This window comes from Hoplias malabaricus, chromosome 5 (assembly GCF_029633855.1).
Source record: "Hoplias malabaricus isolate fHopMal1 chromosome 5, fHopMal1.hap1, whole genome shotgun sequence".
Lineage (NCBI taxonomy): Eukaryota > Metazoa > Chordata > Actinopteri > Characiformes > Erythrinidae > Hoplias > Hoplias malabaricus.
The window spans coordinates 7,443,860-7,514,758 of record NC_089804.1 but is presented as its reverse complement, the minus strand read 5'-3'; the positions used below and the strand labels follow the sequence as shown (position 1 = coordinate 7,514,758).

Genomic DNA, 70,899 nt, shown 5'->3' with positions numbered 1-70,899 from the left:
CTCTCTCATTTTTTTTTTACTCTCTCCTGTTTCCTCCCCACCCTCTCACTATACCACTTCTGCTTAGGTGTGTGTTTTGTCCTCTGAGTGGTGCCTCACATTTTTTTCATTCACATGCTTTTCTTTTTTGGAAAAGCCTGTTTTTGTGCAGCCTTCCATCTCTTTCATTGCAGTAATAGGAATCTCATTGGAGAGGTGTGGATGGGGAACATAGGGGTGGAAGGTGAGAGAGAGAGAGAGAGAGAGAGAGTTTAAACACACTTTCCTCATGGGCCTAGTAAATGTTCTTTTTACTTCACCTCTGATGGAGAGGATTCATCTGAAGTGATTGATTTATCGATCAGATTTGATATGTTTAAAGGTTTGCTGGTGCAAGCACGGCTTTTAAAAGCGTCCAATTAGATAATGCCACACTTCGAGAGATCAGCAGCATCTCATAAGCGGCAGAGGATCCAGTGCCATGTGTGTTCAGCTTATGTTAAGTGCAAGTGAAAGGGTTTAAGCACAGTATGTTCTCCCCATGGAAAAAAAATAAATAAAAAAAGCATATAAATGCATATTCAATACAGTGCAGATACGCATGCTAACACGTTTCTGTATGTTATATATTTGATGTGTTTGTCAATATGTGTGCATAAATTTGTACACATACTGTGCTGAAGTTAATTTTTTGACTATATGTAAAAAAGGAAAGCCAAAGTAACAAAATAAAACCCTGCAGTTTCTAATTAATGAAAAACAATTAACAAATTAATGTTAGCTCTTTCTCAGGAACTATCATTAACCACCCTAGAGTCCAGACCTCAGCGTCACTGAATGTGCTTGTGATTGTGACAAGTGAGAATTCAACAAACACAGACGACAGAAATGTGCAGAAGTTTCAAGAAGTATGGGAGCTGTAGTAAAGGCAATGGGTGAAACTGCTTTTCAAAAACAAATAATTACACTTAACAGGAACGCCACAAGTCCAGCACTAAAGCATGGATGAATTACTGCATACATGAGCGCACACAAACACACACATGCACTGTTGTATATACTGCCATCTTGCAGGTAATACACACTCCCATACACAAACATAACCCCAACTGCATGTCAGTCAGACCCCGAGTACTTCCATTAAATCCCCTCGTCCTCTGTCATTGATAGACAGGAAGGATGGATCTCCTTGGCGACGGCATTGGACTCCTGTAATTGTCCGTCACTGTCCACAGGTAATTTCCTAGCCGTCAGTCGCCCTGTCACTCGGACGCCGGTTGCTGAGCAGCGCCGGGGTTTGGCACCCCTCGTGTAAACGGGGGGCGAGGAATAAAAGGCTCATTTATTCACACCAGGGGAGGAGAGGTGACCTTCTTTGTGGAGTCATTGCCCCCAGCCAGCAATTTACATAGAGCTGTCAGACCGGAGAGAGAAAGGCAGCGCGCAAGCCCGGCCACCCGCCTATACGGAGAGCGCGGAGGGACATAATTAATAATGCAGCACACACAGCCTGCAGGGAGGCACGCACCTCCCCTTACTCTAACTAATAAAAACCTACAGCTTTTATTCTACACTTTGTGTAGAATTCATGATCTTCCTCTCACTGGTCCACTCTGTCAGGTTGTATCTCTCTCGCACTCTCTCACTCACCTTCTCTCCATCAGCCTTCTGTTGCTCTCTCTCTCTCTTTCGCTCTCTCTCTTTCGCTCTCTGTTCTGCTCAGTCAGTGTATCTGTCTCTCTCACACTGTCGAGATCTCAGTGCTTCTCAAACCTCTCTCCATGTATCACTTGCTCTTTCACACTCTATTCCTCTTGCTTCTTCTGTATATCTATCGCTCACTCTTATATGATTCAGTGCATGTCATACCTATCACACTCTTTCTTCCTCATGGCACACCAGTTTTCAGCATCTGTTACTCTCTCTCTCTTTCTATCTCTCTATCAATCTCTCTTTCTCACTGTTCATTTCTCTTACATTTTTTTCTGCATGTTTCTATAATCACTTTCTCACTCATTTGATCTCATTGCTCTCTTGTATCTTACAGACTCTCTTCCCTCTCTTGATCCATTTCTCTCTCTCTTCTTCTTCTCCTTCTTCTTCTTCTTCTGTGTTAATATACATTCACCGGCCAAAGGCTGTAATTAAAGACTTAGACGAAGGACAGGTTTGAACATTTATAAAGGGGTAAAAAGGGCCTTTGAAAGAGATATAGGATGAAGCAGATGAAGCGGAGCAGGTTCATACAGAGGCTGTATGTTTCTGACAGGCTCCTTATTCTTTCTTTTTTTTTCTTTTTTTTTTGCAACAGTACAAATTTAATGAGGTGGAATTTGAAAAAGGAAGAGGGGGTGAATATGAACTCTGATGTGTTTTACCTATTTGAAAGGAATGCGCGTGTAGCTATGGTTACGCAAACATGAAAGCAACACGGGTCTCTATTACTGCGTGCACGATTCATGTGACGACTATCCGCTAAAGAGGGGAAGGGTAAGAAGGAGAGAAAAAGAGAGAAGAGAGCAAAAAAAAAAAAAAAGGAGAGAGAGAAACAGAGCCCAGTATCATTAAGAGGACAAGAAGGATGTGGGCTCATCTGCTCCTGCCCTTTGTGTTTTGGGGTTGGTGGCACATTTCAGGAACACAGAGAGGATTCACAGAGTCCATTGATGAATGAGGCATGTATCTACAAACACAGGCCTTCGGACACAGTGCCAACATTCATGTCAGCTGGCCTTTTGGATGTGTGTGAACCAACTTTTTTTTTTCCTCAAGCCCGAAAGTTGAGTGTTATTAATATATATATATAACATAATAAATATTACTTCTATGACATTTGGGAGATGACCTTATCCACGCTTATTTAATTTATTTAAATCATAGCACTATTACCCAGGACCCTGGTGTGGTGTGGTGTGTCTGCTCAGGCTGGGAATCGAATGCAGTGTGAAGGTGTGAGGTGCCAATAGGAATTCTAACCCATGTTTCACCCCAGCACTGTCAGAATACTAAAACCTTTCTAAAAATCCATAATCTTACACTTATTTTGGTAGCGCTTCATATTTCAAACACATTGCATGAAGCAAGCTGTGAATATACTACAAACAAGTTGCAAAAACTGTGATGTTTACTGCTTGCTATCGAAGAAAAACTGTTTGCTTTCCGTTGGACACTTGCAGTCACTGCTGTAAAGCTGTTATCAAAACAAAGCTTCCATTTTCTAATAACAGCCATTTCTATTAACTTGATAACTCATCTTTGCTTCAAAATAGAAACAAAAAAAAGTAAAAGAAACCCGTGTTATGTAACATCTTCACAGGGTGGGAAGTCACTGGGTGGGTGGTGTCAATGCAGGGTGCGATGTGCAAGTAGCCTCTGATTACTGTTTAGTAATAAAGCATTTAAAGGATTAATATTTTAGCAAGATCAAAAAAAAACACTTGATTAACCACTTTGTGAGTCTCTGAGAGTTATTCTAGACCCCACCCCCTCCACCCCACACCACCTTTGTGTAGCGTCTCTGGTGAGAACCTCCAGGCTCAGACTGGAGAGAACAAAGCTGGCTTGTTACTCCCAAGGCTTTGAGAGTGTCTTCATATTTGTGTCTGTGTGTGAAAGGAAGAGAGAGATGGCCGTCACTGCACCTGTAAACCCGGATACGAGCAACACACACACCCACACACACACTCTTGCAAACCAAACACAACCAACTTTTTATCCCCACGCGCGCTGCCCGCACAACGCCCTCATTTATCCCTCCCTGTGAAAAAGTCTGCTATCAGCAGGAAGTGCTTCTGCCAAATAGAAAGAGAGGGGTAGGGGGAGAGAGGGAAGAAAGGGAAAGAGGAGAAAGAGGATGAGGGAAAGAGAAACTCCTGTGTTTAACTCCACTGTGCCCCTGCCAGGTTTAGGGGCCTTCTTCCAACCAAACTGCTAAGTGGAGTTCAGATGCAGGGTCAAAGGGAGTGAGGGAGGGGGGTTAAACACGTTTGTGTTAAGGCCATTTGATTTCCAGCTCACTCGGGTAATCAAGGCTAATGGCACTATTGTGTCTTAAAAACAGCCAATAGCTTTAAATTGAGAGCTCATTCTACTCCTTCTTGTGTGTGTTGTGTGTGTGTGTGTGTGTGTGTGTGTGAGAGAGAGAGAGAGAGAGAGAGAGAAACAGGGTTTGACACCTGCTCCTTTGTGCCAGAAAGCGACAGTCTAGTGCAGGAGGCAGCACTCGGGCCCTATGAGAGAGGAATTACAGTGATTTGGAGTGACTGTTTGTATTATTGTTAGCCCTATGCTTATTATTAGTGTTATAATTACCACTCACACGTCCCATGGGGCCTCGGTCACGAATGGCCTCCACTCTCCTACCCCACAGATGCCCTGCAGTCCCCCTCCCAAATAAAAAAAAAAAAAGCACTGGCTAATCATATTGATTGTTCAGGTGCAGCAAATTGCAGGGTGATGAAGTGATGGAGAGCAAAAAAAGACAGTGGTGTAGCAGTTTTTTCACCTCTGTAGTATTACATTATTTATTTTATTTTAGTATTTTTTCCCCTATCTTTTGTAGGAGAGCATTTTTCTTTTTATGTCTATCATTCCTTTAATTATATAAGATTGTACTCTGTTTTTGCCTTTAAATTTATTTTTCAAAAATTCATTGTTTATCTCTGATTTCTCTCTCTCTCTCTCTCTCTCTCTCTCTCTCTCTCTCTCTCTCTCTCTCTCTCTCTCTCTCTCTCTCTCTCTTGCTCTCCTGCTCTAATTCATTATTTCTTTCCCTCAAGAGAGAGTTGAAAGGTGAAGGTTAAGATGAGGTGATCAGATAAGCCACTATTGTGTCCTACAAAAATAACAGAGAGAATGATCTTGCCAGAAATGGAGTGGTAAATATTTCAGGTGGTGAGAGGTGTCGTTATTTCTACAATGTAATCTGCCGTTTTTAACTGTGGGTATTTCTGTTTGGTCCTATGTAATGCCAGAGCTAAAAGGCTGCCATTAGATTTAGTTTATACAAAAGCATAACAGTAAGGGTTACATGTGTCAGAGTACGTTCTCACTATGCAAATGTTTGCGGACACCTGCTCATGTAAGTTTTATTCTGAGATAAAGTGTATTAATGGTTGTTATTTTTTCCCTATTTTAGAGAATGCTAGTAATAGTGTATTTGATGTTATTGTAATTTTTGTGTATTCTCCCCTTCTTGGTGAAAACGTGACAGTTCCTTTCTCTCTTTGTGACAGATGAGTTTGGAAATCGATGACAAGCGGGCACGCACACGGTCCAAGGGAGGAAGAAGTAAGTCCCTCTCTGGTTCTTTCTCTTGCTTTCTCTCTCTCTCTCTCTCTCCTCTATCAGGCTCTAGAGTCATCACTTCTGCTGGTCAGCTAAGCACCGTTTCTGCCGGTCAGCTAAGCATCAGTTTTCAGCTCTATTCAAATGGCTCCTGCTTGCTGACCTTCTAGACCAAGCCTGCTGTGGATTGTGTAACAGTGAGAAGGTTCAGTAAAGGATTTATGGCAGAGCACAGTGTAGAGCGCAGGCAGAGAGATAACATGATGAAAGATTCCGAAATGCAATGCTACATCACCAAGCAGCAAACAATATGAAATGATGTTCAGCTTTGAAATCCTACTTGCCTCCCCTTTGAGCTGTTGCCCCATATCAAAACCTGTCTTAATGAAAAGTTCTAAAATGCTGTTTTAATCTGAAGAGCTACATTATACAGTGCATATGCTATTTTTATTTTACTTCTGCTGCTGCTATGTTCATCATGTTATTCTCAAAGGTATTGATTTTTTTTTCTTAAAAAGGTTATGTTTACAGCTGATGACGCAAATTCACTTTAGATTTCACTTTTTCATTTGACTGCAACAATTAATCGCTGGTTTCCTGCTGAAGGCTGCACATAGCTGCACACTTTAGGCCTCGTCAAACCTGGATGTTTTGGCTGAATCAGTTGTTCTCAGGGTGTGTGTGCTTGTGTTTTTCCTGCTAATGCAGTCATGTATGTTTCTGCATGTGCTCTCCAGGGATCTCTGTGAGTTCTTGAGTTATTGATTGTAGTTTCCTGTGGTTATTTGCACTCAGGCCTTTTCTGCTTTTCATTTTTTTTTTACTCTACTCATTGTCTCTTTTCTCTGCAGCTCCCACTGAGATTGTAGGACAAGAGCTGAGGTAAGACAGATTGGTCTTGTGTTGTTACATTCAAGTCTGTGTTAAACTACTGACCCAACCCTTCATTACAAAGGGTTTTTTTGTCACATGACCAGTGATATATGTAGAGGTTTAGTGAAATAAAGGGGACCAATCTGAAAAGCCTTTGACTCCCATGGTCCATGAAATTTATCCATGACCGTAAGACTTACTGTTTACTTTTGTTCTATTACTAAATTATCCAAAGGGTTTTAAGTTTCATATTAATTTGTAATAAGAGTAAGTTAATAATAATGAAAACTCATTCCCTTGTTAACAATATCATAAATCTCATTTCTGACAAATCTATGTTCACTTAAAGTTCAAATATTTTTGTTACATTTGGCTAAAATACTGATTGCTGTCTGTATTGCAATAAGACTTGATTTGAGACTGATAAGCATTACTGTGAGGAGTTGGTGTGTTCTCCCCGTGTCCACGTGGGTTTCCTCCGGGTGCTCCGGTTTCCTCCCACAGTCCAAAAACACACGTTGGTAGGTGGATTGGCGACTCGAAATTATGTGAATGTGTGTGTGTGTCTGTGTTGCCCTGTGAAGGACTGGCGCCCCCTCCAGGGTGTATTCCCGCCTTGCGCCCAATGATTCCAGGTAGGCTCTGGACCCACTGCGACCCTGAACTGGATAAGGGTTACAGATAATGAATGAATGAATGAATGAATGAATGATAAGCATTAGAAACACAAGTTTTAGTCATTTTTTCAGGGGTGTTCGTTGGAATATATACCTTGTGTGCCATTTTATCTTACTGATCCAAAAGGTTGCCTTCTTGCCCTGAATGATAGTTTATGCCTATAGTAATTTCATCATCTTATTGAAGAGCAACATGAACCTGTGCATTTAAGAATTAAATTCTGAATGCACTGGCCAAAACAGAGACGACTTTTCATATAATGTCCAATTGTTTATATATGAAATTCTGAATGGAAATTTCCCCTACAATATGATTTGGTTTTATGTGGTTCATAATGTTGACCTTGTCAGATTCATCTACCGTTCTTGAATGTATTTTATATTTTTAACACAGTAACCAATGCAGGCTGAAATGGCTCAGTCAAGCAGCTCATATAGCTCTGACACTTCATGCTCCCATTTCTCATTTCACAGTCAAGCATACCGTGAAGTTTACGAGGCTGCGATTTACAGCCTTATCCAGCAGCATCAGGGTCACTTGTATTGCAGGATTCCATGTTTTCTTACATGCCTTAAACACTTACGTGATTTCAACCTTTAAACTGTAAGGGTATGGAGAAGCATGTCTTTACACAGCCTGTTCAATCTCGGCCCACAAAACGGATTCAATATAGCTAATATAGAAACTTAATGCAGTTTAAAGGGGACATATGAAAAGTATGTAGATCAGGAATAAAAATACTGATTAAATATGGAGAAAAAGAACAGAGAAGAATAAAACGGTGTTTCTGCTTCTCAGTCCTTGGCGCCTCGTACTTTAATTAAACAGAGGTTCATTCTCAGCAGGCACTGAAAGGGTAAGAATAGTGCTACTTTGTTTGATCCTTGTGGTATTTTGACCAAAGCATGTCTCAGAGGTCTCATTAAGACCCCAGGGAACTGAGGTAACCTGTGGAAAAAGAGGTAATACATGCCCCCTTTAATGTCCCTGTATTAATAAAACAGCAGATGTAGGAAAACTACAGAATTTGCTAATATTATTGTTAGTTTGATTATGTAAAAATATCCAAGACAGTCATATTTTTTATTTAGTGTTTTTTTGATATTATAATGAGGCAGCTTCCTGGTTCCTGTCACACCACAGCAAATCAGACTCAGATTGTTCTAGAATGAGCAAAATCCCATCAGACCACTCTGAATGAATTTCTTAACAGTTAAATCATGCAGAATCTTATGGAATTAAATACTGGGGTTAAATACTGACAGGCCTATAGTTTAAATTATTTTTTTTGAGTAATAGAGGAGCATTTGCAGAGCTACTGAAGAACTGACAGTTAAACATATCTTTGGTTGTATGGCATGATACACTGGGCCATGGGTTGTGTCTCAGACTGAATTTTTATTGTTTAACTTTGTCATTCCTAATCACAGGAACGTGCGCACATTTGCATTTACACCAAGTCCTACATGGAATTTGCGAAAAACACACATTCTCATGCATATGCATGGCCACAGGTTATCATCTGGCATGACATGATCATAAATGGCCCTGCTGTAGTTCCCGCTGTTCTCTTGTGTACTCTCTGGTGTACGTTCCAGCAACACAGTCCTGCCTCAGAGTTCAGAAGTGCAAAGGTGTGGAGAATAGGAATATGTTTGTTATGAATTTAAATACGTGAGAGTGTTAACTGGGAGGTGTGGTAAACAATAAAATTAAACTGGGAAAACAACCGGTTATAAAACAAAGCAACTACTAACCTTGACAGTTGTACAACAAAAATAAATGCCACAATCTTTTCCATGCACCTACCACAATTGCATTAGTTTTTATACAGTTATGCATTAAAGGATGGAGCATGGGTAAGTCAACAAATTTGAGTCTAAACTTAAATTAATTTCTCACTTCGTTTAGCTGCCCCACTCCTGGATGCAACGGCTCTGGCCATATCAGTGGCAAATATGCCCGACACAGAAGGTATGACAGATTAAGTACCCTCTAACCCCTTAAGCTGGCAGTATGAATCAAACAAAAATGACATTTTTGGGCCACACTTTTGACCCAAAAACGACACAGTGATTTGAGTTTGTTCTGTGAAATGTGCGCCACGCTGCAAAATACTCTTTATCACTGCGTCCTCTGTTGACTGGTCTTCTGACTGGGATTGGTCCCATTCTCTGTTGTTTGACATATACTGCCAGACCGTGTAGTACAGTCCCCAATAGAATAGTCCATCTGTAGTGTAGTCCTCTGTAGTTTATAGTCTTCTGCTGACCTTCCCTGCTGTTGATAGCCATTGGGATTTTTTCTTTTTTTGACCCCTAGACATCAGGTCACCATAGTATTAATCTGAGCTAAGTGTTTCCTTTACTTTGGCCTCTGCTTCAGTCTCTTTCCCTTTCTCTCCTCTCAGTGGCCTTTAGACAGGGCACTGAGTCATTTCACTTTCCCATTTCCCTTTCTCTTCTTCTCCCATATCCACTCTCTTTTCTATCCTTGTTCTGTCTGTATCCCCCCCCCTCTCTTTCCTGCACTCCAGTCTTTTTTTCTTATTTACTTTCTCTCTCTTTTCTTTCCATTTCTAATTCTCATCTCATTTTCTTTTATCACTCTCCCTTTACTCCTACCCCTTTTCACCCTTTCTACTCTCTCTCTCTCTCTCTCTCTCTCTCTCTCTCTCTCTCTCTCTCTCTTCCCTCTTTCTCATTCATTCTGTCTTAAGGCAGAGAATTGAGTGATGTCTCCAGCTTATTGGAAACATATTACAGCTGCCTTTATTTACATGTGTATCTGTTCAGGAGGCCATTTTAGATGCACCGTGTTTATAGATCTCTCTGTGTCTTGCTTCAATAGCCAGGCTTTCTAGGTGAGGGGTTTATTGAATTTTGCCCTCTGTCACTATTCCCTCTCTCTTCCTCTCTTCCTCTCTCTGTCTCTCTTTGATTGTGGTATAATTAAGTGTTCCAGTCAATTGACTATGATGTATCAAGCGTTTAAGCCTGCACAGCGCCCTCCCTGGGTCATGCACAGCATTGCCCTGTTGTCATCATCTCGCTGCATTAGCTCTCATTGCTTGATGTTTTTTGCAAGGTGTGTGTATACTATTATTTAAGTTTTAGTTACTTTAAAGTTTCATGAAAATAAACTTCCCTCCTCGGCTGCAGCCATCACAACGGACTCTTCAAGTTTCTACAATTCGCTGATTGCACACCAATGGACAATTATCTATTAGAGGAATTATAGTAATGCTGCTTATTCGCTGGCTTAGACTTAATTGGTTAATTAGCAAGCTATAGGGTAGATATTTACCAGATTTATGATGGATATCTGTTACTAAACTGCACGATTAATCTGTAATTTGAGAATTATATTTTAAAGGTATTTTATGAAATATATCAAACTTCTGGCATTAATTGGTACGATGGCACCATTTAAGCTCATGTGTGTTTATTAACACTTGTTTGCTCTCTCTTCCATCATTGAACCATTGACTCATCATCAGAAACTTAAAGCAGAAGCTTAATCATATATTTAACACAGAACAGTTTGTGAACAATTAATTGTAATTTAATTTCATGCAGTTATATTATTAGTTTCTGATTTCATTGCATTTAATTTGTTTTAGTAGAGCGTCTCTAATTCCTATAGGTTTTTACTTTTTGAGTCATGTGTCTCACCCAAAACAAAGTGTGCAGATTAGCTGATGCTAAGATAACATTTACCAACAAGGTGTAGTTTATTATGTATGTAAGTAATTATTGTTGTAAATGAGGTCAGTAGGGTAAAAGAATACATAGAACTTTGTCAAACACTGTCACAGAGGAATCCATTTATGAAAATGATGAATCCAAGTTCATAATTAGATGTACTCCTCTTTTAAACACTTGGAGTTGGGCTTAAGTGAAGTGCACTGGGCTTAAATGGTTCCATAGTGGCTAATAGTGACAGTGTCTTCCTTCCTAAATAAAAGATATATATACAAAATCATGCAGGAACCCCAAAAACAATGGGGACTAAGCATTCTATTAATTATTATTTTGCCCACATGTAAATAAAGTTAAACTCATTCAAATTTAGCTTGGGTTGGCTGCTTTTTTGTAGCAGAGTACCATTTAAGTCCATCTTAATTTAAAACATTTTTCTTTAATATTCAGTTGTCCAAAACTATTTATAATATATTTATTTGTAGATTAATGTAAAATGAATCAGAAAATCTTCAGTGTACACATTTGACCGGCTTAATAATTTTGCAGTGTATCTCTAAATGAAGCTAATGTGTTAACATTAAGATTAGCAGTGTGTACTATGTCAAAAAACTCATCTTTCCACGTGAAGGAAAATACAGAAAAATCAAAACATAAATCTCTCATTTACATAAGGAAAGTGAACTTACCATATTGGTTAAAAATAGCAAAAATGTGATGACATCTGAGAGGTCCCAAAATACCAACGTTTTTTCATAACTCTCCCCTGAGACAGCCTGCACATAAGTGGGACTAACTCAACATTGGCAATGTGGTGTATAATTAAAAAGACATGGAGGTAACAATTCACTGGATTATTTAAAATAATGAGTAGCTAAAAATATTAATCTCTCTTTATTTAATTTGACTTCAAATATGAAAGTGGGCTTCAATGGCACATTGGCTTAATAAGAGCAGTTACCATAATAGTATGCTAGCTACTTATTTTGCTATGCTGAAATGTTGTTCACATGATTAAAATGTGGGTAGGCCTTTGATTTACAGTACCCTATGTTATAGGTCCACCATATGGCCAAAGTTTTGTGGACACCAGCTCATCCAACATTTTTTCTGAAATGAATAGTAGAGAGTATGTCCCCACTTTGCTGCAGCTAAAGCCTCTACTCTTCTGGAAAGACTTTACACTGGATCTTAGAATGTTTATTTATTAGGTGTTCAAATAGGTTTGAAGCATTATTGTGTAAGGCATAATTGTAAGTCAATAACCAATTATTCAGTTTTTTTTTAATTGTTGGTAACTCTTGCCAGTTCAAAATGGCGTGTCACTTTATTTATAGGTACGTTTTTATATTAAATGTTTATAGGCTACATTCACATTTGCTAAAGTCGAAATCACCATCTTTATATCATTTAAACTAAAACTCACACATACTTTTGGATACAATATTATACCCATTTTCCGTTTGATGAAACGGAAAATACTACACCACAGTTACCATTAAATGACAAAAGAACAGACGAGTGTTGAAATTTGAATTACAATAATAATGTTATTGTACACCTAATGCCCTGTGAAGGACTGGCGCCCCCTCCGGGGTGTGTTCCTGCCTTGCGGCCAGTGATTCTTGGTGGGCTCTGGACCCATCGCGACCCTGAACATAACAAGCGTTTACAGACAATGAATGAATGAATGTACACCTAATACATCCAGCATCCATAGACAAAGTCTTAAAATAATAAAGTTATATACTTAAAAATTATGAGCTTGACCTTTCTTAGTGCAGTGCGGTTGTTATTGCAGTTGTAAACCAATGAAACTAAACACACAAATGGAACGAGTAACTAAATATTAAGGCCTAATATATGGTATTTTAAAAAACGCTCACTTTCCTCACAGTTTTTCTTTCAGCAAATTAATTTGGTTAATAACGGTGTTAATGTCATTTTTTCATCATTTTATTTATATGGAAATTATGCATTTGTTTCAAGTATTGATTTGTTGCAAAGTCATTTTCAGAACTCATCTAGTGAAGGTATGAACTAATTTGTGTGAGACTTTGATTTGTATCTTCATGGCAGTGTCAAGGTAGACAGAGATTTCACCTAAATTGCATCCTACAAGAAGCAGGGAGACCGAAGAAACATGAAAAGCCCTTACTCGTTCATCTCTCCTTCTCTTCCTTTTTTCTTGCAGTACGCTGAGCTGCCCAGTTGCCAGAAAGCGGAGGCTGCAGGAAGAGGAAGCAGAGCCACAACAACCCGTCTCTAAGAGGAAGTCCTACCCCTTGAAGCTGGCAACGGACGAATGTTTTAACACAGAAAGTGACGGCAGTGGGGAAGAGATGGAAGTAAAGGACTCAGATGAGGAAGAAACACAGCAGCAGTGTCACAATGTAGACCATCAAGGGGAAGAAGAGCATAAACCTGAGGGCAACAACACAGAGGCAGAGGAGGGTGATGAAGGTGAATGTTAAGACACAAAAGCCTTGCCACTTGTCTCTGACTATAACAGCCTGTTGCCATAGAGACACAGGAGGGCAGCCCAACCAGGACAAGGGAGAAATGAAAAGAATTCTTGAAATGATGTAATTCATTGAAGTATTTCCCCATCCCAGCTCCCTCTCTGTTTGGTAGCAGTCACATCAAAACTCTGTAACTCCGACATAACTGGTTGAAAATGCCTTTGAGAGAAATGAAATTATAATAATGCACATTAAATCAGGGAAAGTTACCAGCCAAGGACACGGATTAAAAATCTAATTTAAAAAACATCAACAAGTATTGACAGATTATAAAATGCTATTTGGGCCAGACCTTCATCAGTTATTGTTATGTAATTATTTTGCAAATTAATGTCCAAATCACAGGATTTAAAAAAATAAATAAATAATTGCATTTGAACTTATAATTCTTCAAAATGAAAAGTCTAAAGTTGAAAGCTGCTGATATAAAAGTTTGACTGTAAATGTATCGAATAACTTGCAATGATTTTAGGTAATTATTTAAATAGTTTAGTGAAATATAATATAATAACTATTTACATCTGAGGGTTAATCACAATTAAAATGATGATCATCATCAAGCCATCATTCTCTCTTCCACAGAAGAGTGTGTGATTATTGAGGCGTCTAGCACAGAGAAGCCGAAAGCAGCAGAAACAGATGACATCTCCAGCTACCAGCACATAGTGGCCAACTCACTTTTGCACCTCAGCAACCGTAACACCAATGCTAGGTCTCCACAACAACAACAGCAGCACACTGTAACCATGGAGGCACCAGAGGACAGCCCAATCAGAGAAGAAGAGCAGGAAGAACACGAGGAGGCCCAAACAGCAACACTATTGAAGATGAATGGAATGATTGAGAAAACAGAGGAAGAGAAAGAAAAAGAGATACAGAATGGAAGACAAGAAGACACAGACCACCGGTACTTTACAGAGGAGATGAATTTATGTCTGGCTGTTGACCTAGACAAGCCACAGTTAGAAAAAACCTATAAGAAAAAGTATGAAGATGAAGCACAGAAGCCAGAACAGAACGACCTTGCCAACCCCTCTGTGATCACTGCCACTCAGGGATCCCATAGGAGTGAAGACTATATTACCCACAAACACATACCCCAGGAAAACTACACCCCCAGCAAAGCCTTGGCAACTCCTGTGATCATTGAGTTGCGCTCAGAGGGTTCAGAGAGAGACGATGAGGATGGAGATGATGAAGAGGAGGATAACGATAGCTTGTCTCATCGCTCAACGGCGGATGAGTCCGAGATGTATGACATGATGCGAGGCAACTTGGGTCTATTGGAGCAGGCTATTGCTCTCAAAGCCCAGCAAGTGAAAGGTCACAGAGAATTTCCACATATTTCTGAACACCATCGCTATTTTCCTCTGGACGACCGGCCCGTCAAACACATGGAGCAGCTGCGCAAAAGCTACTATGGCAAAGGTACATCAAAAGTCTCAGCTCTATATATTTCATGTCACATGAACTCAACAACCACTCATGGGCCACATTTAAAGGTCAGTCTAATTCTCAGTAAGTTCAGATAGCTAAGGTTTCCAGAAAGGGTTCTTTGGCTAAATCACATTGAACAACATTCTTTAGGGAATATTTTAGGATTTTCCCGAAATCTGCGTTATAACTTTGGCTTTCATAGTAATTAATTTACACTTCAGTCAATTATTTCATAATGTAAATGTGCCAGATTTAGCCAAATGGCTAACGTCCATCTAAATAATTGCAAGATATACATCTGAACTCATATTTTGTAGTCCATATGTAGACATTGTTACTTTGTCAGATGATTGGGTAGAGCATTGCTGAACACAGCAGTAACACTGACATGGTATGTACACATTTATGTTTTTTCACTTAAAAATAACCAAGCAAGAGTAGTTCTCTTGTCAGAAACGGACCCTAATGGAGAGGTAGACGTTGGCTTAAAGCCAACACAAAGTGTTCATAGCAACAAATATACTGCAGCCAAGGTGGATCAGCAGGGTAGGAGTTTTCCATAAAATGAACAGTGTTTTATTGGACTTCTGCTGTCCACTTATAAGTTTCCAATTGCTTATAAAAGCATGTGTACACACAGTTAAGCTTAGATAAATAGGTTGAAATGTAGACATAATCCTTGCTTAGATAACCACCAAAGCTCTGTAGTCTTTTAATGGGATAGCAATAGAGAGTAAATGGGTCAAATGAATTTGTTTCCATAGATAAACTAGCACTGTAGTCTATAATTACTGAAGGAAGCACTTAGCGTGAGAGAGAGGCAGAGCGAGAGTGAGGGGTGGGGAGGGGGGTGGGGGGGTGTAATTAGATTGGTTTGGCATTTGTTTGTTCGTTTATTGGTTTGTTTGTGGTCGTGTGTTGGCGCTTTGCCCAATTCTCATGCTGCTCCAGAGGCTGAGGGCAGTGAGTTAGGTTCAGTGCTCGTCCTGTTTAACGCCCTTTCTCCTGCACTGTCCAGTTTTAATTAGAAGGTGCATGTCTCGTTAACATTTCAACATTCAATTATGGAAGCAGTGGAGCGCGTGTAAAAAAAATCCTCTTTTTCACTTGCTGGCGCTCCCTCGCTCTCTCCCTCCATGCTAACAGCCTCTTTTTCTCCTCTCGTTCAATTATTTTGCTTTTACTTTAATGTCTCTGTACCTACATTTGTGCTCACGCACGCAAATGTCCCCCTCCCTCTGCCCTGTATAATGTGTGTAGATAAACCTTGCCAATGGTAAAATGTGTTTAATGAGGCCCATTTTTCAGCATAAGGACCAATAAGCCGCAGTGCAAACGAATGCATCTCAGCGATGCTAATCCCATATTAAAACCCTCCGTGCATCCACCAGACATAATACCTATCATTATCAGTATAAATCTGCTCTCCTAGACCACGGGCTGCTTAAGGTAATGTTACAGTGTGTAGGTGTCCACACAGAGTCTTGTGAGGCTACGTGTATAAAGGTAGGTTGTAATGTTACCGTTTGAATGTTTTCACATCCAGTGCACTTTGAAACTGCATTAGCTGTGAAGAGCCACGGTTTGACTAACAGATGTTTTGCTCCAACTCTTTCCCAGAGGGCTCCAGACCAGAGAAAAGAGAGATCAAATGCCCCACCCCAGGGTGTGACGGCACAGGTCATGTGACTGGACTGTACCCTCACCACCGCAGTTTGTCGGGCTGCCCGCACAAAGACAGGATCCCACCAGAGAGTGAGTCAGCATCGCTTGCATCTAAAATATATTAAGTCTGAATTGTAATGCTTCTGAACATTTGATAAAACCATTCGGGGCTCAATAGGTTTAGCAAATAAATAAGTAGAGTTAATATGATTTAGAGAAATTTAAAAATAAAATGTGGCAGTCTGGTCAAAATAATGAGGTTTATACTTTCTAATTCCGTTGTAAAAATGCCAGTTTAGCCAATAAAATCAACCGTCAGTGAGACATGAGTGCAACATGAACCCTCAGTGAGACTTTCTAGTTAAAATCAGTGGCTATGCTAGAAATCAGGCTTAATTACCATTGGGCTATTCTCAGTGGTTTTATGGTGCATTTGTATAATTCAAAAATGCTTGTGATTGTAGTTAGAAGACTATATACAAAAACATGAAAGGATATTAACTAGTAAATTCGTCCATCATGTAAGTCTAAGACGATGCAGTGCCATGATGCTAAATATTACTTAAAATAACCAGTAACATATTATATGGTAGTTACCTTTTTAAAAGCAAGGTGGTTGTTTAAGTATCTGAAAAAGATTTACAATATTTATATTTATTGATTGATTGATTGCATTAATCTTGTGTGTTTAGTCCTGGCTATGCATGAGAATGTTCTGAAGTGTCCCACTCCCGGTTGCACAGGACAGGGCCACGTCAACAGCAACCGCAACACTCACCGCAGGTATAGTATGCAAGTTTCATTCATATGTACAAACATATCTGTACATTTTGACTATGTGCATGCACTTATCTTCTCACTTTCTGAAAAAAATCTTGTTCTGCCCTCAGTTTGTCGGGATGTCCCATCGCTGCTGCTGAGAAGCTGTCCAAGAGTCATGACAAGCAGCACCTGGGCCAACCAATGAGTGAACAACCCAAAGACAGCCCAAACTCTGAGCGAGTGCTCAGGTCAGTCATCTTGCAGAGTTTCAATGAAAATTTCTGTAGAATCAATTTTGTATGGTTTCATATTATCTGTTGAGAATGCTTCATGTTGTTAGGAAATGCATAGACTTACATTACCTACAAGATCAATAGTGTAGAAGCCTTGCTTTGGTATCTGGATATATTAAACCTTTTGTTTATCTGAGTGTGCTCAGTTTATCTCAGGCTACAGAACCCATAACCTATTTTTGGTACAGGCTAATTATATGACAGCAGAAATCTAGAGACTAGCATCCATGCTAACAGTAGTTAGAGTAAATGTAGGCTTGGCTTTGTATAATAAAAATGAATCTTTACATGGGTTATGGTAGTAACAGGTTGCTATCAGATTGCAATCGAGCAGGTATCAGCAGAACAGACAACAACAGCTTTATGGGAAAAGAGTTGATAAAACCTGTGTAAAGTAGGTCACATGATGAAATGTATTTACATAGAATCAAAGACAGTTATAGATATCAAATATCACTGTTGTGCAGTCATTTCACTGTCATTTAGATCTTAATTTGTAAACTAAAGTCTAAATTAGCTTGGTTTTAAAAAGACCTTGATTAAGGGAATAAAAAAAAACATTGTAGGATATGAAACTTTGTTCTGACCGAGGTGATGTCCAGAGACTGAAACTGTCAGTCTGCACTCTAGAAAAAGAAAGACATTTTGAATTTTAATTTTACTTTCTTTTCTTTCTGTTTTTTTACGGACCTCAATTACAACAACTTATTAGAACTGATGAAGATGATATGTGACCCGTAACAGTGTAACAAGGATGCTCTTTTACTGCAGCTCACATTTTTTATGTGGAACTGAGAAAATCATTTATACGTATAAATAACTCAAATTCAATACATTATTCTTGAGTGCAGGTGACTGTTACCATGGTGACTGAGACCAGACCAACCTCAGTCACAGCATTAGTTAATTATCAGGCCCTTCTTTAGCTAAACCAGGTGCACTACAGTAGGGAGCTTCAGAAGTGGAGTTTGGGAAATGCTGGCCTTCAACAGAAAGCAACAACAGAAAAAGAAGTACAGCAAATAAATGAAGCAGAATTTTGCCAAAAGTCAGCATTTAATTTCACCCAGCCTTGTTCCCTGCCTGCCCTCTGACCACTCACCTGTGTCAGCAGCACATCGATCAAAGCCACTCGCCACGGGTGGTTGACCCAGCCGTCAATCAGAAGTTGAAACCCACTAACCACTGTGTCATTGGCTGGACTTTTCTGAAGCACTAACCCCCTTCATGGCCTTTCTAATGGAGAACAGCCTAGCACATCACTACAAGTTCACATGCCAGCCCTGCGACTCTAATTATGCTGCAGATAAGCTAATTAATGGACTTAGGGGGCACAGAGTATAAGAAAAATAATTACTTTCCTCCAGGAAGTGTGTCTGCATGTCAGTCGAGGCGATGCGGATTGCAGAGCACAATAAACGGAGTCTTCCCTTATTGGTATTATTATGATTCAAATGAGTGTCAGTGTGGCGCGAGAGCCCATTAGGAGAAGACAGGGAGGTCACCAGAGAAACCTTGGAGTATTCCGCATGCCACACTGCTCTAATGGGAGCGCATCGTCTTAATGAAGGGACACAGAACAGAAGGTATATGCTTGGTCCATGCTAGTGTGTGTGTGTGTGTTTCTGTGCCTTCTACTGTTCTCCATTTTAAGCTTTGTAAATCTGTCGACACGGTTCAAAAGGAGTAACATCAGTCACGCGGCAAGAACACAGCATATACCTACGCTCAATCACTGTCTCTGCCATCTACAATTAGAGGTCACATCCACATTTTGTCTTTATAAAACTGCGTATAATGTTTTTATAATGTGGTTTTAGCCCCAAAAAAAAAGTCATTTTAACTGATTTCACACAACTATTTCCAAAGCATTGTATTTCTAAGAACTAATCAGGCTGTGCCTTTGAGACTGACCTCTGTGAGTGACCTCAGGATTGGCAGTGCTATATTAAGCCCCATTCAAAGTTAGTCCAGGCTGAATTATTGAGCAAATTAAGTTTGGACATCTTCTGGTAATTTGAAAAATAAACTTGCGAAAGCCGAATCCTTCAGAAAGCTACGCAAAGCCTTATTAACCCCTTTTCACAGCAGCTGTCAAGTGCAGGTTCTGTGTATTTTCGTGGTCTCTCATTTGAACGAGGCATATATATTCTTCATTAATGTTTATGAATTAAAGTTAGCTGTAAAAATGTATGTTCAACAAAAACAACCTGGATACTTTTTCTTCTTACACAAACAAGCAAATCAGCATTTTATGAAAGCATTTTATTTAGTTGTGTGTTTCATATTGGACCCACCATTATTTTGCTAGAAACAACTGATTGTTAGCAGCTCAAAAAAAAGAAAAAGAAGAAAATGGCACAACATTTAACACACTAAGATCCAGCAGTGTCCTAATCTCATAACAGTGTTAAGAGGAAAGTATTTATTTGTTTATTTAGCTTTAACCAATTCTCTCTCTGACATCTTCTATTCCAATAATTTGGCTAAAGGCTGTCTGCAGTGAAAGCACTTACTGCTTTAGTGTGAGTGGGCTGTAGAGGTCATTCATAAATATTTTCATGGTTTTAACATCATAGATATCATGAATTTAAAACAGGCCTTTTTTATCTTTAAGGACTGTGTGGTGAATGGCATGTTTAGAAACTTTTTAAAAATTTCCATTGCATTGCATCAACTCATTTATGTAAAACGTAAGAAAAAATAGGTTTTCAGTCTCACTTCTAAGAGTGTCTTTTGTAGCTTCCAAAGCGCCTGTGGAGTGGAGCTGATGGATCTGTGGGTGTAACAGTGGCAGGCTGGTCAGGACTCGCTGCTCTTCAGGAAAAAGAAGCTGGTTTTAAAGCTCATGAATTCCATGCTCTACAATATGCAAATGTGCCCCGTGCTGATAAGACACCATTTAATCCTGCTCCTCTTCTCCTCAAGAGTGCATTTCTCTGTTCTCTCTCTCTCTCCCCTTTCACTTTTTCTACATTCTCTTAGTTTTTTCCTCCTTCAGGAACCCATATCAGTCTCTGCTTTGTCTATGTCTTTCTCTTTGGCTTTCTGTCTCCTTGTCTAAATTCTGCCTGGTCTCTAGATATTTCACACTCAATTACAGTGTGACTGGCTCTTGTTCACCCTTTTAACTCACTCTCTTTTTTAGACACTGACATTTAGGAATGAAATACATTTTTATAAAAAATGTTTTAAAATGTTGTGAAATAATGGAGTATATTTGATTTTATGCATGAATTACCCCTAAATAAATGGATCTGATATTTACGTAAGCCTTCACTGTTAGTTAGGATGGTCTCATTTAACAAAAAATATACACAACAAGATTTCACTGTGCCATTTTCTGATTCGCATGATCACTTTTGCGAAAACTTTTTATTTTTGTGGCCAATTCCGATGTAAAAACATGTTGCTCTATTAGGCAAGGCAAGGCAAGTTTGTTTATAGAACAATACACAAGGGCAATTCAAAGTGCTTTACAGAGTCAAAAGAAACGATAAAAAGAAGTTAAATTAAGATTAGAAACATAAGTATAAAAAACTGACTGATCACTGTAAATGTAAGAGTGTGAGTACTAGCTCGGGCAGGCCTAATTACAACAGCATGACTGAAAACGTAGCACCAGAAAGGTAGGTTCGACATGAAGGATTCTTAAGATGTCAGTGGCTTCTGCTTCTTTTTTCAGCAAACCTGAGTGAACGAGGCAGAACTTGAACCATTATCAAACACTTGACAGAATGTATTGTTTTTTAACCTAGACTTAAAACCTGAGACTGTGTCTAAGTCCTGAACATGGGCTTGAATGTCGTTCCAATGCTTGGGGGGCTTTATATGAAAAATCTTCCCTCCTTCAGTAGATTTAATCGTTTTAGACACAAACTGGCAGTCAGCACTTTCTGATCACTCAAGTACTGAGGGCTGAGGCCATTTAGAGCCTTGTATGTCAGCAGCAGAACTTTATAATCCATTCTGAATTTGATTACATTGTCAGCCAATGTAGTGTTGATAGTATTTGTCTGATATGGTCAAATATCCTTGTTCAGGTTTTAATTCTGGACAAACTGAAGTTTAGTATTTTAACAGGACTGAAGGATGTTGTTTGTACTGGATAATAGACAAATGCTTCAATGTTGCTGGTTTGAGGACTGTGTAGTGTGACCTTGCAGCAGTGGAGTAGACTTATTAGATACATATTGCACCTGAATAGAATTCAGAATGCTTTTCTTTTTTTGAGTGAAACCAATCGATATCTGGATGATACAGTTACAGAAGATGTTTGAAAGAAATTATTTCTCAAATGTATTACCATACTGTCAAAAACAATGGGAGTTACAATAAAACGGCTGGACACAGTAAATATGTAATGTTATATAATTAAAATAAAGGTGTATATATAATTTTCTTTTCAGTATTTTTCAGTATCAACACATTTTTTAAACCTGAAAATGAATTCAGAAAAGTTTCTCTTCTGCAATAATATAGGTATAATTGGAAAATAAATGGAAAAATATGTTTTTTACTGCAGACTTTTGTATTTTGAAAAGCAACTGGAAGTTTCAGGTTTAGATTTCTTAGATTACTTAAGGGTTAAATGTCATTTTCAGTTAATATTTTACTTTTTGGTTCTCTGAAAACTGGACTGAACATTATCTCAGATTTGTTTATTTTCTTAAATTATTCATTTCTAAACCATTTTTTTTCTCTTTCTCTGTGCAGACCCATGTGTTTTGTGAAGCAGCTGGAGGTACCGCAGTTTGGCAGCTACAGGGCCAGTCTGGTGCCCAGCACTCCACGTGCTAACCTGGCCAAGGAGCTGGAGAAGTACTCCAAGGTCTCCTTCGATTATGCAAGCTTTGACGTGCAGGTGTTCGGCAAGCGCATGCTGGCCCCAAAGATGCACCCCAGCGAAACCTCACCCAAAGCCTTCAAATGTAAGCAGGAGCAGGCACAAGTCCTAACAACCTACTCAAGGGACAGCTTACCTAGTGAAGGATGTGGTTAGGAATACTAATAATCAGCTCTAATTAATTAATAATCTCATTTCTTCACAGCCAAACCTCTATTCCCCCGGACATGTCCCCAAAGTCCCAGCTTGCAAAGCCCTTATGGGAAAAGCTCGTCCAGCACTCATGACTACTCCCATGATGCTGAGGCTGCACACATGGCTGCTACCGCCATCCTTAATCTGTCCACTCGCTGTTGGGAGAGACCAGAGAACCTTAGCACCAAACACCAAGATAAGGTATGGACCACACACACATATCAACCTTCACATTAGTCAAGTTCTTAAGGGGCTTCACAAACAATACTTTATACAAAATATATATTTATATAATTAAATATTAAATATATTTATACAAAATAAATCAAGTTGCAATTTGAGACTTAATGACCAATAAACACATAAAAACTGTTGTCCAAAACAGGAACTACAGGAAAAAGCCATAAACCTCTTTAATTCTAATGTATAGATAAAGGATTTCAGTTTTGTATTTTGGAGATTTTAATTCCTCCATTCTCTGTGACATATATACAATATATGGGACAATATGCAGGGGAAAATAACCAAAATGTCAGTGTTTTTAATGGGAACAATAGCCAATTGTACCTGTTGAAATATGATAACAGTTACTTTTTAAAGCTAAAATAAAAGTGCCAAACATTAGAATGCCTGCACTTACGGTTTAAGATTATTCAAAAATAACAACCAAATTTAATTCCCGTAATAATTTTAATACATACTATTAATTCAAAATTGTGTTGTGGCGGCACTGCTAACTTGAAAGCATTTCTTGCAGCTGTAAACAAGCAGAGAATACACCTAGCACTGGCAGACTTCCACATACAATAATGCAACAGTGATATATTCTGTCATGAGCATACTCACTTGGAACTAATGCTGACATCAGTCATTGAGGGGGACTAAAATCAAGCTGCTCAAACACAGCCTCCCTCTGGAGCAGCAGGGAAAAAATGTAGGAGTATGTGTCTTTGTGAAAAGAGGGGATTCAGTATCAGGCTGCTATAAATTTATCATGAGCTGGAGTGGCACGCTCTGCGAGACTGGTTGCTGTTGAGGCCTCATTGCGTCACCTCTCCTCCACTCCTTTCATCTGTCCTTTTTTCCTTCACTTTCTCCATCCTCTTCACACTGTTATTGCATTAGGCTTTCCCTGGATTACCCAGGACCAGGTGTGCTGCGCTCTTTTATTCATTATTTCAGCCAGTCTAATGGGAGGATGAATGCGAGTCATTGCTTTTTGTACATTCAAAATGACTAAACTCCCTCTCTTACTCTTGGCTTTTTTTCCTCCATCCTCTTTCTATATACCCCCCCCCCTTTTAATGCCCCACACCCATACACACTCTGGGAGTTTACACTGTAATTGTACAAGCTCTCCCTGATATCATGAATTTTTCCCCTTCTTCCGTAAAAGCCTCTCTTTTTTCCTCTCAGCAAAGGGGGAGCGAATACTTCATCATTTTTTTTCGATTTGGTGCCATGTTTTTAGCAGAGGGGGATAAAAGGGGAAGATTAATGGGCTGAGAGGCCTGGTGGCTCGCACTAATCAGCGCATGGCCGCTCTGGGATCAGCCGCCTGCCACGTGGGCTCATCTGCTGCTCCCTAACACACTCAGCACTCCACATACACTGCCACTCTTTACCCCACAGCTCACAACTCACCAAGAGGGCTGTGTTTGAATGTAATTACACTATTGATCAAAAGTCTGGAATCACTTGCAGTGTTAATAATACAATATAGAGCCGGTGACCAGTTTAAAAGATACACTTTTCTGGTCTCTACACACTATAAAATGTAGTCTTAAAGTTCAAAAACCCATTTCTTTACCCCATTCATCAGTGGTCAACGTTCCAACAGAACTGCTGCATGCAAGAGTGGGCTGCTTGATTCTGGATTTTTAGTTCTGCAAATAACTCCCTAACAAAACTGGAATAATCATATTTATACGTTATGCATGATTTTCAAAGAACAGCATAGAACAGAATGTTTTTACGCGACTAAATTGTGCATTATAGTAATACAAGTAATATTTTGTACTGTGTGTGCATCAGTTAACTTTACTCAGTGGGGCTCATTTATAAACTCGCTTTGTTTTTCATATCTGTCTTTTAGAATATGGAGATAGAGGTGGATGAGAACGGTACTCTGGACTTGAGTATGAAGAAACCTATAAAGAGAGAGGGAGGCCTGCTGAGCACGAGCCCAGGGATGCGCTCCCCTGACCTTTCATCATCATCTTCATCTTCCCTTCACCACAGCAGCAGCGGTATTTCACCACACTTACAGATATACAAGCAGGAAGAGTGGGAAGGACCTCTGGATTACACCAAACCCAATCGTCAAAGGGAAGAGGAACTCGAGGAGGTGAGATTTTGCTATTCAACGTGTCTTCAGATATGCCTCGTAACGGTTATTGAAAAAAAGAATCGTGCGTAAAACATTCAACTGAATTGGTCATATAACAGTTTGGCTCGACATTTGAGTGTTTTTCACAGCTACATTTGTTTCATGTTCTGTGTGTTTGTCTGAAGATGGATCACACAGCCCAGTCATTCGCCTCCTCTGACCCTGAGGACTGCGACATGGGACAGGACTGTCCTGAGGACAGGAAATACCCAGGAGAGGTCACCACACCCAGCTTTAAAGTCAAGTTTCAGGCAAAGGAGTGTAAGAAGGAACTCCTCATGTAAGTAGCTAGAGCTTTATGGTCCCAAAAGGCTTTCCTACATATATTGGGGTGAACAGTGGTGCAACAGGTAGCGTCACTGTCGCACAGCTCCAGGGACCTGGGGTTGTGGGTTTGAGCCCTTAAGTTATAAATAATTAAGAACAGGGTAACAAATTGTTTCCTTTGTGGCTGTAACAATGCCCTATTTGCTTCTCTTAGCACTTAGCTCCCCAAAACATTCTCACCCCTGTTCATCTACTTATACCTGAAGGGGTAAGAGAAATTTTTTTATCGGCCACCTCCAGCTGGTCAAAGCTGAAACATGAAGCTCCTCAGGAAAAAAAATCTCTTGTTTCAGTGAAGCCTGGTGGGGTAACCCAAAAAAAATACATGCTGGTCAAAACTGGTATAACATGCTGAATGTGAGCCATTTATTTATTTATTTAATTTTACCTTTCTGGCTCATCTCACTAGTAGGAAAAAAAAATTTTGAAGACTAAAATTGTACATGTGATTCTAGAAATATATATATATATATATATATATTTTTTTTTTTTTTTTTTTTTTTTTTTTTTTACTGCTTTTGGTGTGTATAACAGGCATTGTCTCTCTATATTTCAGTTGTGTGTTTACTTTTCTCTGTAGGTGTCCCACTCCTGGCTGTGATGGCAGTGGCCACATCACTGGAAACTATGCATCCCACCGCAGGTAGACTATGTTTAAGAACACAGTTTCTCCCAATTGCATCCTCATTTGAAGTATGCACCTGCTATTGTAGCCTCTCTGGATTTAGGTGGCTTCAAGTGTTTAATTCACTCCACAAAATTACTTTTTGAACAATTTAAAGAAATATACATTTTGTCTGAGCTTCTTTCTTGCCTGTTCTGTAGTTCTGGTACTGACAAGGGACGTTCTGGGTTCATTCTCTGTTCCATCCTCCTTTCTTTTCTTCCCTCTGTCTTTGCTTCTATCTCTCAGTCTCTCTGGGTGTCCTCTTGCTGATAAGAGTCTTCGGTCCCTAATGGCAGCACACACAGCTGAACTCAAGTATGTTTTCTGCCTCTGTCTTCCTTACTCATCTGTGCTGTAATACTATTCAGTGCTTTAGCTGTGGGCTGCACCACTTACTTCTGAACTCACTTCTTTCTATCTCTCTTATAAAAAGGCTATATATGGAAAATAACGTTAGGTATTAGTCCTATTAAAAGTGAGATTCTGACTTGTCTGTTCTCTACCGATAAATTTGCTCTTTGTTCCACTGTTAATTTTCTGTGTTTTTTCCCTCTATAGCTATACATTACATATGAAGCAATCATAAAATGAACTTGTGATCCGTCAGTTATTTGATGCCTTTAAATCAAATGTTGATTGCACAACAAAAATATTAGCAGTCTATGCAAATATTAAGACCATTTGCAATTACACAAATTCATTTTAATATACACAAACTGTGTTGTATGCTCCAAATTCCGATGAGGTTGGACAGGATTTTGGCTCACATGCTGTAATGCTTGTCCAAAAAAAGCTAGGATGGAGCTTGGATTAGTTAGTTTGTAGTATTGCATTTTATTTCAGTTTTAAACACAGTATCTTTTTCTCCTTTTACCCTGCATGACCAGGTGCCCCACTCCAGGATGTGATGGCTCAGGCCACATCACTGGTAACTACGCCTCTCACCGAAGGTACGGCTTAGTCCCACAACCTCCCTTACCCACAGTATCACAAATACACACACAACAGGACAGAGATATTTAGAGTGAGACAGTGGTAGCTGTGATAGGACTCACACATACACAACACAGATCCTTCCCTATCTTCGAATAATGCCTTAGAAATGGGAACAAATCGTATCATGAGGTTTGTGTTTGTGCATGCTTTTTGCTAGTTAATTATATTTCCTGGCAAGTTCTCTGTGCTGTTCCCAACTTTTCTGCTTGTCTGCTGTCTGCTGCATCTACCTGTAATTGTTATTTGAATTTGGCCTGTCTTATTTGGCTCAGAAGATTATCTTATGTCCAGTGGGCTTTATTCCTAGGGCAGTATTGCTTTCTGGCTACTCTCATCATAGGCTGCATACTCTCTGTTTTCAGTTTGTCTGGGTGCCCCCGTGCCAAGAAAGGCGGAATAAAAACGACCCCCACCAAGGACGACAAGGAGGACTCCGAGCTTTTAAAGTTCGTACCGTGTAGAAAGGCTTTTACAATACTGTACGGTATTGTATAGTTGGGCTGTTCATTTTAAAACCCAAACAAAAGTAATAAATATTAGTATTTATTAAATGGTAATATATAATTTGGTAAATATTAGCACATATTCACCCTTGCAGACTTCTCAACTAACTGACAATCATTTTACAGTAGTGCACTATCTTAATGCAGTTTAGCTAAGCCCTCTCAAACAGAACCTGGCTCTTCCAGCTGCACCACCATAAACATAACAGACTACACTATTCGAATGTGCATGCATGATTTTTTTCTGTAAAAAAAAAGGCCAGTATAATGCACAGTATAAAAGTACTGCCTGCCCTCTTCCTGCTCAAGTATCACCTTGACACCTTGCTATCACAAAACTAATTCATATGAAAATTGAGGTGATTCATGGCCAAAGGTGCTGTGATCATTGTGCATGACTAGGCTTCTAATTGCAGGGTTCAGTATTACAATAAAAAAAAGCTGTAGTGGTGCAAGATGCAGAGCTAATTGGTATAATTGAAGGGGCAATGGCAAGGTGATATTTCTGACCAGATGGATGCCCTTGCTGTTAACCTCTTGGTCATTTAACCTGACCATTATAGACTTTTTTTTTTAATCACTGTCTCTAATCTTTCCCATGTCTCTTGTTTTCTCCATTTCCCTTATCTACCATTTCTCTGCTTCTATCCAACACCTTCCTCCTTTCACTTTCTCTATCCTCTTACATTGTGCTTCTCTCTGTATCCCCCCACCCCCTTCTCTCTCTCAGGTGTCCAGTGCCTGGTTGTGATAGTCTGGGTCATATCAGTGGGAAGTATGCGACTCACCGCAGTGCATATGGCTGCCCATTGGCTGCCCGGCGACAGAAGGAGGGGCTGCTGAATGGGACACCCTTCTCTTGGAAGGCTTTCAAAACAGAAGGTCCCACCTGCCCTACACCAGGCTGTGATGGATCAGGGCATGCCAATGGCAGCTTCCTTACCCACAGAAGGTACAGTCCTATGCAACATGCAACAGTAACTGTCAAGTTGTAGGCAGTAGGTTCATTAAGTGGGGGATACTGGGTACTGGGGTACTCCACATTCTAATTGGGTTGTACATGGTAAGATGGTAATTAAAGTATGTCACTTAATGATGTACACATTTAGGATATTTGACATTGCTATTGGTGCATATGCTTCCATTACATGTTAGTTACATTAGTTTCACTGCTCCAATACAACTGATGCAAGCATTTTATAATCTACATGTGAGGTGAAGGGGCTTAATGTGACTGTTTATCAATCTATTCCAGTATTACCTTTTAAGGGCATTCATCGTGTATTGTGTTTTTCCCCCAGTCTTTCCGGATGTCCCCGGGCCTCCCTGGCTAAGAAGAAAGCTAAGTTTCCTGGAGAGGAGTATCTAAACAACAAGTTCAGGGCCAGTGATGGTAAGGACAACTTGATTATTTCTGATATTCTCAAAAAATAATCCTGGATATTTGTTTTATATTAAACTCTTTTTCATACATTTTTATCATTTTTATTTTTCTCTCTACAGTGCTGGATAATGATGAGGACATCAAGCAACTCAATAAAGAAATTACAGAGCTCAGTGAGTCCAACAACGAGATGGAGGCAGATATGGCCAATCTGCAAACACAGGTTAGCCATTCGTTATTTCAAGCCAAACAAATAATGTTTCCCATGTTTCCCATATGACATTTCCATTATTTGCAGGAACTAGGCCTGTCTTGTTATCCATTTATTTGATATATATCGATATATTGTCCCTAAAATAATTGCCATAAACGATATTATTGTCATTTTAAGACCATTTTATGTCACAGATATTAAAATAATGTAATAATGAAGTTACCCCTTTAAAGAGCAGCTAACGTAAAAAAAAAAACAGTTATTAAGAATATTTATTAGACATTGGATTTGGGATATAAAAATGTTTAAACATCCTAAACAAATACAACAAATAAATTAAAAACAGATCAAAATAATCAATTAAGAGACTAGAGAAATCCTGAGAATAGAACACCACCACTGGCAAAAATATTTGTGATCTTCATTCTTGTGTATAAATTAATTTATGTAAAATTTATTAAGGAAAAAATGTCCATTGTTTTTTGTTGCATACTGAAATTAAAATGTGTTGAACAACCAGTCAGTTGCACATGTATTCCAGTCAATGCAGAGCCATCTATAACAGTGTCACATGACAAATTCCTAAGGAATTGTGTATATGAGTTTGGTCTAGTATTTGTGACAGTTTTGCTGTGTTTTTTATGCCTCTCAGATCTCATCCATGGAGAGGAACCTAAAGAACATTGAGCAGGAGAATAAGATTATTGAAGAGCAGAATGAAGCACTGTTTATGGAGCTGTCAGGACTCAGCCAAGCTCTTATAAGAAGCCTGGCCAACATCCGCCTGCCGCACATGGTGAGCTACTATAATGACATGGATACAAATACACGCAGCATGGGGTATAGTAGCACAGTCTGCTGCAACAGCTATTGTTACTCTTTCTAGCTTCTCGAAAATCACGAATTGCCTTAATTTACCGTATTTGATGCATGACATCAAAAGGATATAATAAGGTGTATATGATTAGCCATTGTTATTTATTGACTTGATATGCCAAAAGGGTGTTGTTTGTGCAATAACAATCAGCTTAATTCATTGCCACAAATTTACACACACACAAATCCATACAGAAAAACACAACCTGTTTTGCATCAAAGACACCAATTTCCTCTCTCACTTTCGATTTGCAGCAGGAACCAATCACAGAGCAGAATTTTGAAAGCTACGTGAGCACTCTGACTGACATGTATACCAATAAAGACTGCTACCAAAATCCAGAAAACAAGGCTCTGCTGGAGACCATCAACCAAGCCGTGAAAGGCATCAAGGTGTGACTCCTGCCTGTGGGATTGCCCCCTTGAGGCTTGGAAAAAAAATGACGTGTGTAGAATCGAAGAGAGTACAAGTGATACACACAACAAAAAGGGCATTCAGGTTTTTATTTTATTTTTATTTTTTTATTTTTTTTGAGGTTTTGTTTTGTTTTGTTATGAACAACTACAGCCTTCATCCCAGGGAGCATTCTTTGACGAAATAAAGAAACATATAATATATACATATATATAAATATAAATATAAAGACCAGTATCCCCAAATATCTGCTGGATTGGATGTGGAGGATGAAAAGAACAGAACCAAACTTTTCTGTTTATTTAACCACAAGATAAGACTTTCTTTTGTAATCAGAGAAGTGGGGTTTTGTGTTTGTTTGTTTGTTTGTTTTTTTTGCAACTTTTGTCATCAGTTTGAGCCGTTTTAAAAGGAAAGAAGGATGAACAGGAATCTGGAACTTCAGCATCTGTCGAGAGGCAATAGCGACCAGTCCTTTGGATGAAAGCAAGAATTGCCCTTTTGTTGCCTGTGTGGCTACTTCCCTTTATCAGACCCGAGATCACACTCCATGTAGTGACTGATCGTATCCACAGGCTGCTGAGAACCAGCATAGCGTTCATTATAATCCCCAGAGATAAAGCAGGTATGCAGCATTTTACTTGTTCTCCAAGGGTTCTGATTTGGTTGAGGCAAAAAGGCAAGATGGAGGAGAAACTGTGAAATAAGATGTTTTTAAGACCTACATAAAAACTAGAGCCGCACAATATGTACCACATACTATTAATGTCATTTTGATCCTACATATTGTGATAGTGATTTTGATTAGACTTGTCCTCTATTAAAAACAGTAAATATTCTTGACCTCTCTAAAACACTAATGTCAAACTCCTAAAATCCAATGACTGCTGCTGATCCAAGGCGATGAGCTGTTTTATTTATTTTAAAGCACTCTTCTTGACTTGATACGTGCAAACTTAATCAGTGGCCACAATTTATATTAACAGTGTGACATTGGCCTGTATTATTTCTGTGAAGATCATTGACCTTTGTAAATCGGGCAACTGTGGTTGGTCAAGACACTCAAGAACACAGTGTGACTGGCTTTTGCAAATTGTGGCCTCAAACAAAAGTCAGTATCAGGGTAAAGAGTAACAAATTATATATTGTGCAGCTCTACACACAGTCACACACACACACACACACACCAGTCATGGAGAAAATCCAATGTGGATCTTTTAAGCTGTGCGTTCATGTATATCTGAACTTATTTATTTATTTATTAATATTTTAAATATGTTTCAATGGCAGAAGCACTGATCCTTTTCCATTCTTTTGCAATATTTATGCTAGAGTAATATAATGTATTTTCTCCTCAGTCCAGTCCAGTCATAGATAGTTATATCAGTTATATTTATGATAAAATAAAAATATATGAATTGCACTTCTTTTCAATTAATAGTTTAGAGGATTATCACTGCTTTTTAAATATCACTACTGACATTTTTTATTACGGCACTCTATATCTAACACTATTTAACACTATTTATCTTTCTTTTATTATTTATTTCAATCATCACCTGCTATGGAAACGTAATGAAGAATGCAACATAGCCCCTGCTTTCATGACCATAATCAAAGAAAAAAATAGTGTTTTTTAATGTCTTTTTTTTTTCTTTAATGATATATTTTTTAAATTTTTTTAAGTGCAAATATTTTTATCACACAAAGTTTTGATAATTTTATAAGGCTATCTTTTTGTTGTTGTTTTGCATTGTATTTTTTTTTCTTGTTTTGTTTTGTTTTCCTAAAATCCAAGGTTTAGGGAGAACTCTAATGTATTTATTATTTATTTAATATTTATTAACTAATGAACTGTGATAAGGTTGTACTGTATATTTATTTTGTAACGTGTTTGTGACAGCTAAGTCTGAGTAGTCTGCCGATGAAATAAAGACGCTATAAATGCTACTTGGATGAGAGGGGGAAAAATGTATGATCTTTAAAATGCCAGCAACACTTCCTATGGGAATGTAAAAACAAACAAAAAAATCTCTGGATATATTTTCACAATGTCAAGTTCTCCATAAATGGCCCAAAATGTTCTTTCCATCCAAAGTGATTCTACACTGATCTGTACAGACATTCTGGAAACGTTGTGGTGTTTCTTATTTTGGCTGTTTTTTGTTTTTTTTTTTTTTTAAGATTGGGATGGTGGGGGGTGGAGGGTGGAGGGTAAGACTGGGGTCCAGTAAAATACACAAAATATTGTGACAGAAACCTTTGAACCACAAAGTCCTTACTCAGCTAGTGTCCGATTAGCATACACCCTTGTAGCCTTATTCTTGATTTTTAAATTTTTTGGAAATGCACAAAGTGCCACTAACCCACACTTTCTTTACCAACTCCGTCCATTTATCGACCACACAGATCTCCAGGCGTGACTGTGGCATAAGAAGTGTGGTGTTTGTTGCCTTTATTCCTTTTATGCCAAGATGGCCATAACTACACTATATATACATTCTGTATAAAAAAAGAACAAAAAAACTATATATAGAATATAAACATACATATATTTTTCCAGTGTAATTGTTAACTCTTTCTCTTATTGTAGCTTATCAGAGAAATGATATCTTTTGAAAAGCTGTATTACTACCAATAGGAGACAAACTGAGAAAAAGGAAAAAAAAAAAAAAAGACCCATTTTACTGTGGTGGCAGGAATACGCGAAATGTTTTCTAATATGTAAAGGTACATTTCTAAGATATACGGATGCTGAAATTGTTTGTAAAGTTTCCTATTCTGGGGCTTGTTTTCTTGTTGTTCTGGGGCAGTCCACATGTAGGGCTTTATCTTTATCTGTGTATGTTGTTTTGCTGATGTAAATGCGGGAAATGATGGGCAAAAAAAAAAGTAATCTGTTCTTAACCAGTCTTAGTGTTAAAAAATTTGCAGTCGAGTGTGTACCTGTGAAGATGCATTGTAGTGACTTCATGCTGGTCCGGCTCTTATTGTATTGAGTGGTGTTGTATCAGTTCTGGTGGGACAAAGCCACACTAGATATTTGTATCTGATTGCAACCATGACACAGAAAAGCAATGTGAGTCATATTAGCGAGTCGTGAGATGAACGTGCCTCGAGATTGTCGATTTTTGTCTCCTAGAAGGCTGTGCTGTAGAAATGGTATCGTTCATTAGGTGTATCAAAAGCAGTCAACCTGAACAGAAATAGTGTGCACTTTGGAGATACACTAAATGGCCAAAAGTTTGTAAATACCCCTTTATGATTAGTGAGCTCGACACCCACTGTGAACAAAGATGTTCGGATTTGAACACACACGCGGCTTGTGTAATCTGCTTAGAAAGCACTGACCGAGCAGCACATGAGCGTAAGGTCACCATGCCCAATGTCAAGCATGAGCTAGAGGGGCATAATGCCCTTTTGGATGCTGTTGGATGGGATGAGTTTGAGTCATGTTTCTAATGATCCAACATTAGTACGTTATCTATCTAATGTCCTCAAGGCTGAATGCTATCAAATCTTTACAAGCTTATCCCAACATTTTGTCAAAAGCCTTCCCAGAAAATTGAAGGCTGTTACTGCTGTAATTCCTTATTAATACGCTTGGAAGAAAAGTTGGATGAGCAGGTATCCACTAATTTTTGGCCATGTAGTGTAGTTGAAAGCAAACTGCTGACCTTTCAACCAAAAGCTTTAGAAATTAAATAACAGCAACGACAACAACAAAAAAAAAAAAAAAAAATAATAATAATAATACTAGCTAATGGATGTCTGTTGATTACACCAAAAGGAATGGGACAATATGCTCGTCTTTAACATGTTGTTTGCTGTTCAGTGTAAATCTGTATTATGTCTGTGAAACCTAGAGTTCCCTTCGAGTCAGTGTTACGGCGGTGTTGAAATTAAGAGCGAGGCCACCATGTCTAAACTGGTCTAAAGGCTGAGCGATGAACCAAACCCTGAATGCGAGACCGAAAATAAAGTCACAAAAGCCAGAGATTTGAGCTTTGCTCTAAGATTGCCATTGATATGCTGACCGCCGCCTCTTGCTCTCACACAGGCGCGAATGCAGGAGAGGTCGGTTGCATAAATTTCTGTCCATTTCGTATAATGTCAGAACCTTCCTTGGCCTCATCCTCTCTTTCTCCGTAACCTTTCCCCAGGAAAGATGTGGAGTTGCATTTGAATATGAAAGTGCGCTCAACTGCTCCGCTTTAAGTGAACGTTAGAGGAGAACACAGGGGGTAGGGTTACTCTTCTGATCTTCCTGGTGTAGGACTAGCTCGTCTGTAAAAGAAATATTCTCAGCCTGATTTCCATCTGCCGTGTCTGTTGAAAGCAGGCAAGGGATGATTATTCCTGCTGATTTTAAGAGAATGGCTGGTAATGTAACTAAAACAAAAACATTGTTCTGCTCTTTTTTGGCCACCCCATAATTTGGCATTGTCACTCCTCTTCTGTGACAGATTAACGTAAGATCATTTCGTACGGTTTGGGCAAGCAGTGTGTAAACAGAGATATGATATGATAAAAATCCATGAGTTTGTTTGGCTGTAAACGACCATAAATCTATACAAACCTTGCATAAAACAATAAAATAATCTGCCAAGTCTTCAGCACTGAACAAGATTTATGTTTGTCTATCAGAGTTATTTCCATAGAAATGGATATGCTGCAGAGGCGGCAGATTGAAATCAGGATGAAAAATGCTGGAGTATTACTTTGAGGGTTGGAAATACAGAAGCAACTGAAGTGGTCCCAGCATTACACCTTTTTTGTTTTCTGTAAACGAACACAATATTAAATGCTCAGCTATTGCAGCGTTCAGTACTCAGCTTCATATAAAGCTGAATTAGGATGTTTGAGCACGGGAATCTCAAAATGTGTACTGAACCACGGGTCAGGACTCTGACTGTGAACTATTTTATACGTGTAGTCCTAAGACTGCACCTTTGTAGAGCGACAATGCAGGGAGACCATTGCTTTTGTTAGTTCATGGGAAACATTGACATCTGCTTATTGTTACTGACATAAGTACCATAAAGCATGCACGCGTTCTTATGCTTTGTTGCATGCTACATAAAGAGAGTCAGTGATAATAAGTAGCTATAAATGTTTAAAGTTTTAACAGCCTGTTCTCCAGAGCTGTGCTCTGTCTGAAAGTGTAGCATGATGACTTTAATATACTTTCCCCATTCAAACCAAATCTTGTTTAGCTCATTGAAATGAATTGCATGGTGTGAGTTTTGGGGGTTAATGGATAGATGAAGCCACATAAGAAATCAGCCACTTGCTTGGGTTAAATTCACATTACAAGCCTTATTACTCACCTCAGATTGTTTGACTGTATGCCTCAATGGTGATCCATGTGTGAACACACCTCTGCTACTAGCCACGTCCATGACTTTGTTCTCATTAACCGACACTGGACTATGATAATGACTGTAATGTAAACAAGTACAATATATAACAAAGGTTGGGATCTGAATATTCTCATTCTACACAGAAGTATGAACAGAGTATAGGTGATTTTGACTAAAAAAAGAAGAAAACTCTAATCACTTTATAAATGTAATATGATTATATTCAGAGTCATTTTGGGCTACCTCAAAAAGGTATGGAAAAAATCTTCATTAAGGCATTTTATTAAAGTGTATCACCAAATACTGTCTCATTAATTGGAACAAAACCAAAGATCATGTGTTCACACACCTAGGATAGAATTAGATTCAATCTGATTTAAGGCAAAAAAAAAACTGATGTGTTTCACTTCAGCTTTGTAATGTGAACTTAACTGATATTTGGGCAGACGTATATTTTATAAGTACATTAGCATTACATGAGCTGATAGGCCCCAATGACCTGAGAGAAGACATGTGGGTTGAAAGCACGCACTGAGTAAGAAGGCATGATTTTGTCAGAATGATACTGTGTTTCCTGTTAAGCTGATAGAACCAAAATGGCCCTCGTTCTGTAGGTGCCGTAGCCCTACAGCTCTGTGGTGTTCTCATGTGTGCCTTTTCTCACTTCACTTAGCTGCAGGAAAAGGTGTGTTTACATTTGGGTGATAGGTTCAAATGCCACTCAGGGTGTCAATAGATTTTTTTTTTATTTTGTTTTTGTTTATTTTTTAAGGGTTGGGGGATATGATAAACCACTTAATTTTACTGTCAAATGGACCGCCATTTAGATCATTCATTTGCTCCGTAACAGGAAAAAAGACATGCTGATTCAAAAGTATTTTTCCCAAAAAAAACAAAACAAAAAAGAATCAAAAAAAAAAAAAACAACAAACAAAGGAAAACATTTTAAACATGTACACTTTAGAAACTGTGACTTTAATTCAGGTTGCATCACTGGTTATTCATCTGAGGGAAATGTATCTAATCCACTAATCTAATTTGTCAAAAGTGAAGCAATTGTGCACAGGGCATTATTCTGACAGCATTGGGAGTCTGTACATTTGTAATAAAGGAACAGTGTCAATGTACTAAATAATATTTGAGGTAAAAAAAAAACAAAAAAAAAATACAAAAAAAAACAAAACAAAAAAAAAAACACGTTTGTGACTTTGACCCACAGCCAAAGCCCGTCTGGCTGAGTCCTTTTTACAGAGATGAGCTATTTTTACTGGTGATTTTGTAGCCACAATCTTATTCTCCTTTAGAAAATGACAAAAACAAATTGGTACTTCCAAAAAAAAAAGAAGCACTTCCACAATACTAGACTGTATGGGTTTTTGTTACTTTTGTAGCGGTGGTCATTTCTTTGCTAACGTTTTTGTAGAGCGGGACGGGCTGTGGCTGGGGACATTTCATGGCCTCGTTTGGAAAATGTGTCGTTGGGTTTGGACTGTGACCGTGTTTGTGTACTCTTGTATCTGTGCTCACCCATCTCAGTGTTATGAGGAAAAAAGTGTCTTTTTTTTTGTTTGTTTGTTTGTTTGTTAATTTATTTGTTTGACTTTTTGTGGAGGCATCATTCATTTATTCATTTCTGTGTTGTATATGGAGAACTCAAAAATAAAGTGGAAATAATGACTAATTTTGTCAATGTAAAATGTGTAAGTGTTTGGAGGAGTGTGGCAGCTTAGAATTTGTTGATTAACCTGATAGACATGTACAGCTGTAGGAACATCACTGGTAATCACAATCAAACACTCCTGAAGTGGTGGGATTTGTGCTGATTGGTTTTTCAGTTTCTTAAACTTCTTTATGCAAATTGCAAGGTCCACTCATTCGCTACAACTCCACTAAACAGTCCTCAACCACTTGACTTTACCACATCTGTCTGTAGAAACTCCCAGTGACATCATAAAGGCCCTTTCTATTACTGCTTTATAAATAAATGGAAGCGTTCTAAGTAAATGGTGAAGGACAAAAGGAGCCGAAGTGCTGACTTTAATAGAAGAACTATGCCAGATATCAGTGTGACATGACTCATAGACGTGTATTACCATACAAAATTAGTTTTTAGCCCAAACATTTATAGAGCTACACCTATACAGATTTAAATATTCATTTTCCACTTTTTTTACTTTACGAGCTTAACGAATACTCGGAAGAGACTGGGAAAGAAGGGAAAGATTTATCTGCTATTGTTTTCATGCATGCACTGTACACAGACCATGCAGAGACTGCGTCACATGAGAAATGAGCCAAAGCATCACTCGCCAGAATTTAAATGTGATTGTAGGAAAAATAATGAAATAAATAAAGTTGCAGTGCAGTGAAGTAGCTAGAAATGCATTAGCAAACATCAATTTTCTTCTCGAGTTATCTTACAGATTGCTTTACAGGGTTTTTGTTCTTTACATTCATCACAAATCACTACAGAACTCTGCTTACTCTCTCTATCTCTCAGTATCTCTCAATTTATCTTTCACTCAGTACACATCTCTCTCTCAAATGCCTGTATTTGTTTTTGAATATATAACTGGGTACCTGTCAAGTAAAACATTTTCTGATACAGTATGAAGTATATATATATATATGAAACAAAAGCCATCCCAAAAATATTGGGTGGTGCTCTCTCAGTGTTCATAACATTATTTCACTGCAAAAAGACCTATACACTGGAGCTTTATACCCCTCTAGTCCACACTTGACATCGGACATCTTTGCGATTGGCTTATGTGCAATAAGCCTAGAGAATCCCATTATATTATTGAGCACTTTTCTATTATGATTTTATAAACAGTGGGTGCCACCGAACAGCTGTGTACATAATATGTGCATTTTATAGTAGGAGAAGAAGTGTCAACAAATATTTGCCTTTTATTTATAAACAAATCCTAAATAACAGTACATTGAACTAGCTATGATCCACAGGAACAATTTAGCAATAGATGATGACGTATTGCTTTGTTTAGTCTGGAGTAGGGCATGCTTAAAACGTTGAGCATATTAAAAATATTATTAGCATTGACGTGAACTCAGTAACCCCAGTCTTAGAGGCTTAGCTTCAGAATAAAGAGAATGTTTTCGTTCTCAGTTAAAATGATAATACATGCTGACATCTGCTGGTGTTAGGCAAAATAACCTACATCAACAGTTCAGTACATGAAAGACAAACCAAAGTCATGGAAATCAGTTTAGTATTGCACTTTGAAATCAACCATTTGTTATCAATCAAAGATCACTGTTACACAGTAAATCTATATCAGTTCTATATCTATCTCAAAAAGAGTTTTGCTAACACAGCTACTGGTGTTGGATGTTGATTTCTGGAGCACAAACATCACTCCAGCGTCCAAATTTATTGAGAGAATTTAGTCCACTTTGACCAATACTAGGTACTGAGCTTGGTCACATAAGCTCCAGGTGTTTGTGGGCAGTTGACCACCTTTGTCAACAATGGAAGCACATTCAAATAAATTATTGTTATTATATAGAGGGGGTGTCTAGTTTTGGAATTATTATGCAGTTGTTCTCAATAATAAAGAGAGTATCTAATATATGACATTAAATATGATATAAAAGATAAAACCCACGTCTCCGTGTGTGACGTTAATACCTGGAAGGTAATATTTATGTGTACTCTAAGTCCCGCCCCCTCTTCGTCTGACGATACCGTTGCGCGTGACGTCAGCGCGTCAGCTGTTTTGTGTTTACATCGCGTCATTTTTGTTTTTGTTGTTTTTCCGCAGCTAAGTTGAGCGTTTGTTGTTCTGCGGCTAAATGTCCTAGCGCATTTCGGACTGCACTCGGCCGCTCCGTCGACGGACAGACACGCCGCTGTTTTGGACGAAACAGCTGCTCTCCACACGGTAAGAGAAAGAAACACCGCTGACTGGTTGAGGCTGAAGTTGGCTCTTTCTATTCGCCTGCTTCTTCAAACCCGAAATGTCTATTCCACCTTAAATGGCACAGCAGATACGGTGTATTGCCCCGGTTTCAAAATACAATTTGTGCACCACTTAAGGTGGAACGGAAAATTCCTCCAGGGAGCCCACGTTAACGCCTGTGGCTTCGAGTCTAGTCGCCGTTTTGTTGATTTAGCGCTAGCTCCGTTGAACACATGAATTGAGAGAACTGTTTATTTTACTCTCTGTACATTACATTTATCTCGGTTTAATACACGCTCTCGATATTGTGTGGTGTTTTATTGCGTTCATTTTGTAAAATGTGACATGCGTTTAGTGCAAACGGCGACTCTGTCATGTTTTCATCAATGTTTCAGTGCCATAGCAGCACTTTGTTTTGTGCTGTTTACACTGACGTAACGTTCCCTTTACGTACAATTTTACTCAGGTTTGATGAAAATGAACACCTTTTCCGTCCAGGAGACAAAGTCACGCATCGTATTGTGTTTATTCCATTGGGGAAAAACAACAACATAAAGGGAGAACACTAACGGAAGACACAAAAGCACTGAGGGAGAAAACATAAGCAGAGCACACAAACACATAATACCAAAACATTAAGAGAGAGGACACGCAAAAACATAAGTTTGCACAGAAATATTTTAAAAGAAAAAAGCATTAATCTTATGGGAGAAGTGAGGTTATTAAAAATATAGGACAAGATAAAAATAGTGCAGAACATGACAGATTTAATGGAGACAAAGTAATATAACATCAGTTCGTGAGAATGGAACCTGCTTTGTGCTATTTGGAGGTGTTTGACCGAGTTAAATGGTGATGTGGTTCTAATATTGTAATATCCATCCATCCATCCATTATCTGTAACTGCTTATCCAGTTTAGGGTCGCGGTGGGTCCAGAGCCTACCTGGAATCATCGGGCGCAAGGCGGGAATACACCCTGGAGGGGGCGCCAGTACTTCACAGGGCAACACAGACACACATTCACTCACACACTCACACCTACAGACACTTTAGAGTCGCCAATCCACCTGCAACGTGTGTTTTTGGACTGTGGGAGGAAACCGGAGCACCCGGAGGAAACCCACGCGGACACGGGGAGAACACATATTGTAATATTATATTTCTTAATGTTGCTGTTTCCCTGTATGTTTATGACCCTCACTTTAAACTGAGAGAGAACTATTTTTCCATATTTTACGTGATTGTTAATATTGATTTGGCAATTTTTAGTTGCCTCAGTGAGTTTACATGTCAATGCATGCAGTTTTACGATGTTTTTCTTCACAACGTGTTTTACAAAGCACATTTTATTCTGATGAATTTACAACAGAAGCAGAGCTCCGGGTTTGAAGTGCCATCCTCAGTTTATAAGATCAAAGAACTGACCAATAGCACATAGCTGTGAAGATCTGAAGTGATTTACTGTGTTGCCACTGCTTGGTGTTCTTTGTATTAACCTGACTTGGTCTTAGAAGTGCTTTTGTTGTCCTAAAGCCTGATTTTTCAGACCTAAACTGATAGACAAGTAACATCCTCTGGTCTAAATGTGGCCCTCTGGCAAAAGTTCCAACCTTGATATAAAATACTGTGTTACTTTTCACTTGGTATTGTTTGACATTCAAAAATAGAATTTACTCCCCCACCCCCACAACACACACACACACACACACACACACTGTTAAGAGGCTGCTCCTTATTTCAAGAATTTCTGCTTCTAATTGTGTTTGTGTAATTAAAAGCTAAAAAATGACAAGGTCCAGTACCAGACTTCCAATCCACAGCTCATTTACAAATGCCAGTTTAAAAGATACAGCAATAAGGGCACAGTGTCATAGATGTGGAGCATCTCTTTGCTTCTATAATTTTACAAATATAAACCAAACCAAGCTTCATTTATCTGATTGTATTTTGTGATTAAATGTTACATATTTACCAGCTGTTGTCTACCCAAAATAATATGAAACTGAACGTGTGTGTTTTTGCCTTCAGACAGGGAAAGGGCTCACGCAGGTCATACCCTAGACCCTCTCTGTCTTTAACCATGGGTGGTGCAGTCAGCGCTGGAGAGGACAACGATGAGCTGATTGACAACCTGAAGGAGGCTCACTACATCCGCTCAGACCTGGTGGAAAGAGCCTTTCGAGCCATTGACCGAGCTGATTATTATCTGGAGGAGTATCGGGACAGCGCCTACAAAGACTTGGCCTGGAGGCATGGCAATCTCCACCTTTCTGCTCCCTGCATCTACTCTGAGGTAATGGAGGCCCTGGAGCTGCAACCTGGACTGTCCCTCCTTAACCTAGGCAGTGGCACGGGATATCTCAGCACCATGGTGGGCCTCATTCTGGGTACGTCAGCTCATTGCCACTTGCAAAGAAGCAGGCTAATGAAAAATCAACTGACACAATTCTCCCTTTAATCCAAATGTAGTTGCTCAGATTATTTTTTTTTTTAGTTTTGCAGCAAAGACAAATGTATAGTAAATCTGTAAAAATTAACATCACCCAGGTCAACGCTTTAAATAATCTCATACGTTATTTTTGATTATTTATTGGATATTTTTGACCTGTACATATACTTTTAATTCTGGAAATTTTATTGAAACTGAAACTTTGTGGAATATTCTGTTGCCAGTTTAACAAACTGTAGACTGCAGGAGCAATGATCCGTCTCTGTTTTTCATGGCGTATACAGGTCCATTTGGAGTGAATCATGGTGTAGAGTTGCATGCAGATGTGGTGGAATATGCCTACAAGAAACTCGACTACTTCATCAAAACCAGCGACAGCTTTGACAAGTGAGCTACGTCCAAAAGGATATATTCAACATTTGCTTGGCAGCCCCCCCAGCACAGTGTATTTGTATTTACATTATGTAGAGCACAGAGTTATTTTTCTTAGTATATCTCTTTTATTTCTGCTTACAAAGTACCTTCTTGACCTAGCGTTGTAGAGATTAGTACTCATTAAATCAGTTGAGGCATTATATGAGTTGTATATGAGTTAGTGACTCACTCAAACCTTCTACTGTCAAGGCTTTCTCTTGCTACTGGGTTTGGAATTTGAGTTCCATTGGCCTAGGCTTCCTGCCTGTTTCTATTGTAAGCCTCCAACAACTTTATTTCAGCTTATAGTGTGTTTAAGGAGTGGCTAACAGTTTGAGCTGTAAGACAACTGCATAGGGACCTAGCTACAACCGTACTGAAAGAACAAATTATTACAAAAAAACCTAACATTATTATACTACACTATTACATTATACATTATTCCACTGTATTATTATAGTGGAACTGTAACTGACTTAATTCAGATGCAGATAGTTGTCAGTACTGTGCTGAGGATTGTATATTACAGTAATCCCTCGTTTTTCGCGGGGGATGCGTTCTAAGACCCACCCTTTGCATTAAACAGTCATTCTATAATGTTTTTCAGCTGGAACTACAAGTGATATCCTACCAGTTTCTTTAATAGAGTCATTCCTTCCTTGGCTGTGATTTAGCGTCAGTAAATTTCACTCGGATGTGGACATGAACAATACATGTACTGTACGTAAGAAACACTTTTAAATGATATATTTTGTCACCTACAGGCCTAGTCTAATACATGTACATAATAATAATATGTATTTTGGTTATTCATCTTTCACAGTTTTCTTAGATTTTCCCTCAATATCCGCGATATAGCGGCCATAAGCCCCTTTGAAAAAACCCGCGAAGTAGCGAGGGATTACTGTGCCTCAGAAAAGTCTGTCTTGGTCTGAGCAGGAAGAGTTGATTTTTATTTTTTGGCGAATAAACTGCCAGCAATGGATGGGTTTTAATATAATATTTGGGCAAATATCTGTGTGTAATGTCGGCCCTTGATGAGTAGGAGGAGGTTATTCTCTGTTTAGTGGAAAGTCAGGGATTTACTGAGGTACTTGTCGGCCTCCTCCAGTCTAATGGTGTAGTTCTACCATTTTCAGTACAAATATTAAGATTTCTTGTGTGGGAGTAGGCCTGTGATTCCCTGCACTTAGCCACATAATCATTAGCGAGAGCAGTGATGCTGGATGATCATTTGGACGGCCATACACTGACTGTGTGTGTTCATTTGTGTGCTGTTTGCAGGTTTGAGTTTTGTGAGCCCTCCTTCGTGGTGGGGAACTGCCTGGAAATCCCTCCAGATAGCCGACAATACGACAGAGTCTACTGTGGAGCTGGAGTTCAAAAGGAATACGAGAACTACATGAAGAACCTGTTGAAGGTTGGCGGAATCTTAGTGCTCCCTTTAGAGGAGAAGGTTGGTACAATTTTATTTTACATTTTATCATTTTAATTAGATCATTGAACATAGTTCTTTGTAATAAACTCTGATAAAAGAAATACATATCACATGACGTACATCAAAACCACACTTTATCCTGTTTATACAGACAGCTTTTTTTTTTTTTGCATAGCATGTAAATCATAAAATAACTATTATGTTAAGGTCGTATTAAATTAATCTTTCAATATTTTAGAATCCTTCCTGCTTTATTTACATTGTTGTGTTTTGTAAAGAGCATTGAAAGCATCTTCATTTTGCACAGGAATTGAGTTAAACTGTTCTAGACTGTGTGCTGACCTCTTACTCCCCGAGTGTTTCTGTTTTGCAGCTGACTAAGATCACCCGCACAGGTCAGAATACTTGGGAGACCAAGAAAATCATCGCTGTGACCTTTGCTCCACTGGTGCAGCCCAAACAAAGCAATGGAAGAGGAAAGAGTGTGCCCCTGCGTGCGTACACTGCAACACACTGTCCGTCTGCATCAGCTGGTTACTGATTTAGAACATTTATGGGGGAAAATACAAGTACTTCAGATGGACAGAATCAGTCCCTCCTCCGTCACCAGGCTTCGCACATTTTTGTATTTTGTAAAACTTTACACAGTGTTTTGATCAATTATTATTATTATTATTATTATTATAAAGTACCATTAAATACTACTGTCATATCAACTCACCTTTTTCTGTCACCTCCTGTTGTCTCCTCCCTTAGCCATCTTTGAGGTGCGGACGCTGCAGGATCTGGCACGCATCTGTATCCGGCACGCCCTGCGGCAGCCTATGGTGGTTGCAGAGGGCCGTACTAAGAGGAGGGTCTCGTTCCCTGGTGCTCGAGCCATGCACCGCTACGGCCCACGCTTTGAACGCCGCCGCTTCTGCCGCCGCTTCTACCGGCAGTGTGTCAACTCCGTGGTGCTCCACGACTCCATGATCCCCACGCCCGCCATGGACGAGTGCCACTTTCCGGGAGGAGTGGAGGAGGAAGAGGAGGAAGCTGAGGAGGAAGAGGATAGGGGCTGCCGGCGGGCAGGGGAAGACCTTCCGGAGGAGGAGGAGGAGGAAGAGGAGAGCACCACCGGAGACGAAGAGGAGAAGAGCAAGGGCGGCTGTGTGAGGCCTGAGCCGCCCGTCAACCTTCTGAGGGAGAGGATCCTGGGACTGCCTTTACCTGAGCCTCTCAAGATGTACCTTCTGTATTATCGCGACAAATGAGGTACCACGAGACAAACCTGGTCTGAAGTGACATGAAATTCAAAAGCCTTTGGTATCCTCCACTCCCACTCCCTCTCTAACCAGAGCAAACCCAGGTGGATCCAACCTTCAGTTATGGTACCGTCACTCGTCTTTCAAAAAACAAGGCTAGATTCTGGAGTTCCCAGATGAAAGAACTGGTGTGGGCTGTCCTCTTATCTTAGATTCAAGCTCATTTCTGAGCCTCTTCTGAGAGCTATTCTTGTCATTTTAGCAGTGTTCCCCACTCTCCAGCTGCAGTGAACATATATCAAGTGATGTACCTGATGCTTGCTGAAGAGTTCAGCGAGATTGGAGCAAGTTGGTGTGGTGTGACTCGGAGGCTGGGAGTAGCATCGCTTTGGGACATTGGCAAGTTGATGCGAAGGACTAAAGACAGTATAAATGTTTTCTATAGCTTTACCAATGACCCCACTTTTGGTGGCCCTCCACTGTTGGACTTTTCTTTTCCTTGCCTACTGTGTTCTCTCCTCACTACAGATACAAGATGCTGTTTGCATGTGTAGTGCTAATGCGCACCTGCATTTTGTCAGTATTCAAGTTTGTGGTAATGCGTTCCAACACTGTAAATCTGATTACGTTTTGTAGGTAAAACTATGTTTGACACGCTCATATTGACATTCAAAACGTGCACATCACATCTCTGATAAACAAGATGCGTAGTGCCCTAAGATTTCACTGAACCTCTATAAAAGCTTTATGATCCTGATGCACGATCATAAGTGTCACCATTTGTATTTCAGGAATGTGTTTTTTTTTTTTGTTTTGTTTTGTTTTTTGGGTTTCTTTGGGTGTGGGGGGGGGTGTGTCCAAAACAAAATTGTATGCATTTTCATTATGTCATGAAGTCTTGAGTTACATTTAGTAGAAAATGCAAAAAATGCGAACGATTACTGTTAAATACATTTCCCTACTCAGGAATGTCACAAGAGTAAACTTTTTTTTTTTTTAAACAGAACAGTAAATAGAAAAAAGACCAAAAGATAAAGTCTCAATTTTCCGACCAAAAAAAACTAAATGTAAAGTGTTACTGCAACAACACTCAGCTCAAAAGCATCAAAAAGAGGGGTGGGGTGAATACAGACTCAACTCTACATTAAGAATTTCTGTAAAACTTTTTTTTTTTTTCTTATTTTACTTTGATATGAGACCAACGCTTGGTGGCCCCTTTAACTGTGTCTAAGGTAACAGCAACTAAACAATAGTTTGAAATGATTGTATGCTTTTAGGTAATGTATAGATCTTTCAATAAATTTCTGAGTTTGCACATGCACTTCCATAATGAATCCATTACTGCCGAGTTATGTGAACGTACCCAGTGTTTTAGGGACATTATCGCGCTTGGAGTGAGTTGTTACAGTTGTTTTAATCCAGAAATTTGCTTGGTTACTTGCATAAGTTTGACTACTTCATTTTTGCAGCTACCATTCCCAGAAGTGACATAACCAGCTAAAAATGCAGAATGAGACCAGCAGTGTGATAAAAGCTGCCCAGCTGGCTTCTCATGATGTTGCTTGAGCACATGTTTAAGGGACTGTCAAATTGCAAGAACCTGATTTCTAAACAAAAATAACAGATCTGTCCAGTCCCATGGAGGTTACTGTATTGTTTTAATGTATTAACTATTTTTGAAAACCTTTTAAACATAAAAACCAAACCTTTGACTGGTAGTGTTTACCATCCAGGGAAATATCTGATTCCGTGTGTAGGACACAACCAGACATTCATGCTGCTCCTCTACGCAACAAAAAAGACTATTAAAGCAGTAAGAACTACTCAAACCTATTATAATTTTTATGAATTTTAGAATAACATTTATCTACATGTTGGCAATATTTTATAATCATTCTTTAATTAAAGAAAAAAAAATCCAACAGGTAAAAGACACACGACTCCTGCATTCTCAGACAGCAACATACTACGTACACAACCATACATTTGGGTATTAAAAAAAATAATAATAACCACCATCTATTAGTGCATAAATGTCAAATATTCCTCTAGTTTTAGGGCTGTTTCAAAACAAGTAACAAAAGCAGGTTTTGGTTCAGTGGATAAGACTATAGAAGAGTGTAACGTACATTTAACACCTGTCATGATTCAAGACAAAAATTCCATTTCAACAAGAAGAGGAGGTGGCCATACATCAATTTTCTGTTGAAATGTGCCATGTCTCTCTCCCTTTCACTCTCTCTCTGTTGAAAGCATGGGACATTTCATAGATGTCATAGTGGCGTTTTTCACAGGTTGTGACAAAACTTTTAAAATTCATGAAACAATCTGTTAAAAAATTGTAAATGCAAAAATATATTTGTACATAACATTAAATAATACAAATAATAAAAAATAAAAAATACATTCTACACCAAAGGAAACCACCATAAAAATGTATCTACATCTGCTAGAATATAAAATAGACAAGTTCAATACAATAATAATAAGTTAGAGTTATAAATGTTGTTATATAACTGCATTCATGTTTTTTTTTCTTTTTTCTTCAACAGTATAGCAGAATTATTTATTGACATGTCTCCTTATATATAAACTGGATGATAAATCATGGGGGAGGGGGTAATCAAACCCAACAGTAGCAGCAGCAAGCAATTGAAGAACCCTTGTTGGTAAGATAGAGGGTGGGGTTTGGAGCATGATATGGTTTAGCCATTAGACTGAGACCTTCAGTAATATCTCTGCACTGGTGTTTTCAACACCTTGCCAAATTCTGGAGTACCAGCAACAACAGAGACTACTCTTTGGATACTGAGAATGCATTCTTTGTCTTGTCTTTCAGAACTTTAAAAGTTCAGGCTTCAGATCTTTAACTGAATCTCCATTTGTTGGACAGCTGATGACCACAGACGATAAATTCAACCGATTTCTCAGTGTAGGACTCAGCAGGAGCCATCAAGTCCTCACAGAAATGTTTCAGCAGCTAGTGTAAGGACAGCATGCCTAATAATACCCTTCATTTTAGAAGAAATGCAGAAATGCTGAAAGAGTAAGAGTCGACAAATATTTGGCCATGCAGTTGGGTTAAAATTAAAGTATTCCTTAAATAAAAGCCTGTGAAAATGCTATTCTGCCGCAGATAGGATTCCCCCCCCATCTACTGATGTTCTGAAGGGAAAAGCACAGTGATATTTTTAAACAGCTGGTTTAATGTCAGCCTTTGCTCCTTTTCTTTAATTCAATATGTTTGCAACAATCGGTTCATTCCAAGGGACACTCAAACATGGAGATGAGGAAGAAAATAACCTCCACTCTGCCTTTTCACAAGTAAAAGGGAATCTAAGGCACCTTGGAACCCCTGATGTTTTGGTTGTGTAAAGGTCCCCCCGCCCCCCGACTCTCGTCCTTCCAGCTCAGGTGACCCAAGGAGATCAGAATCTACTTGTTACAGCTCTGACACAGGTGCAAATTCCAACAGCTTCCTAATGCCCCTTAGTCCCCTAGTGCAAATGGGATGTAGGGGAAAGCTGAGGAAACACTGGAGAACTGGACCTATGGTGTAGTGTGCACTCTCGCTCTCCGGATAACACTGCAGAACAAATGTTGAGACGAAAGAGCAAAAGCTCTCGTCCCCTCCGAAAGTGAGAGTGTTTAAATTTGTTAATCCTACAATAATAATAATAAAAACATAACTAGATATGACCTAACACCTGTACGCACACACAAATGTGACACACTGTGGTGGAGCTGACACTGCCAGCACCAACTGTGGACCAAAAAACTCACACACCACAACCAAAAAAGAAAAAATGCTGCTCAAGTAAAGGCCTAAGCCATGGAATTCAATCTCTGTGCCACTGTACACTGAGAACAAGGGCATTCTCAGTAAATTAGTAAGACTATACATTGACATTAGACAAATAACATTGTGCTCTCACCGGTACATTTATTGACATCTAAACACGTGCTAGTCACACAATCTGCTCCTTCGTCCCTTCAATTCAGGAAAGCTTTTTGTTATATCGAATCTTTAAGGGTTCTAATCCAGCAAGCGGCATGGTGGTCTTAATATGGTTGACCGGCGTTACAAAACTGGTCTCAAATGATTAGACAAGAAGAGGAAGATGTAGATCAACCTCAGCCTGGACGGTAATTAGATTAACATTTTCCTTCAGCCTGAAGTACCAGAGCATGGCCTCCCAAGGCTCATAAAGTCCATCTGTCAGGGAGGATGAAGGGACTAGAGACGTCAGGGATTTAGGAGTGGGGGAGGTGTCATTTGGGCACGAGGCCACGGGACTGGGGGTACAGAGGGGATCCTGAGCCGGAGGGGCTGTGGGCTGATGTGGGAGTGCTCACCTTCTTGCCTGTTTTGGGACGGCTGTGAAAAAAAGGGATTTGGGGGGGGAGAGGGGGAGGACAGTGATAAATAAAAGTTGAGGTTATTTTAAGGAAAAACTCAAAAAAGGTTAACACACAAGAACTAAAAGGATGAAGTGCTATTGAGTGCAGGAGGCAAATTAGTCAAGCGCAACACACAAACAGAAAGAGGAAAGAGCAATGCAACGAAGTGGAGGGGTTCTCACCCTGACTTTGGCTTCTTGGAGAAGCTCCCTGCCATGGTGCCAGGGCCCAAGCCTGGGCTGGCGCTCATGTTGGCATAGAAGCCAGACGCATCTACTTGGATCTCATCTTCCTCCCTTAGGGCGTCCTCTAAGGCTGCCGCCACCTTAGGAGCAATCACAGGCTCTTCATAATCTTTAGTAGTGCGGGAGGGCAGGTCCAGCTCCAGCATTAGGATATTTTCAGCCTGAGAGAGAGAGATCATCTATGATTATCTGGACATGAATGCATCTAGTATCTAAAGCCTGGGGGTGAGAAAATGTATCAAAGCATTGAGCGATTAAACTATTGAAACTGCTGTAATATTTTAGGCAGTGCTCAGATTTGCGATTTGCGAAGTGGAAGTGCCATACAATGAAAAGACCATTCAGTGTTCTCCTTACACAAAGCTGAACCAGTCAATACAATTTTCAATTCGCTAAAATCTTTACATGAACTCTGATACTTTGGTTATCAAACAATCCAAGCCTTAGACAACTAAATAATAGCAGATTAAAAATGTCAACACCAACTCACAAGAGCTAGACAAAGCTCCGCAGCCAAAAGCTGCAAAGTGTGCTGGAGTCTAGGCATTGACATAGACTAAAAAAAAGGGTTGCCAGACGATGTTAAACTTATAATTTAAACTAAAGGAAATATCAGTTTTAACGGATTATTTTTAAATCTGTTCGTCAGTTCAGCTGTACTCCATTCCCAATTAGAAGGTACAGTAATATTAGTCATGTGTACAGCTTTGATCCATTTCCTAATACAGTCTGATTCTACAGCACCAAATTTTAATTCCCTCAGCCAGAAAAAAAAAAAAAACAATGGGTGTATCCACTGGTGGCTAATAGTAGTGAAGTTTGAAGTTTTTTTTAAGTTGATGTGTTGGATAAAGGATAAAATGGGCAGGTGCAAGTGCATGATCACCTTGAAGAATTAAGCATCTGTTAAGACTTTTCCAAACATATTCATCACATGGATGTCTCACTTACAATCAACAAACACGTTTAATACCATTACGTACAGTAAGCCAAAGTGAATATTTTAAATCATGCCACCATGTCTGATCTGCCGTCCAGGCATTTTAATTGAATCACTGAAATCATAATTCAGTTACAGCATTTGTGTTGAAAGCTACAGCTGTGTTTCTGAGCACTGAATTTCCTCAACAAGTTATTATATTTTGGCACTCCTCCATCTAAAATATCCATTCATTTAATCATATTCTACCCTTCAATCAATGTGAAATAATGTCAGGATGAAGCAAATTCGAATTAATTAACATCTACGTTTCTATTACGTAAATATCTACGTACACAGTGCAATGTTTTAAATATCTGCCTTAAACTGGCAGTCCTTCAGATTGTTTAATATATATTCGTTCCAAAAACAGTGGTCTTGTAGGTCTTTGCAGTTTTCCTTGCCAGGTCTTTATGTATTTACATTGCATGCACAGCCTCTAAAAGAGGATCTGACACCTTTTGCTGCTGAGCAACCGCAGCATTGCTAATGGTGTTAAATGTGAAATCTACTGTAAGCGGTGACCTGAAAGATTCAAAAGGAGCACAGAGTTGATTTTTTACCTTGCTGAACAGGTAAGATATGTTTTTAACGGCTAGATACTGAAAGAGGCAGCCATGTGGATTTTGTTCTGTGTAACATAATGTACTATTGTTAAAGGCGTAAATTGTTTAAAAACACTTTATGAAATCCACCATTTGCTTGGTGGTTGTCCACCATTTGCTTGTCTGGTTGTGCTTGAAACTGGTCTATTTGGAAAGGTATGTTTGAGAAGAAAAATGACTGTTGTTTGTTCATGGCTGAAGTTAAACTTGCCAAGGTTTTATTCACTGTTTGAAGTACCACAGAAACCCTTTTGTAACTCGAGCTGTTTAGTTTTGTAGCACGTTCGGTAGCCGACTCCCGAGTTTGGAGACGTTTCCACATTAAGTTATCCGAAACAGCAAACAATGGAGCATGAACAGAGCAATATCCTCATCTTGGATCATGCTTTTGAATGTTTTGAAAAAAACTCATTTACAGACTTAGTAAACACATTAGACCGGTTTCAGCACACAAACAGACTGGAGAGCTGCAAATGGGAAGGGAACATCATCAGAATTTTATAAAAAGTGTTTTTTGATTACAATCATGAAGGTTGCCTTTAACTCTAACAGCTAGTCATAATTCTCACACATTTATTTAACTAAATAAATATTTACTAAAGCGCAAAGCAGCAAATAAGAACACCTCCTTTTTATTACACTCACTGTCCATTCTCTCAGCTCCACTGACCCTACAAGAAAGCTTTGTTGTTCTACAACTACAAACTGAAGTTTGCCCCTTTCACCCTGTTCTTCAGTGGTCAGGAGACCCACAGCACCACCACAGAGCAGCTATGATTTGGGTGGTCGATCATTCTCAGCACTGCACTGACACTGACAGTGGAGGTAGTGTTTTAATATTTTATTTTTTCGAGTGGATCGAGTCGACAGCGGTGTTGCTGGAGTTTTTAAACTGTGTCCATACACTGTCTACTCTGGTAGACACCCGTCTCGTTGGTCCACCTTGTGGATGTAAAGTCAGAGACAGTAGCTCATCTGTTGCTGCACAGTTTGTGTCAGTCGTCCTCTACCCTTTCATCAGTGGTCACAGGAGGATTTTTGATTGGTGGGAGTTAAAGAACTCCAGCAGCCCAGTTGTGTTTGATCCACTTGTACCAGCACACCACATACTAACACACTTCCACCACATCAATCCCTGCAGAGCTGAGAATGATCCACCATGAAAATCATACCTGTTCGGTGGGGTCCTGACCAATAAAGAACAGGGTGAAAGGTGGCAAACAACGTATGCAGAACACAAAGACTACAGTTTTTAACTGTAGAACTAAAAAGTGCTCCTGTGTGGTCAGTGAAGCTGAGAGAATGGACAGTGAGTGTATACCAGTGTACACAGCATATATAATCATACACAGTATGATACAGTACTGTATATTCTCAAGTAATCGGTTGCTGATTATAGTAAATAACGTAAATAAATACAGTCTAACTGATCATCTATCTCCTTTTTTTAGCCATTGTTTTATCAGTTGCTCAGTGAATGTCACATTTACTTCCATGTTTCTGCAACTTATAAAAAGCCCTGTGAGTCTCCACTCTCCAGATTTTCATCTTCCACCTTTGTTGAATGTAAATGCTTTCTAAAATGTGAATTAAATACAACCTAAATACAATTTTGATGCTGGAAAAAAATCTTGCATCCTCTGAAGACATTTCTTCCACCAAGTTTAGACTGAGCTCTTTCTGACTACTCATCAGATTCATCCACTCTGAAAGAAGACTGCAACAACACACTTTTAAGGGTACTCTTCTACATGCGTGTGTAATAACATATTCTCACCAGAAAAATTTCTAAAACATAAGGACCACTGTTTAAAGACTGTCAGGTAATGACACTAGGAAAATGAGCTGCCTGTTATCAATCATTAGTCATCGATTTGAGAAATCCCACACAATTCCCTGTAAGTCAAAGTACAGCAGAGGCAAGAACACTGTGTCACACCACCAAAACAAAAGCTGCAAAGCCCAGTGACTAAAGTCACTAATAGGCAACACTTGGCAAAAGACAGCAAGGTTTTAAGGTTTTTGCTTTCCTAATAAAGAATGACATCAATAAATGGGCAGTGTCCCAATGATGTATAAGCATATTACGCACTCTGTATCTCGCATCGGGCCGCATCATCATGGCCATGCGAGCATGGTGACTCAGAGGTCTTCTGTAGCCCACTGCAGACATCGGTCTCGTCATCATCTGCTGATCACTGAGAGAGAAAGAGAATGTAGAATTATGAAAAATACTAGTCCTCTAATCACCAGTAATTAAACTTCGGCAAACCCAGCTGTGCTAATATAAAAATGTGAAGGTGAATATGTATACTCAGGAATGCGAGTGATGGGTCTCATCTTCCAGGTGTCATCCTCTTCATCAAAGGTGGCTCTCATGACAATCTTGTTTTTCTCCTCCAACGGAATAAAGTTCTCAATGATCAAATGCCTGGTGGGAACAATCCATAAGACAAAGGTCAGCCCAAGCATCCTGCAGGAACAGCCTTTCAAGCATATCGTGGTGTTAATTAAATATATTCCGGTCTTCCAGGAACAGGTATTAACTGCCTGTAATAGGGACATTGGTTCTAACTTTTAGCCAATCTGTCTCATTCTGGCAGAGCACCAACATGTATTACTGATAACTTCTACTTAAGAATGTTCATAATCCCTCTGAACAAAATGTGCACATGTCCCTTATACATATGCTCTTGTTTTTGTTGATTTTTATTTCATTTATAAGGGGGCATATATACATGGAGATGGATAGCAAAAAACGGGACCAAAGCAAAAAGGAAAAAATTGCAAAATGAATGAACAAAAAGGTGGAGATTGTATGAAAAAACTGAATTAAAGTATGAGTTCATACTTTAGTTTGAGTTCTCGAGTCAGCTCATTTTGTGTCTGCTCCAAATCCTGCCTCTCTTTAATGTGCTCTTCTTGGACATCGTGTATCTCTGCCTTCACTGCTTGTAGCTTTGCAAAGAGCTGAGAAAGAGAAAGACAAGAGAGAAAGAGTGAAAGAGAGAGAGGGAGATAATCACCATGGCAATAGCAGTACAGGAAGCATACACATGCTCAGCCAGGCGGACGTAAATGGCTCAAATCTAGTCATGTATGAACGGGCAAGGGGAACGAGGGGTTTCTGGGACAGTTGGCATCAAACTAATAATTTGGAAGAGATGGATCTGAAGCTAAAATAAAACTGCTCACACACACTAGGTCTTGTTTAATGTGATATTTGACAGCTCCAGTAAAAAAGACATTCAGGCAGCAGACGACAGAACTGCCTCTAACAGAAGCACATCAAGATGACTCACACATATGAAAATTTAGAATTGAAAACCACAGCTGACCACCACTTGTGCCAGCATTTTCTCTGACCTGGTAATAACATTTGTATGTGCCATGTATCGTATTACACTCAATACGTACCTAAATGAATGTATTATTTATACGTGCCATTTTCAGAAGCACATTTTGATCAGATCACACATACTGGATTTATTTTGAATTAAATCCTGTGAATCCATGGCTTCCATTGGTACAGCAACCAATCCATCTACAGTAAAGATGCACACATAAATGTACCTTTTTCAGTTTCTTGGTTTTGATGTCTACTTCTTGTTGAAGAGAGCTGTATGTCTCCTTCAGCTCAAGTGTCTCTTCATCGCGACACTCCATCTCTTGCTGCATTTCTCGCTCACGTCTTTTCTGTTGACACAAACACAGAAGTGTTCTTATGTGTTTTGAAAAGTACAGGTAAATTACAAAATCTTAAATGCTGCAGCTCTTAAGTATTTAAAAATTATTATATTTCCAGCTAAGCATTCTAATCAGTGGCTTAAAGTAAATTTCACTCAGAATAAATCTCAATAATGCAGCTTGGTAATATTAATATAACAGTTAATAATGGTCATTGCTATTTGTTTTATTTATTCAAAAACAAAAAAAAGGGAAATGAATAGTTATAATAGAACCATAAATACAACTGATGCATAGACCACAAATTTCAGTCTGCATCTAAAACTGATCCTCATAGAATACACCCATACCACACACAATATGCTTGAATAACCAGCCCACTTTCCTGCAACCTTTACCATGCTGTTGGAAAACAGGATGTTTTTCTTGGAGATTTTACCTGTTCTGCTATCTCATGTCTTTTCTGCTCCAGAATTCTCTGTTGCTCATTAGTGTGGTCAACAATGTTCTTTCCTCCAACAAGCAGTTTGCTCTCCATGGCCTTAGAGTGAAAACACCAGAAAATGGTTACCAGAAACAAATGTTACAGACTAAGGGAATAACGTACGAAACCCATAAACATGATGGTGTACTTTGTAAGAACAATTGAGAATGCTGTCTTCCAAACCACGGTGCACAATCAATCATGCTGTTCGCCATTTTAATAACTCCTGTATAGTTCTTTGAAGAATCTTTTTTGTTACCAGTATTACATGAATGTCTTACAGTGTGTTGACTAGGGATAGCATTTGTGATATGAGCATCATTTCTAGCCCTACTGCATATGCATACCTTGACTTTGGCTGCCAGCATGTCTGATGCCTCTTTTTCTCTATGTAGATCATCCATTTTCCTCTCTTTCTCTCGGAGCAGTCGCTGTTTGTCCTCGGCCACCAGACTGTGGTCCTCCATGATGGCTTTCCTCTCTTTCTCCAGCTTCTCCTGCTGTTCCCGCCAATAATCAATGATGTTCTTATCCCCATCCGTCTCATCTTCTTCCTCATCATCAACTTCATCTTCATCATCATCCAGCTCCTCTCCATTCTCCCCTACCTTCCTTCTCCTCCTTTTCCTTCTTTTCTTCCCTGAGCGTTTCTCCAGCTGTTCCTTTAGACGAGCAATCTCCTCCTGGAATTCCCGTAGAAGAGCATCCTTGGGGTCTTCGTTGATGCGTGGTTTGTTCTTGATGTTCTTGGCACGGTTGGAATACCGCAGTGTAGTGAGCGTCTCCTCCACATTGTAGGAGGCTGGTCCAATGTTGGCCACCATAACTGTTCTAGCATTTCCTCCTAGTGAGTCCTGGAGAAGTCGTGTGAGTTTAGAGTCTCTGTATGGAATGTGGGTGCTTTTCCCATCCACCAGTGCAGAAATAACGTTACCCAAAGCTGACAGAGAGAGGTTGATCTTAGTTGCCTCCTTTAAACGTTCACCTTGTGCACCAGTCTTTGTCTGCCTTTCACTTCCTGCCAGGTCAACCAAGTTAAGCTTCCCAACCCTGATATGGTTCTCCCCATCTGGGCCCAGCTCACTGCACTCAATAGTGATTACAAATATGGCATGGGAACGAGAACTATGCTCATTCATATTAGTGGCCCCAACTGAACGGTTCTGGTTGCCAACATTCATAACATGTTCAATCTCCCTAACACTTTTAGTGACAAATGAAGAAAGATCTTTGACATAGACTCCTGTGTCAGGCCGTTCTTTTAGCTCCAAGCGACGGGACTGGTCCTTGGATAAGAGGTCCCTAATCTCTTCCTGGTAGATCTCCAGGTAAGACGCCCTGACCAGATACTGCTGGTTCTGTGAGCGAGAGATGTGAGTGAAAATGTGCTCAAAAGAGTTCGGGATGACTCCTCTCCTCTCAGGATCGTTGCGTATCCCTTCCATTGTGTATGTCTTCCCGGTGCCAGTCTGCCCGTAAGCAAAAATGGTGCCATTGAACCCCAGCAAAACAGAGTCCACTAATGGTCTGAACGTCTCATCATAGAGGTCGAGCTGCTTTGAATTCCAGTCATAAACTGAGTCAAAAGTGAACACTTTAGGATGCTCATGAGAAGATGCACCTCTAGGATTACGTACTGAGACCTGACCTAGCTTTACATCTACAGAGACCACCCTTTCATAGTTGGCAGTACGCTCCTTTTCGTTCATGGGGCGACAACGCACCACAACCTTCACAGATTCTGAGCTCTTGCTCTTGGACATGATGGCTTCTTGCTGTATCTTCTTGTTTATGTTTATATATTTTTTCACTATTATTTTTGTACAGCATCAGTGCCTGTAAAAAAAAATTTAGAAAATCACACAATAAGACACTTTAACAGGTAATAAGTGATTATTATTATTATTGTCTTTGTAACACTGCAATTTCAAAGTGAAAATGCTCAGCCATGGATTAGATATTTGCACATTATTCCTAGTATAGACATCCAGGTTAAACTAGCTTTTATAATTAGATTTTAACTACAGGGCATTTTAAAGTCAACATGAAATGGAAATCAGAAGACATCTGAAACATTAATATGGCTGCAGACAACTAATTTCAGTGTAGTGATGTAGTGGTTTAAAGGATGAAATTACACGCCCTCTGTGTGTGTTGTTCTCTGCTCCCTGTTTTCGCAGATGGGCCAGTGGCATGTGCATGTTACTCCTGCCCTGTGGAAACACTGCCCCTCCCTTTGTTTTGCTTTGCTCTCGCTAAGAGCAAAAGTGATGTGGTTTCAGGAGCAACAGTCCCAATATTCCTACACCAAAAATAAAGCACATTCTTCAGCTAAAAATACTTCTGACAAAGAATGATAATTGCACCATTGCGTTTGTATGTGTTTAGCAAGCACTGCAAACATCTTTGGGCACTATGCAAAAAAATAATAATAAGAAAATAAAATAACATAAAAAAAATCTATATTAAACTCAAACAGTAGAGGAGAGGCGTGGCTAAAGTGAAGGGCGTGTTATATACAAATCATTAGTTTCGTCTGCATGTTTCTCTAGCACGACATCCAGTGGCAGGAAGTTGGATATATCGCTTTAAATGTAATGCAATTCTAAACAAAAGATGACATCTTGATGAAATGTGATATGGGCTGGACATAGTTTTATCCACTGAGATTAGATTGGACAGAAAACATAGGATGTCTCTAAATTAATATAACATTTTCAAAGTCTAGGTCAAGATAGTAAGTCTACAGTAAGATTACAACTACAATGTGATTCAAATTTACATAGAAGCTAAGGTTTTATACAATGATTATGGCTCTGAGATTTTATACTCAATATGAATTAGGACATAGAGCATAAGACAAACAAGACAAAAAAAATAAGATTAACTCTGACATTGTTGAAAAACTAATATTAAACACACTATGCAAATACTCTTTTAAAGTCTGCTTCTACAGCTCAAACATGGAGATTAACAGCTAATGCTAATGCACAATTAATCTGAAATACTCTCAAGATACACTCACGGTCTCTTACTTGTAACGGCACAGCTGGTGTTGTGTTATATTTTTTATGGTCAGAGATGTTTTTGCTGTCATCACAGACTGGAAATCCTATTCCCACAAATCAATAACCTTCTGAAAAAGTCAAGGCTTCCAGTTGTGTGACTAACTGCAATGGCATGCACATTGTTTACAAATGCCTTAACATACAGATATCCATTAACAACGTATAATACACGTAAACAAATCTAGGTATCACTAATAACTGATCCAGTCGTCATCTACGTTACCTGCCTAAACAGCCCTATTGACTCATTGTAAGTGCTGAGAAATATCAGCGATAATCAGGGCAACATCTCCAATATCTCATACTTACTTGGCTACTTACTAAATCTCTACGTAGTGCACGACGCAGATTTTAAAACAATGTTTCACATGTTAATGTCTAAGTGCGAGCCATTTTGAATTATACATTTTCCTTCACCGGTTCCGTCTTCCCTTTGGGTGTGGAAGTCAATACTTTATATGTCACATAGTGCACTATATAGGGAGCATTTAGCCAATTAGGATCAGCCCAGCTAGAATATTAGCCGGCTTTATTGAGTCGCAAATGGGTATGAGCTGACAAAATATAATATTTGACACATTTTCTATATAGACATATATAACCTCTGTAGTCAGCCTTGTGGGCTTGCAACGAACAAAACATCTAATACAGAATTATAACTCGCTAACTAGCAAACAATATACAGCTAGCGATAGATATTCACTAGCCAATTTCTAGCTAACACCTATTTTGTTAGTTCGCCAGCTATTTAATAAAGCAGATATGTGTCATCTCTCCTTCTACCTCTGTTACAACGACACCACTACCGTCCACAGTGCGGCCCGTCAGAGTGTAACGGTTAGCTAGTTAACTCCTAAATACAGAAGTTTATCGTACAAATCAGAGCTTAACGGCATATGTAAGCGGTTGAATCAAAGCGGGGCTCCTCAGCAACCTCGGCCTAGCAACGGACAACACTCCGCTTAACCACCACAGAGGCTAACGGAGCTATGCTAGCTCGACTAGATACTTCCTAAAAGTACAAGAGAATGACTTCGTGAAATGGCAAATGCTTCGTCTCATTTTAGCACTCGTGTGTGTTACAGTTCAATCCTCATGTATACATGTAAAATATATAAATAAATAAAACAGCAACATTACCCGTGTCTCCGAACACCCTCTTCTCCAACAGCCATTTCTGCCTCCTCCTCCTCCTCCTCCTACTCCTCCTCCTCTTTCCCGACCCCACACACATCTTCACCACAAATACAACCGCTTAATCCCCAGTTAAAGTTAACCTTAAAGTGCACATATCCCACTGTCCTCATGTCTTATATCTTTTGGCGAGGTCTCTACACGAGAATATTAATAAAGTATTTTAAACCTTTAAAACATTATGGTTTTGGTCTAAGCCTTTAAAGGAGCAATAAGTCATTGCAGCAGAAAGTGGCAAATAACATTTTTTTTTATTATTTAAATATTTCTAAAAAATAATGAAGTGTTACAATCAAATGATATTATTTTCCAGGAAATAACAAATTGTGCTCCATAGTATGGTTTCCAAATGCAGACAGGCAACCATGTGTATAATTGGGTGGTACAGAATTTTTAATACATGCAGGCAGCTAAGTGTCAATATAATGGATAATTCATTATGGTGAAAATCAGGGGTGTAAATGACTGACTGTTCCTTTAAGCCTCATATACGTAACTATAAATGACCTCTATAAATGAGCTATAAATGATTGGCTGTCCAAAACTTTGACATTTAATTACGCTTGCCAGGACATAATGCTTAGATTATTTAAGTATATATACACACACTCTTGAACACACCCAATTAACCAAAACTGGCTTTATATGCAACACAGCTGAATTATGCTATTAATACATCTGCAAGCTTATTTTAAATGAAAACCATCTAACATTCCATTTTGTGCATAAAAATAAAACAACACACAGGTGAAGTTTAGATATTTTAATTATGTGGAATGATGTATTTAGAGGTGCTTGCTGATGACAGTATAGACAATTAAACCCCCTGTCCATCTGGCTTTAGAAGTATATAAAATGCATTCTATTAATAAAAAAAAACATGTATGTACGTATGTATGAGGCTTTGTCATGTATCTATGTGAGAGCTTTTGCTTTCCCAGGATTGTGAGGGAGTGTCGGATCGCAGTGGCTTTACCATTGCAACGTAGATGACCAGCATCAATAGCAGTGACGCAAGCACTTCGACTATTACAGTAAATGGTTCCCTAATCCTTCATTAGTACTGTGTTACATTGTGAGGCAGTATATGTATGTAGTGATAGAATCAAAAGCGACTTCGGACATTTTCCTCTGTCCCATTGCGTAGTAAATCTCAATGTATATTGGTCCACATTTATGCAGTGAGCTATGATGTTAATTATAGTTTAGGCTTTTTTGGGGATTGTAGTGTTCTCAAAATCATGCTCATATTCAACTTTGTCATTAAGACACTAAATGTAAAGAGTGAGCCATTTCATTTACACCCACTGCTATAATTGATACGTTGTCAGACCTGATGTCACATGCCCTAATGTAGACTCTCACAGTTCACATCCAACAGAACATAACTGGGGGTTGGTGTCAGCAGAAAAAAGGTGCTTTTTTTGTACCATTCCATAGCAATGTTTATCCTAAAACATGTAAATAACTATCAGAAAATAGCTATGAACATGAGTAGATGGTGACTTAAAATTGTAATTAAAAAAGTAGGTTTAACAGGACCAGCTTAATCTGAACTGCAATTTTAAGGTCATAAGCTCTTATCAACCTAGCAAGTTTAAAGAACCCAAACCTACAGACTAATTTGGGCCCCCCACTCCACTATAATTAGCCTCCAGAGGATCATTTACAGCACACCTAAGGGGAAATCACTTTCCATCTGTAAAGATAATCACACACTTCCTCTCCAAGTTATATCGTTGCATGTTATAAAAGCAATGCAGCCTATAGACAAGAATATATATATATATATATATATATATATATATATATATATATATATATATATATATATATATATATATATATATATAAACAAGACTTATTTTGATTATGGGAATCAATTACAATCTTAAAAAAAAAGTGTATGTCTAGAAGGCCTGAGCAAGCATAGAACTGTGGACTAGGATCTTTCATAACTCACTAGAAGAGATATCTGAGCTCCTGCTAATTCATCTGGCATGCTAAAACCAAAATATAACCTATATACTGTTTGTGGAAATACCAGTTTTCAAGTTTACTTATAAATTACGTGTTCTGCATTAAGCTGGCATTTAACGAAACAGAAGTATATGAGCTTGTATATTGAAAAATTATATAGTGAATGACTAGGCATATAAGATTCAATTTCCATTCAGTACATCAAAATGTTATTATTAAAGAATTATCTGTGCATATTCATGCATGAGGATTCAATTTTCTTACAGCCCACTTCTGAGTTAATTGTGTGCTAAAATTTTACACAAAACAATACAATCTACAAAGAAAATTCTAAGACTCAAAAGGATAAAATATTAGTTGCAAATGCAAAATAATACAAAACATTCAATATTATTTAAAACATTCTTGCAGCTTTTGTTCACATTTTGCCAGTTTCGATTTTTTTTTTCTAGTGGAATCTTGAATCTTACGTTTGCTTCAGCTTTTGTTTTGTCAAACGTCATGAACGAGAAGTCTTGGAAGTTGTACATTACTTTGAATCTCCATTGATCAACTGAGTTTAAACTGACACAGAAGATAACCCTTCAATATCTGCAAAGAGTAGTCAAGTACCTTTTAAAATTAAAAAGTATTTTTTCTCTTCTGCATTCACAACAAATATTTTTCCTTTTGATTAAGAGAATTGTGTATAACTTTTGGCACAAAATTAACATCATTTTGTCACTAGCACTTTAATGAATTTTCCAGCATTATACTAGCAAAATGGTTTGGTTGTTGTTTCTGTTTGTTTTTTTTGTTTTTTTTCCAAAATTCAGACTGTCATCCTAAATGTATTGCTCTTTCCAATAATCATCCTTAAAAACCGATGCAGTTGTATTCATCTGTAAACACAGACCCATCACCTGAGATTTCCAGATACTTCAGTTTTCACAGTCAAAAACAATGTGGTCCGAGACACTAAAGTTCATCTTTTCCTATAATTTTCCCTGGATAGTCCATCCCGAAAAAAGAGGAAGGCCTGCCATGAACATCTCTTTCCCTCTTTACAAAGGCTGAGAAGGATGAGACACAGTTCCCAATGAAGTGGTCAGCCTGACCCAGGATGTACAGATCAAGCTGAGCCACATCTGGACGAACGCTGACCACCTTTACCTACAATCAAAGACAGAAAAATCAATTCAGGTTGAAGTTTAAATTTGCAAATAATTCTGAACAGTTCTTGTACTGACAATACATCTAAATATGGCACCTTCTCTATGCAAACCATGAAACAAAAACACCTTTGAAAGCATACAACAAATGGGAGCCCTAAGGTAATTATGTACACTTCTAACAGGATCTTACATGACTAAAATACTAGCTACTGACAAGCAATTTTATCTTCATTTATCCAAATGAATAACAATTTTATTACAATAAAATATTATAAGTTATCACAATACATTTTACACTAGTCTGGGAAATTTCGGTCATTGTTAATTCCACCCATTAGCAAAGGTCTTTTCCAACCCACACAGCTACCAAAGTTAGAGGGTGAAGGCAAGTACATGCTTTTTCTGAAACAAGTGAAGCCAACCTTCTGTTTCTTTTCAAATTGCAACAAAGTTCCTCACACTTTGAGAACCAGGGATCAAACACCAGAGCTCCCAAAACTTGAACACACACAAGTCAATTAATTAGAAGGCTCGGTCACCTTTCCTTTGAAGACTTTCTCAATATCAGTGCTGTGGGACTCTGAGTCAGTGGCAATGTAAACAGACTGAGCTTTTGTCTTTTTAACCCAGAGCTTGACGGCACGCAGGATCTCGGTCAGGTCAGGAAGACACATGGTAATGGTCAGAGGTAATGCAGTCTGTCTGTCATAACCCACACACTGAGGTGAGGCCATGAAGTGAGGGCCTGCATCTCCAGACTGCAGTAACTTACAGGCATTTTGCTAGAAAAAGAGCAAGGTCAAATAATGAAATTAGCAAGAGACAACAATATCTAATATAATGGAAATATATAGAACCGTTAAGAAAACGGATACAAACAGTATGCAGTCAAACTTCAAGCAAAACATTTTGGTTTAAACACAGCGTTTACCCAGTCCGATCCAATCCGGAGGTGAATGCCTACAAAAGGTCTTGGAAGCAGTGTTTCAATGTGTTTCTTTCCATCCTCCACCAGCCGCTCAGACCACACCACGTAGCGCTGCAGGCCAACATGCTCCTCCAGTACAGGGAACTGAGCTGGAGCTCCAGGCATAGCCAGAACTGGGTGCTCTGTTGAAGAAAACCTGAGAAAGGATAGGAGGGTGGATGAATTTAATTAGTGTCTAAGTAACTAAAGGTCCAAAGTAGCTTTGCATGGTATACCGATACTAGAAAATGATCTCAATACTTTGTCATTAAAAACGGTACAATACCCCATATAATTAGTACCGGTGAGTGTTTTAAAATATAAGCAGTATTTCCAACGAGTGCCAAAAGGGGGCAGTGTGTGCCCACAGTGCTTTGCTTCTTCTCCCTCCCTTAATGATTTTGCAGCTAGTTTTAGTGAATTTTCAGACCTTCTAGCGAGTGATTTAAAGAAAACAACAACCGTCTAAGCACCTGCAACTTCCTGTACAAACTTTAGCTACTTTATATAGAAGAGAATCGCTGGTAGCACAACACGTTAGAACACCAGGACTGACCATGAGTGGGAGAGACAGCTCTCTGTCTCCGCGGCTCATCTGAGCTCCAGGAGACACAGCTCTCTCGACACGGCTCATCTGCTCCAGAGATGGAGCAGCAAAGTCGGTCTGCGCGGTAGCTCACACAGATCAGAAAGAGCTGTTAATGTCCAAAAAGCGCTTCCAAAGTCAGGCATGCTTCCTCATTTATTCATTCATTATCTGTAACCGCTTATCCAGTTCAGGGTCGCGGTGGGTCCAGCGCCTACCTGGAATCATTGGGCGCAAGGTGGGAATACACCCTGGAGGGGGCGCCAGTCATTCACAGGGCAACACAGACACACACACACACACACACACTTTCGAGTCACCAATCCACCTGCAACGTGGACTGTGGGAGGAAACCCACACGGACACAGGGAGAACACACCAACTCCTCACAGACAGTCACCCGGAGCGGGAATCGAACCCACAACCTCCAGGCCCCTGGAGCCTGTGTGACTGCGACACTACCTGCTGCGCCACCGTGCCGCCCCCCGGCATGCTTCCTATTATGTTGAATTTATTACTTTTTCTGAACTCCTGAGAACATATAATTGATTGAGGCATTCACCTTTGTTCAAAGAGTAAACAAGTCTTATAAATGTATGACACAGGGCCAAAGGTGCGACTGGACCCAGAACTTTGACGACCGCCCCCTCAGCTTGTAGAGAAAGTACATTACTTTTCCTGATGTTTTAGACTTTTGCCATAGTATCATTTCAGTATCGGTATTGAGATATTTAGGCAGGTATCATATTTAAATTCATAATTTTGGTATTGTGACAACACTAGTCCAAAGTTCTGGCAGGCACACTTTACATTCAGAGAATCTGAAGTGAACCCACTGCAGACCGATATTTGATCGTGCATACACAGCTGGTATATTCCCTATATAAATCCATGAACTTCATCATGCTCAGTGTTATGTCTTGGGTAGAGATGCAAAAAAAACTCCAGCACTTGTCTTTCCAGAGTGTCAGTAATGGCTTAGTTTGTAATGCTTTAGTGTGTTTGATTGGTCTCTTAAGTTAGACAGAAGCTGAACTATGAACAAACTGAAAATGAATCATCATTCATTCATTCATTCATTCATCATGCTTATTATTATCAGGGGGTCAAAGTAAATCATACCTTTTTATCCAGTGTGGTATGTGGTAAGAGCTGAAAGACAGGCCACCAAAGAGAACAGAATGGTCAAAGTCTACTCCAATGTGGTCCCAGAATGGACCAAAGGGGTTTCCCTCCTGTATACAAATATTAGCAAATTAACTTACAAACAAACACTTCTTAAACGTGTCATTATCATAACAAACCTGTAGGTGGCATTGTTTCCTTATGGACATTATTAAAACTACTTGTTTGTCAGCTTTAAATACATCAGCATTCATAAGCAGAAAAAGGACAATGTTAATAAACTTGATACAACTTTTTAAAAGTAATAAAACAAAATAAAATAAAAACAGTACATTTTAGAGTTCTTTGTGTCCTAAAGGAGTGTGTATATAGCTCAGACACCATTTGCTCAAAGGTCCAAAATTTCTTCTGAATTAAAAAGAAATAACAAGATATTTTCCAGGTTCCTGCAGTAACACCATCTATTCACCAGGGAAGGCTTTACATTAGATGATTAGAACATTGTTTGAAGATTTGTCTGCATTCAGCCACAGGAACTTTAATAAGCTTAGGGGCTCATGTCAGGCTGGTTGATGACCCTTGGACATACAGTGAACACATACAACCTGTGTACACTATAAATAAATAATACAATTTCCCATCCTCACTGGATACAATTCCAGGCATATTTGCTTGATGCTACTTTCTAGATGTATGTACTTGGCTATGATTATAAATCAAAAACCCAATAAAACCTTAATTTTGAAGTCAATGTGAATTAAAAAGGCTGCCAACTGGCTTTAAAAACCACACACTCTCACGCACCTTCATGGGGCAGCTCTTCTTATCTGGACTCCTTTGAACCGCAGACTCGAAGCAGTAGGCAGTTCTCTGGCCTGGGGGCCAATGCGTAGGAGCCAGATGATCCATGAAATCCTCGAGGCTCACCACACGGTGGTACTGCTTAAGCGGCTCCAGCTGGAAATACTCACCGTAGGGAATATGCACCTGTGGCAAGAGTGACAGAAAGGCTAAGAAATGGGAATAAACCCTTCAAGCAGTCAGGCCAATGAAGGAGTTACCCAGTTTAATTCAAACACCTTTACCAACCTTTCATAAACACTATGTAAATAAATTCCCCAGGAAATTGGAGGATGCTTGATAAAATAAGGGAGATGTGAAGCCCACCACAACTTCTTTTCAAACTCTTGCTAAAAAGCCAGAGGACAGATCAATGCTCTGTTAGACCCCTAGCTTCAACCCGCTGAAGAGTCAGAAAGGATTGAAGGTGCGATCATCTTTTGACAGGGCTAATGCTTAATGCTCAGAATATTTCTTTAAAAGCACTCTGAAGAATCGAGTGGAGAACTGAGTTTCAAAGCATACAAATATAAGGTCAGCCTACACAGATCATAATACCTGGGAAGGTATTATGAAAGCATTATATTGCAGATGCTATTCAGTTTCACTGATAGATGTCTAATTTCTAATATGTTTAGAGACCTTGCTAAGTAATTGGATCTTATTCTCACAGCCATTCCTCAAATCGAGAAGAATCCAGATAAAATCTGGAAAGACATCAACCCTAAAAGCTCCTGTTGATGGCCTCCTGGCCAAGTAAAATTCACAAAGGATGGTCAGCATTTGGCGAGATCTGAGGTTTGTCAGAAGTCAACCTTGTCAGTGTTACCCTTTCTATGTGTTATAAATGATTATTAATTACAAATTCAAATGTGTTTACAACCTATTTAATAGCCATTAATAAACAGATTGTAATCTGTTTATAAGTGTAGTCTTATTCTGAAGTGGTACAACAGGTCTGCTCTTAACAGCTAAATTCAGTGATGTTTGGAGGCAGATAGGAGAAGAAACATGTAGACAGATAAAATACATGGATTCTTACGTTTGTGTAGGGTGGAGCATGATGCCGGTAAATAATCCAGGGTGGGACTGCCAGTGTTCGATTCAGTGCTTTGGCAAATGCCAGTGAGCCAAGGAAGTGGTCTGCCTGGTTTCCAAAGCGACCTGAAATTAATTAGACACAATTTTACAGATTGTAGTTGACAGAAACAGAAACAACCAAGAATAAACAATACCACACAAACCAGCCAGTGATATTACTACACGTTAAAACAGAACCTGTTTTAACCTCTTTAACAATAATGCCAACTGCTTTTATTCCAAAAAAGTCGATTTTTGAGTAAAACTGTGTCTCAAACAACAGCACAGTGGACCATTATTGAAAAATGTATACTTGCAATCCTGAGAGATGTGTTAGATAATCGATGAAATGTTTTCTTAAGGAGGTTTAATAATAGTACATTTAAAAATGCAAACAGAGCAACAGGAGCTTGTACTAAATCAGAAATTACAGAATTGTATTCCCATTACACAGAGTTAATATATGGGAGTTTATTTAATGTTAAAAAAGGCTTTCCCCATAGAAATTTAAGGGCTCCATTTGCTGCAAAAAAAACTTTAAATGCATCAGCATTAGCAAAATGTATTGGGATATTCGTTAAGGATAACTTAGTTTCAGCTCAGCCACAGGTGATACAACAATTTGTTTTATTGTCCATTGCGATTTCCGATTTGCGAGTCTGTTACTGAGGCTTTAAGGTGGTGTAACCGTGCAAATAAACGGATTTAGACAAAACCGCGTTTGTTCATTGAAGCCTGAAGTGTTATCACTAGGTTAACTGTGACTTGCACTCATTTCCACACACACACAGAGCTTCTGTTTTTAATCTTAGTGTTTACCCATGCAGGGGCAGTAGAGGATGTATCCATTCGGGTCCCATTCCAGCTCTGCGGCTCCGCTGCTGAGGGAGAGGAACACAAACCAAACAAGACTCACAATGTACACTTTACAGCCAATCGCTTTCAGCGCCATTGCGAACTCCCCACGCTCCCACAATGCACCACGGTTGGAGGGCCGTTTGTATTTTTAACACTTAAAGTGCCACAGACTATAACCAGGTAAGCGTATAAAGCACTTAAAAGCCACGTTCACGATTGTAATTTTAAAAATAAAAAATAAAAAAATACATTAAACGAGTAAAAAACAAACTGGCTCTGTTAGACATTCTTGGCTTCCCCTCTCTCTTTCATGGCAGAAAAACAGCAGAGACCTCCAAACATTTCAAACCATGAAAAGTGATTAGGTTATTGTCTTATTCCTGTCCATAGGTGGGTAATATTGACTTATTTTTGCTGTTTGACATTTTTTTAAAGTAGGAACTCAATCGGGAGACTGCTAAATGCACGAAAGTAAACAGAAAATGCTACAAAAACAGTATCACTACGAGTTACAAATGAATTTCTGTGGTAATTCAAACCCCAGACGGTGAGCATATATCGGTCCACTGGCATAAAAAGGCTGGCACACCACTGACTGTAGACCACTGCTGGTCCACTATCAGACCACTCAGATTACTGTCCTGTACAGGATATAACTCATTTATAATCTCCTCAAACAGATTTTAAATTCACAGAGACTTTTATTCTGGAAAACAAACTAATACAGATATCACCAACAACTATGAGAGCTATAATAATGAGTATAAGCCTGATATTAAATGATTATGATAAAAATGTTGATACTGTGCTGGATTAAAATTATTTATTAATCTTATTTAGAAAGAATAACAAAATGACCTAATAAAGGAAAAAAAGTAAACAGGACTATGAATAGAAAAGTGCTAAAATGTGGCATTTTGTCTAAAATTCTGTTTAATCACCAGCGGCCCGCCCAGAAAAAAAAAAAAACTATGCCAAACACTAGTGGACCTCCAACTTTGCCCTCAGTGGGCCAACAGTGGTCTGCCATCTCCTTGCTATCAGGGACTGTGAATAAAAACTTACAAATTAAACTCTGGCCATGTACAAACAAGAGTTTTTTCTCCTCAAACATAAAGTTCCACCTTAAAAGATGCTGAGCTTCTCAATGTAAACAAACCATCTGGAGAGAATTGTAGTCCTCCTTTAATCAAAGTTCCCTTTAACCTGAGTTTTACAAGGGGTTTACAATACTCTCTCTCTCTCTCTCTCTCTGTACACGAGTAATTAAATCATAGCTCAGCAGCACCACAGTACTGTCGGGATTAATCATAGTTTAAACTAAATTCTGCTACAAGCTGTGGCCTGACACATGGCGGGGACGCTGGGAAACTATACCCCACATACCAGCAAGTTAATGACTTCTGGTGATAATCTTTCATAATAAAATGTGCCTACAACTTAATGCATGGGTATGATATATTTAAAATGTGGGGACGACTTTTTATAGATATTTATCTATATGTTTATAGATATTTGATTTTTTAACAGGTTCACACACATAAAATATCAAATTTCCATACATTGCGTGAGTGTGTGTACTCTGCGTGACTGTGGCGGTGTCCTGGCAACATGTTGAAATATTTCTGCTTTTAAAGCCTCTAATGTGACAGTTACAAACACCTTAATTTAAAAACACTAGCTTCTAAGGCACTGACTTGAGACAGCAAGACAGAAAGACCTTGAGGTGGCTGCCTTCTGTTTTAGACACAGCTTGTGTGACAGATGTGCCACTTCGTATGTCAGCTAAATCTAAACATGTTGAACATTGAGCCAGTCATTTTGCATGCAAAACCATATCATATTTGAATAAATAGTGAAAATAAGAACATTGAATCACTTAGGAAATATTCAAGCACAGTAATTTAACTACAGTCGTGCATTAATTGATGTTTCTAGGTTAAAGCTGAAGGAGGATTGAGTAAACTTTGAGAACTAATAATAGAATCTCCTTAAAATATATGGGAACTGATCCATTATATTTGTCTTACCACAAACAAATACCCAACGCTTTGAAAATATTTTCTTTATTGCCTGATTAATTCAGGTAAGGACAATTGGCACGAGTCACAAACACAGTGCAAATTAAGTAGTAATTGTTTGTTTTATAGGCTTAAAGTTGAAAAACACAAGAACATTTTCCCAAAAGCCTCTGTTCACATGCGAAAAACATGACATTGAACTCTTTGGAGCAGTGTAAACTCTCTAGTGAAGAACAAAGTTTAAATTAATTTTCTAGGTGCAAATATAAGAACTTTAAAAGAAAATGTTTGGCTGAAAAGGGGAATTCTCAGAGTTTTCCCTGACAGCTAGAGTTGATGACGCACTGTAAGCCCCTCCATTAGAATATATATGGAGTAAAAGATAAAAAAGACTTCCTTAGAAAAGAATGGGGGGGAAAACAATTGAGTGAAAATAATGGAAGAATACCTTCAAAAGCTTCATACAAACAAACTCAAAAATCTCAGATCAGGCCTGATGTGTCAAGAGTTGAAACCAATAATGACATTACTGAACATTAACCAAACATAAATATTAATGTACATATATATACTGATCAGCCATAATTTAATAACCCCTAATAATAATAATAATAATAACCCATTTTGTCCTGTTCTTCCATGCCGAGGACACCCACAGGACTACCACATAGCAATTATGATTTGGCTGGTGGATCATTCTCAGTTCTGGTGTGTTTATGTGTGTTAAAAGCCGACACAGTAGTTCTGCTGGAGTTTTTAAACCTCAAAGTGTCACTGCAGGA

At 38.9% G+C, this 70,899-nt stretch overlaps 4 protein-coding genes across 10 annotated transcripts in view; 2 read left to right on the top strand and 2 right to left on the bottom strand.

Annotated features, from left to right (window-relative positions):
- myt1b (myelin transcription factor 1b) overlaps positions 1-30,168 on the top strand; it is a 46,529-nt gene extending 16,361 nt beyond the window's left edge. For both annotated transcript variants that reach the window (XM_066670465.1, XM_066670466.1), the window contains exons 3-22: positions 5,214-5,268; positions 6,117-6,147; positions 12,712-12,980; positions 13,622-14,467; positions 16,097-16,231; positions 16,834-16,924; positions 17,032-17,151; positions 21,913-22,127; positions 22,248-22,438; positions 24,333-24,584; positions 24,752-24,906; positions 25,534-25,596; positions 25,867-25,935; positions 26,508-26,570; positions 26,979-27,062; positions 27,850-28,071; positions 28,421-28,512; positions 28,623-28,726; positions 29,370-29,513; positions 29,849-30,168. In XM_066670465.1, coding sequence (XP_066526562.1) covers positions 5,214-5,268; positions 6,117-6,147; positions 12,712-12,980; positions 13,622-14,467; positions 16,097-16,231; positions 16,834-16,924; positions 17,032-17,151; positions 21,913-22,127; positions 22,248-22,438; positions 24,333-24,584; positions 24,752-24,906; positions 25,534-25,596; positions 25,867-25,935; positions 26,508-26,570; positions 26,979-27,062; positions 27,850-28,071; positions 28,421-28,512; positions 28,623-28,726; positions 29,370-29,513; positions 29,849-29,992 — 3,345 coding nt within the window. In that variant the 3' untranslated portion in view covers positions 29,993-30,168. The remainder of the gene's footprint in view (positions 1-5,213; positions 5,269-6,116; positions 6,148-12,711; positions 12,981-13,621; positions 14,468-16,096; positions 16,232-16,833; positions 16,925-17,031; positions 17,152-21,912; positions 22,128-22,247; positions 22,439-24,332; positions 24,585-24,751; positions 24,907-25,533; positions 25,597-25,866; positions 25,936-26,507; positions 26,571-26,978; positions 27,063-27,849; positions 28,072-28,420; positions 28,513-28,622; positions 28,727-29,369; positions 29,514-29,848) is intronic.
- Positions 30,169-39,119: 8,951 nt separating this feature from the next.
- Positions 39,120-46,334, top strand: LOC136696675 (protein-L-isoaspartate O-methyltransferase domain-containing protein 2). Its single transcript, XM_066671280.1, has 6 exons — positions 39,120-39,276; positions 41,324-41,682; positions 42,029-42,131; positions 43,443-43,614; positions 43,970-44,090; positions 44,353-46,334. The coding sequence occupies exons 2-6, from the start codon at positions 41,376-41,378 to the stop codon at positions 44,850-44,852; spliced, it is 1,203 nt and encodes a 400-aa protein (XP_066527377.1). The 5' UTR covers positions 39,120-39,276; positions 41,324-41,375; the 3' UTR covers positions 44,853-46,334.
- A 274-nt stretch (positions 46,335-46,608) lies between these two features.
- kif3b (kinesin family member 3B) lies at positions 46,609-59,568 on the bottom strand. Of its 6 annotated transcripts, none has more exons than XM_066671347.1 (10): positions 59,096-59,232; positions 58,270-58,414; positions 55,592-57,080; positions 55,200-55,301; positions 54,647-54,769; positions 53,925-54,043; positions 53,388-53,504; positions 53,166-53,271; positions 49,427-49,650; positions 46,609-49,221 (listed from the first exon to the last, which is right to left on the bottom strand). In XM_066671347.1, exons 3-10 carry the CDS (start codon positions 57,005-57,007, stop codon positions 49,116-49,118), a joined length of 2,313 nt encoding a protein of 770 aa, XP_066527444.1. In that variant the 5' UTR covers positions 57,008-57,080; positions 58,270-58,414; positions 59,096-59,232; the 3' UTR covers positions 46,609-49,115. The 6 variants fall into 6 exon arrangements, with proteins under 6 accessions (XP_066527444.1, XP_066527443.1, XP_066527446.1 ...); XM_066671346.1 differs by having other exon boundaries at positions 58,280-58,414; XM_066671349.1 differs by having other exon boundaries at positions 58,280-58,380; positions 59,096-59,119.
- A 2,770-nt stretch (positions 59,569-62,338) lies between these two features.
- On the bottom strand, positions 62,339-68,206 carry pofut1 (protein O-fucosyltransferase 1). The gene is made up of 7 exons (XM_066672008.1): positions 68,058-68,206; positions 67,201-67,322; positions 66,123-66,305; positions 65,316-65,428; positions 63,572-63,764; positions 63,180-63,422; positions 62,339-62,638 (listed from the first exon to the last, which is right to left on the bottom strand). Exons 1-7 carry the CDS (start codon positions 68,188-68,190, stop codon positions 62,444-62,446), a joined length of 1,182 nt encoding a protein of 393 aa, XP_066528105.1. The 5' UTR covers positions 68,191-68,206; the 3' UTR covers positions 62,339-62,443.
- Between the last annotated feature and the right edge of the window lie 2,693 nt (positions 68,207-70,899).

What these genes read in the sequence shown, in the direction of transcription:
- LOC136696675 (XM_066671280.1), top strand. Translation starts at nt 41,376, where the DNA reads ATGGGTGGTGCAGTCAGCGCTGGAGAGGACAACGATGAGCTGATTGAC. An exon ending in TGCTCCCTTTAGAGGAGAAG is followed by an intron (nt 43,615 to 43,969) that starts GTTGGTACAATT and finishes TCTGTTTTGCAG; the next exon opens with CTGACTAAGATCACCCGCAC. An exon ending in AGGAAAGAGTGTGCCCCTGC is followed by an intron (nt 44,091 to 44,352) that starts GTGCGTACACTG and finishes CTCCTCCCTTAG; the next exon opens with CCATCTTTGAGGTGCGGACG.
- pofut1 (XM_066672008.1), bottom strand. Translation starts at nt 68,190, where the DNA reads ATGGCGCTGAAAGCGATTGGCTGTAAAGTGTACATTGTGAGTCTTGTT. An exon ending in TCCGGATTGGATCGGACTGG is followed by an intron (nt 63,423 to 63,571) that starts GTAAACGCTGTG and finishes CTCTTTTTCTAG; the next exon opens with CAAAATGCCTGTAAGTTACT. An exon ending in AGAAAGTCTTCAAAGGAAAG is followed by an intron (nt 62,639 to 63,179) that starts GTGACCGAGCCT and finishes CTTTGATTGTAG; the next exon opens with GTAAAGGTGGTCAGCGTTCG.
- kif3b (XM_066671351.1), bottom strand. Translation starts at nt 57,007, where the DNA reads ATGTCCAAGAGCAAGAGCTCAGAATCTGTGAAGGTTGTGGTGCGTTGT. An exon ending in TGCTGGCAGCCAAAGTCAAG is followed by an intron (nt 55,302 to 55,591) that starts GTATGCATATGC and finishes TTTCACTCTAAG; the next exon opens with GCCATGGAGAGCAAACTGCT. An exon ending in GGCCCGATGCGAGATACAGA is followed by an intron (nt 49,651 to 53,165) that starts GTGCGTAATATG and finishes TCTCTCTCTCAG; the next exon opens with GCTGAAAATATCCTAATGCT.